We start from the raw sequence: 72,089 nt of genomic DNA on the forward strand, positions 1-72,089 counted from the left end.
CAGTGTGATTGTGAAAACTTGTGGATCACACCCCCTTTATCTAGTGTATGGATAGATGAGTAGTAAAATGGGGATTAAAAACTAAATGACAAATAGGGTGGGATGGGGGGGATGGTTTGGGTGTTCTTTTTTCACTTTTATTTTTTATTCTTATTCTGATTCTTTCTGATGTAAGGAAAATGTTCAGGGATAGATTGTGGTGATGAATGCATAACTATATGATCATACTGTGAACAGTTGATTGTATACCATGGATGATTGTATGGTATGTGAATATATTTCAATAAAAATGAACTTTAAAAAAAAAAAAAGTAAAAAAAATTAGTCTTTATTTTTTAAAGATATTTCAGTTGCTGAAAATAATAGATGCCATTAACTTTCAGATATGAATTTGTCACCGGCTAGTGATTGTTGCATTGGTAACTATAAAAACCTGGAGATGAAGATTTCATAGGTGTGAAAAATCTGAGATCATCTGAAAACTGAGAAAAAGTCTGAATCAGCTGCTTAAAGAATATTTGAAGAATTGCTCTACCTCCTACTAATTTATCTCCTAATAAGTAATAGGAAGTAACGACTAGGTATTGCAAATTTTCATTAGCTTCCAAGCCTGATTCTATTCATTTATACGTACATATTTGTTGATTATGGTCTATGGAATAAACACTGAGCTATTTTCTTTATTTTCAGGGAAGAAGTTATGATAAATGAATATCTGTAGTATCTGGCTTAGAGAAAAAATTTTGAGTCAGGCAAATCTGAGTAATTTGATACAGTTATTTAACCCTTCTGTGATGCAGTTATCTACATAAAATTAAGGTACTAATATCTAATATCTGTGGGCTTTTAACGAGAATTAAAAATAATGATCCTTAAATGGTTAACACTGAGTCTGGCACAGTATGCTTGACAGTAGCTATTGAGTAAAGGGTAGGTTTTAATACAGAACTGTTCAAGCACATATAAAATAATCAAATATTTGAAAAAGTGGGGTTCCATAAGATTCAATAAAAAAATTATTTTCCCATACTTTACCTTTAAACCAAATATGCAGATTCATATTTCATTGTCTTTTTTGATAAAGTCTTGGCCACACCCCAAATTTTTCCAGTCAATCTTAGATAATTTTAAGTCTTCTCGTTACCTTTAGTCACAAAATACTCCCAATAATTAAAAATTGTATTAATCCTGTGTAATACATAAAATTCCAATCTACATTTAAGATTAAACTCTTCCCTTCCTATGAAGTTTGTGTCACTCCAGCTGGCCACCTTCAGGGGAAAGGGATATGATCAGCTCCACTATTTCTATACCTTGCAATTATCCTCCTCTTCCCGCTCAGAGACTGCTAACCCTGATTTCTGATCCTATTGACCTCAAGTAGCAGAAAAGAGGTGAGGGATTGAAAGGTCTTACTTGACTGCTAATTGTCACTCTCTAAACTTAGCACATACTTAAACTGGCTCTTTCATGGGTGCTTCCATGGCTTCCTTGGAAATATCCCCACTGGTAACATCAATTGTTCTTCCAGGATGCAAGCCATGCACCCTACAGCCACGACTGGCTGCAAGGACTACCAACACAGTCACACAGGGTCTTGCATTCCAAAGGGCCCCAGACTTGCTTTAAATCTTATTTGTTCTCATTTTGAAATTCTTAATAACATTGTCTTTGAACTTGTGTTTTATAAATGAAGTTCAAAGGAGTATGCCTGTGAGCAAAAGACATAAGTAGAATATGCAGGTCTACAGTCCCTTGCTGCATCAGTTACATTTAGCCTTCACAAGACCCCATAAGCTCAGAATTCAGTGGGTTGACAGTGTGTGGGAATTCAGTGAACTCAAAGTGAGTACAAGGTAAGCATGATATGTCCATGACTGAGGAAGCAGGGGCACTGACAGCCCTCAGAGGCCATGCTTTCCTTTTGAACCAGAGCTTACTTTGAACACAGATAGAAGGCAATGGTGTTCAAAGAATGACCTAGGAACCATATCATATCCTTACTTGTGTTACTTCCCTGCTTTAGCCAAGCACTTTCTCTGAAAATTAGGACATGGAAAGGAAAAGAAGAGCACACCCTTAGTTCCTTATCTTTCAAACCTTCCTTATTCTTCAATAAGCTGAAGGAAGATAGCGTTGGTAGAATGTGTGTATATCAAGTGCAATAAAAATAACTGAGTTTGTTTTGTGCAGCATTTCCACTGTTTTGGTAAGAAAAAAATACATATATATATTCAAGTTATGAAATCCAAATTTCAGTGATTCCACATATGAGTCAAATGCGCTTCTATTTGTATTTAGAATTGGCATTGCACAATACAAAGTGAAGAGTAAAATTCAAGGAAATAATTTAAAAGCTTTTTTTTTAATTTAGAATGTCATAAATCACAAATAAAAAACATCATAAGTCAAGAGAGAGCATCCATAGAAAAAAAGAAAAAGCTTTATATTTTAGTACCTTTAACAGCACTTTTTTCCTACGTTTTGAATGAGAGGCAACCAATTTCCATTTTGCTCTGTGCCCCACAAATAATGTAGCCTGCCTTGCCTATAGCTGATCTCCTGAGACAGCCACAGGAGGTCCACCCCCAGCCTCTACCTGCTGGAATTCCCTTGCTTTGGCAGCCAGTCCTCTTGGTTTCCTGCCCAGTTACTTTCTGCAGCTTTCATTTGGCCCCTGAGAAACGCACACGTCCTTGCCACACCAAATAGTGAAAATTCATCTGCCTCCACTGCTGCCCTCTCTCCTTGTGCTCCTGCCTCAGTCTTCGTCTTTGATTTTCTCAGGCATCACGATTTAAACACCAGGACCTCGACCCTGACACACACAAGGGCCAAATTCTTTGCCTAGTTCATCAAAAGCCTGAGAAGACTTGCAATGAGAAGGACCTCCTTCCCTCCCCAGTGGTGGGAGGGAAAATGCCACAGTGCTCAAACAAATTTCTCCAAAGAAATCTCCTTTCTTGGCCTCTTCTGCCTCCTCCCTTTTTGATTTTCCACAGAATGCAGGGCTAAGGGCCATCTCTTCTGTATCACCAAATGCCCCTCAAGTGATCTAGCTCTCCTGTTTGGGATGTGGGAGTTCTTGCCAATTAATATTCTATTCTCAAACTTTTAGGGCTTCAGCCAGTCTAAGACAGTGTCCCATTTTAACTTGCTATAATTATACAAACAGGAAAATCATAAACAAAACCAAGGAAAAAATAAAGTGTCATAAATATTTAAAGATTTTGGTGATTATATTTGGTTAGGGGAATCAGAAAAGTCTTCAGAGAGGACAGGGCATTTTTGTTGCATCCTGCAGAATGGGAAGATTTTCAGGAGATACAGCTTGTTTTCCAAAATATAAAGCTTTAAAGGTCTTCTCTGTAGCTCCACCCAATCCTTCTGTAGCCCAGGAATTCATGTGGCTACTGGGAAAAAAGGAGTCTTAACTCGTGTTCAAGGATAATATATAAAAGGTTTTGTGGAAGCATTTCTAAGAGAAGTAAAAATCCTGCAGGCATCAGGTCTGGCCCCAAGTAGCCTAAGGGAATAGCCATGTACAGGGTAGCTACATTTTACGAGCACAGGGTTAATTGCTTAGCCCAAAATGCTTTCTTCATTGACAAAAATCAGAACATTCCACCATCCTCCCATCCCCAACACAAACAAAAGGTTTTTGGTATTCTTGGATTTTTTTTTTTTTCCAATGTCATAGTCAAAACAACTGTAAGCCTTCTAAAGGGTTAAAATAAATAATATATATGCATAAATATATTTACAAAGTATATATATACTATATTATGTATATAGAATGAAATGGACTACTTTCAGCCCTTCTGAATGATTCTTTTTGAAAAATGGCCTAGGAATGTCATTTTCCTTATTTTTTTGTCACAATTTCCCATCTCTACTGTCTCAGTATCTTTAAATCATTGCAAAAAGAAGATAATCTAAAATTCTGGAGGAAATTTGGTATTTTCTGTTACTATGACTATTTTTTGTAAATTAAAATATTTAATTCTCCTTCAAGAAGTTCTCTTCCATCTTGAAAATTCAGTAATGCCAACTGATATAAAAGCCTGTGCTTAAGAAACAATTCTTGAAATTTAAAGGTTAAAAAATAAGTAACTATGCTCTGGGAAGCCAGAATTACCCAGTCCACATTAAAAAATATAATCGGAATTTAAAGAAATAAAATAATGGAATTACTAATTTCAATGAACATTTCAGTTGAAATAATTTTTTCCATTTTCATTAAAGCATTTTCCTGCTAAAGTAGTAAATATCTTCTAAATATAAATGTGGAAAGGAGCCCAATGAGGTATGATAAGGTTCCATAGAGTCCAGATTTGTGTTCTTATCAAACCCTAATTTAAGAATAAGCATTCTGGAAGACTTCTTACAGCTATAGCTACCTTCTCTGAAGTAACATCAGCCATTTAATTCTCCTAACTTGGCAAATGTTATTTTCCCCAAGAACGACAAAGAATTCACTTCTTACTCATTTAGACATCCACTCTAATTGTTCTGAACTTTCTTGGCCAAATGAAGGAATCATTTTTCTTGTCTTAAAATAAGATAGAAGCGTTTTTTTTTTCCCCCTAGAGAAAATTAATTCAGACCCACAAAAGGGTTGTACTCCAGTTCAAGGGAATGTGTGAATTAATTAGTGTTAGAAGAAAACTGCTTTTTCTTATTCACATACCTTTTGTCTTGGTTCTTCAAATAATGACTGCTTTTGTTCAGTGCTTAAAAGAAAAAGGGTACATTTTTCGGGGTTGCTTGGCACAGAGAAGGGTAGCATTACATTTGAGAAGAATTTGTGTATGTTTGACTTAATAACTTTCTCAAGACATCATTTGTAATTTGAACTCTCTCATCCAACCAAAACTTAAATTGCAATTAAAAACCTGTTCCAATAAATCAATAGTGGAACTTAACAGAAATCCTCTTCAGGCTTTCCTAGCCAGTCTAGCCCAGTCCCAATAATGCAATCAAGTCCTAGAATTTTTAATATTTATAGCCTCCAGAAACATAGAAATTAAATTGGAAGAAAGGCACAAAGAAGATAAACTCAAGCAATAAACTTTGTGATGATTATTGGCTAAAAGGGTTCAGTACCTTCTCAATACAGCACCTAATTTTCAAATAGTGCCTGGAATGCGCAGGACCCTCAAGAGGCTTGCTCTTCAAGAAGCTGCTAGCAACATTTAAATGATGTAAAGCTAAGTCATTTTCATGCTACAGCAGTACATGAAAATCCAAGCTTTTGAGTTATGATATATGAATTGAATTAATTTTGTATTACCCAGAAGACTTTAAGGGGATTCTAAACCAGGAAGAGTCGATGGCTCCTTCTTTATGGGGAACTTGTATCTCCTTGAACAGCACTTCCTTTTTGTGGTGCTACCCATGCTGTTTACAATTCTCGATCGAGGGTTATATACACACCAATTCCAAGTGAGTCAGTGGAAAAAACAATCATTAATTAGACCAACCACCCAAATTTCAGCTGTGTCTTTGTAGAGCCAGGAAAATTCAACAGAAAATAATGCTTTTCTAATTAGGGTTAAGAAACACCTGGCTTTTTATATTCAGTTTTTCATAACTGGTCTTACATAAGTCAACATGATAGAACAGTCGTTCATAAACTTTGCTGCATATTAGAATCACCAGGGGAGATTCTAAAAATCCTAATGCTCAGCTGTCACCTCATAGAAATTAAATCAGAATGTCTGGGAGTGGAAGCCAGGCAAAAGGAATTGTTAAAGATTTCCAGGTGATTCCACTGTGCAGCAATCTTTTGGAACCACTGAAGCCAAATTTTAAAGGCAATTATTGGTAAAATGCTGTCAAGGTCTAAGGAAGAACAAAGACAAGGCTATTCTAGCTAGAACTCACAGGTTACAAATATTTGAGCATGTTCCCTTTTGAAATGGAGTGTGAATATGCATTAAGAGTTCAATGCACACATGTATGCCCTATGCCTCAGTGAGTGCTAAATGCCTGTTTATAATTCTGTAGTAGTTGTCCATAAACACACACTGCTTGCACACATATTATATAGGGTGTCAAAATTCCTACAAAGGATATAAAAAGGGATTGATTGGAATAGAATAAATGACCATCAACATTTTAACTATTTAGCTCAAATAGCAGCAGCCATTAGGAATAAGCGAGCTTAATTGCACCATCTCTGCCCTTCTTGAGGAGGAGGCATCTTTTGAAAGAACTTGGACAAGAGCACAACAGCAAAGGTGTTCAATAGACTGATTTCCAAGTAGAACCAGAGCTGGCTCTTATTCACAGAGAAGAGTGTAGTGGAAACAGGAAGAAGAGTTGCACCCAGACAGAGAGACACACACACTTACCCTCCTTGGGAACTATCTTAGGAACTATCACACCTCTCCACAATGAAAGGCAGGAAACTTGTATACATAAAGATGAAGTAAACCAAATAGACTAATCTACCATCCCCTTTGAGGCTGCAGCAGAAAAATAAGTTTGGCAAACAGTAAAGTTGCAGAGAAGGAACAGAGCTGAAACAAAGACCTCATGGCAAAAGCTCTTACACAAAGTAATTTATAAAGCTTTTAGAATTGATAATCTACCTAGAAATGCTGGCCTGCACTGAGATAAACAAGCTCTGACTATTCCTTCCTGTTGACAAATACCGAAGCATCTGCCTTTCCACCCAGTCTCCAGTCACACAGACAATACCAATGTCCACTGACAACCCCCTGTCATGCTCTGAGGCCCTTCCAATTTGGCTGGTTCTCGGAACACATGGACATCACTTGCTAACCAAGGAAAATATTTGCTCCTAGGACCCATTTGGGTCTCATGGGGTTCCTTAAAGTTTCCTTGGAATTTTCTGCCTAAGCTTTCTACCTCTCAGGGTATCAGAGAAGAAGCAGGAAACAGGTCCTGTCTGCTTCCCAATTCTATTATTTCTTTCAGTTGCTCTTTTGGTTGACACCATCCATCTCTATTTATTCCTCCACCTGTCACACATTTCCTAGGTGGAAGCTCTGCTGGAGTCGTGCTCTCCCCAGTTCCTCAGCTGACAACCAGTCCTTGGTGTGATTCTGATGGTAGAGAAGTGGAGTAGGTGGAGCACTGATGCCTGAACTAGTGGGAGTGCTCCCAAACTCTCAAACATGTTTGAATTCACGTCTTTTTTACAGACTCAAAACCTCGTCCTTTCTTTGTTACCTTTTTTCCCCATCCTGAATTTCCACTATCTCCCTCCCTTGGAGTCATCTCTTCCACCCTCTAGATGATGGCACAGCACTACTACTTCTGTGCCCAAGTCAGTTTGTACATCCCAGTCTTTGTTTACTGTTGTGGTTTGGAGCTATATACTCCAAAAAAGCATGTTCTTAAACTTAACCATTCCTGTCAGTATGAACTCTTGTAAGTAGCATCATTTGACTAGGTTACTTCAGTTAAGTGTGGACCAGCTGAAGCAGGTGGCTCTTATTCCTATTACCAAAGACCTTATAGGGAAGATCACAGAGAGAAAATGAGCCAGAGGGAGTAGCCAGAGCTGAAAGTCAACAGAACCTAAAAGAGAAAGGGGAAGCCCGGAGAGGCAGCCATGTGCACTGCCATGAGGCAGAAAGCCAAGGACCAAGGATCATCAGCAGCCAGCTCCAGAATGCCGCAGTCTTCTGGGAGAAAGCATAGTCTTGATGACACCTTGATTTTGGACTTCTCCTAGGTTCAAACCCATGAGCCAATAATTTCCCATTGTTTAAGCTGACTCATCACAGGGTATTTGTTTTAGCAGCCAGGAAACTAAAACATTTACCCCTTCTTATATAAGAAAGAGTGATGTAATGTCCTGGGTACCCATGGTTGGGTTCTGTGCAATCTGTCGTTGATGACAATCATAATGCTAGTTTATTTTCTTCCGCGTTATGGTTTGTAAACCATAATATATTTTTGTGATCCAAAGTCTAGTAAAATATCTGGTATTTACTTTTTGTTGTATTTTATATACACCAGTTTGTGTTAAATTGACCTGATACTTCATATTCTCATAGTTCTTGAGTCTGTTGTTCTTCACATGGTATAGTGCACTGGTTTCTAAAATTCTATATGATTTTAGCCATACTGATTATTTATAGTCAAATTGACCTCTTATTTTTTCCACCCCACAACTCCTTGAACACCTAATATTTGCCAGGGGAGGTGTCTGTCTAGAAATATGTTTGAGAATCACCAGCACATAAATGGTAATTCTTTTCATGGGTCTGTAAGGTATCATCTAGGGAAAATAGTACTGAAAGAGAGGAACAGATGTTCAAGGCCTGAGCCCAAGACACTGTAATGATTAGAGATAAGAAAAATTAGCAAAATCTACCAAAGGAAATTGAGATAAAGGAGAAGCAAGAGAGAATGGCTTCCTGAATGCCAAAGAAAGAAAATATTTTAAGGAAGACAGAGTAAAATGCTACTAATAAATTGAGGAAAAGGAGGACTGAGAATTTACCATTAATTTTGGCAATATGGTGGTCACTGGTGACCCTGTTAAACACAGTTTACATACGGAAAGGGAAAGCATGATTTTTGTGTGTTCCTGGGCATGCTGAAGCAATTAAATAGTCAATCCCAGCATCTAAGCTACAGCCTGTTTATTAACTCAGAGTCACCAGACACTTGTATCACTGGATCTTATCTGGATGGGTTCATCTTCTCCAAATGAACAAAGACTACATCTTATATTTTGTTATCCTTCCACCTCCAACTGCTGGCAACGTGCTTGCCACACAATGTGAAGTTTATACTTAATTTAAGAGGAAATTCCATGCTCTAAGTGAAATGCAACATGGGTATCTCTATCCTACAGCCCTCCATCAGCTTCAAAGGCTGTAAGACCCAATGTGCAAAGGCTATAGCACCAACGAAAGAGGTGTTCTACCTTGTCATCCTCCAGACCATAAACTTGGACACTAAAGGTATTTTTAAAATTTATTATGGCAGGCCATCCTTTCTCAATGACTTCAGAATGTGAAAGATAATATTTTATACATTATTTCTATCAATGTGATTTGGAATTATCCCTTTGAATCAGTCACATTTTCTGAGTCCTCTAGGGCCACATTGTTCAATGTGACACAAGCTCTGTCAGAGCCAGGAACTAAAAACTCCAGGCCCACCTTCACCGCTAAACTACTGAGTGACATTGTCAGGTCATTAAATTGTCCTCTGACTTCTTTACCTTATCTATAAAAGGACCTGGAAAACTACTTGCTCTTTCTTCTTTAAAAGATAATTAAAAAGAGGCAAAGATAAAATCAAAGTGAAAGATTTTTTAAAAACTTAAAATGCAATACAAATCTCAAATGGCATGATAAGATTATGATTAGATTCAAAGACATTAAATCTAGAGATAAGAGAATATAAAAACATTAGAACCCGTAAATTCCTCCCTGTGTTCTCACAACTCCTTCAAATTACAGCAATACTAAATGAAGGAAATTTTCCAACATAAAATTTGTATGTCAATGGGATAAATACATTGTTCACAAGTTTTTGACAAACTTCAAATGTTAAGAGCATATAATGAGTTTAATACTATAAATGTGAGGAAAATTCAAGGAAAAAAATAAGATTAAAAATGAAAATTTAAGAAATTAACAAGGCATATATTAGGGATGGGAATTTGGGATTAAACAAAAACTTATGTTTGGGTGATAAGGTATGTATTATTGTTTCCATTAATATAACACTGAATATTAGATTTTAAATTTACAAATGAGGTCTATTTTTATGCTTTTTTATTTTATTATACAAAGCCTTGAGGTGCTTGCATGATGAGGTACCCCATAATTATGCAATGTAACTTAATACAGCATAGCCATTAATCACAAACTTTAAACTTTTCTTTTCTTTTCTTTTCTTTTAGCATTGAACAAAGAAATGCTGGAAACAGAAAGGAAACAGATCAGGATAAGCTGCCATGACTATTTATTTCACTTTAAAGAGTTGCCTTGGGACAGAAAAAAAATGTGTCAGATTTACCATTTCCAACATCACTAACTGTCTTAGGCTTGGGCAAGAGTTCTCTAAAGCATTTGCCAAAAAAAAAAAAAAAATGTAGTTGTTGTATATGAGGTTTTCTGCATCCAACCTAGGATAATTTTTTAAAAATTATTTCTAAATGAAGCTTTTCACTCAATCCACTCAGCCCTCTGCTCTAATGAAAATTACAGGATACAGAAAATTGAAATGCACATTAAAATAGCAGGCATATAATGCTAACTTGTCATGGACGAGATTTTTAATTGAATATCCAGGATTATATCCAAATCTTTTTAAACATAATACATCATTTATGCCTTCCTTATAGGTGAAATAGCACTATCCTTCAATGATGAATTAATTGTCTTGTAAGCAGATTACTTTTCTCATTATCTTTTGGCTAACTTCTGGAGAAGGTGTTGCATGTTGTGAATCCTTATTTAAGAATATATGTAGCATCCTTCATGACAGTATCTATGTGTTTTTCACACCTTGCCATTTCTACCCCTAACATTATACTGTATGAATCTCCTAAATTCATAATAGGAATCTGAAAATAGACAACAGATACAAACAATTTTAAAAATTATCCTAAGAGAGAGACAGGATCAGTGAGAACTGAATAGAACCTACATGGGGGAAAAACCTATCTGGGTGATGGGGAACAAAAAAAATTAATATAATAGTTGTTGCCTTAGGCTTTACAAGAATGCAAACACATATTAATGACTGAGTTAAGGACAGCAACGATGTAATTCTTATATATAATTTTAATTATTTGGTTGTGAAGCCTAAGTATTTTTGTAGTATGTTTTAACATTGTAGTTTTGATAACATTTTAATCAAACTTGAAGCAATTTCTTGGATGTTGTTTACTTAATTTACCCACGTGTGTGTGTGTATATATATGTGTGTGTGTGCATATATACATGTATCTATATAACATGACAGCTCCTAATTGTTAGTTGTTACATGACATATATATAAAATTATAAACGTGTCAGGAAACAACTGTTAATTCCTTTTTTGTTTTTCTTTGCTTCCTTTATTGCTTGCTGTGCTGTTTAATAAATAAAACATTACCAGGAAAATGATGATCTGCTTGCCCTGAGGAGCCAAACTTGAGTATTATCACATTAACAATAAATATGACAAAATAATTCAATTTTTGGAGAGAAGGATAATTCAAATGGGGAGAGTTAGTTCTTTCTTATGAGAGAAGGCCCTGAGATGAGAACTTCATTTTTTTTAAACACAGTATTTGATAAAAATAATTTACAAGTGATGTAGAGGTGCAATGTATAAAAAGGTTTTAAAGTTTTAAAAATTATTCAGGGAATAAGAAGAATGGCAAAGGCCATAGGAAAAGAAATCTAGTACATCTGAAAAATACTAAGTTTGAAGAAAATATAAGGAGACCAGAGAGTAAGGAGTTGCAAGAAATAAAAAAAAAAAGTCTAAAAAATGCAGAAAAGCCCGTTTAATTACAAAAGCAAAATAAATTAATCCATATGGAAAGGAAGAGTATTTTGTGTTATAATAAAACCACCACATGTAGAACAAAAGATGTGACCGGCTCCCTGCAGACGGGAGTGTCAGCGTCGTCCCTAATTGAGTCTCCCGGCATGCAGTGCGAGGCGTCTCCCGGAGTGGGTAAGAAGTGTAGTTCCCAATGTTCCACACCAGTTCAAGGTGCGGGGTGAGTTGTGGAAATCCTGTATTTTATGCACAATTGTTCTGTAAACCCACGACTTCTCTAATAAAGAAAAAAAGAAGAAGCGTTGTCCCCTGCAGAGGTCTGACTGCTGATGCCCGTCCTTGTAGTTGGGTTTCACACCAGCAACTACAGACCTGAGGTCCACTTCAGCTGGTGATCGTCTTGGTGCTTTTGGTGACTCCATTTTCCCTGATTCCACTCCATCCAGGCCATTTTGTGGCACAGAAGGGTTCCCAGGACAAGTCCTCCCTTATACCTCACGCTGCCACATCGTACCTTGATGTTGATCCCACTTCAAGCATTTTAGTGAGCCCAGAATACTTGAATGTAACTACCTTTTATCCAAGCTGAAATTGATAAGATTATCTGCAGCAGGCATAAGGTGTTAAACTCTGGATACAAATAAAACTCCATTACTCATTTTTTCTCAATCAGTTTCTCAACTGCTGGGAGTTGACAGTGATAATGGGCTCTAGGTACTACTTTCTTACTCTTCTCTTTGTGTTTTCACTCCCAAGTGTCCATGATGGAAAATCAAGATAAGAAAATCAAGTAGCTATAGATTGGAAAGAGCATTCTCAATCATTTGATTGCATTATAATACTTGTTTTCACAAGTCTTCAACACAACAAAATATCAGTCATGATCAGAAGTGTCACTTCACCTTTTCTCACAGTCTGCAGTGTTTCTCAAACTTCCTATACAAGAGAATATGTATCTATACCTGAATCTTCTGGTGCCCATGTCATCCTTTCAATATCTGGCAATAATGCTATAATCCAGGAACTCACCACATCATGCTGCTCTACTAGGTTTCTATATTGTCCCACACCTGACCCAAATGTACTTGGAACTTCTCTTTTAACACTTGGAAAGTTCTAATAACCATACTTCTCCTTCAGTATAATGGTTAAAGTAATAGATTTTGAAGACAAATGGACTTTGTGTGTAATACTTCTTCTGTCACTTCCTGGATTCATGATTTACCTAGCTTTATCTCTTTAAATACTAAAATGAACCCCAGTTTTCTCATCTATAAAATAGGGGTAAATATGTCATGGATTCATAAATTTCTTTTAAGTATTAAATAAGATAATGTATGTATATATTTAACATATATTCAATAAACAATAAATAACATCATTTTTTATTAAAAATTCAAAAATAACTGTCATTAATAATTATGTCATGATGCAAAGCAAGATCTCAAAGTACTTTTAAAATTATTAAAAATAATAAAAACTGCTTTCAAAATAGTGGTAAGTGTACTTTTTTTTCTTTTATCCCCCTTTATTAGAGAAGTTGTGGGTTTACAGAACAATCATGTATGAGATACAGGGTTCTCACAGACACTCCACAACCAGCACCTTAAATTAATGTGGAACATTTGCTACAATTGATGATAGAAAATTGGTAAATTTACTTCTAATACTTTCTCTCACTCCTTTTTTTCCCCTTCAAAATTTAGTAATCCTAACAACTCATGTTAGGGTATTGTCAATAAACCAAAATATATGCCAAATTGTATTAAAAATTTTCCTCTTCTTATTTATAAATAATGGTTCCTATAATTTTTTTAAATGTCATAAAAGCTAAACTGTTCTAATCCCATTTTTCAAATGTGATATTTCCAGATTTACATTCCCGGACATTAACAGTCTTACCAATTTATAAGGGCAGGTGAAGGTGGGAGAATTGCACAGAGAGATAGTAAAGTTATAGAATTTCAGAAATAAAAGGTCCCATAAAGATCCTGCTTTCCCAATTCAATGCAAGATACTTTTATCCAACCAAAGTAAGTTTTATTAATGCCTTTTTCCTAAGAAAAAAACATGACAAAAAATCAAATGACTTGCTTTTAATTTCATGTAACTAACAATTTGGTGATACATCTTAGGAATATACATCACTCCAACTCTAAATTAAATTAAATTAAATTAAATTAAATTAAATTAATTAAACCAAACCTTGGGCATTTATAGGGTATTAACTTATATCAAAAGGTCAAAAATCACATACAAAAAAATAAGACTCACAACTTTATGGAGTATCAACTAAATCCAGGCATGTGTGAAATGAAGAGACTTACATGATTAACCCACATGGAAGAGGTCAAGTAAAAACAAACAAACTATAAAAGTTAAAATCCAGTGAGTTAGAGATCTTTATGAGGTTCTAACCAATCACAAAAACCTTAAAAATATATATAGTTCTACAGAGCAGTAATTCATAGCTAAAAAATCTCATGTGAACAATAAACAACATATTAGATGTTAATATATGGTAACTAAATAATAAACCAAATCAACTGGCATTAAAATGTTGATTTTGGACAGGGAAAAAAATTATTAATTCCAATTACTATTGTTTTAGTTTGCTAATGCTGCAGAATGCAAAACACCAGAGATGGATAGGCTTTTATAAAACGGGGGTTTATTTCACTACACAGTTACAGTCTTAAGGCCACAAAGCGTCCAAGGTAACACCTCAGCAATCGGGTACCTTCACCGGAGGATGGCCAATGGCGTCCGCTAAACCTCTGCTAGCTAGGAAGGCAGCTGGCGTCTGCTCCAAAACTCTGGCCCCAAAACGGCTTTTTCTCAGGACGTTCCTCTCCGGCAAGCTTGCTCCTCTTCAAAACATCACTCCCAGCTGCACTCAGTGAGTTTTCTCTCTCTGAGTCAGCTCATTTATATAGCTCCACTGATCAAGGCCCACCCCGAATGGGTGGGGCCATGCCTCCATGGGAACAGCTCATCAAAATGATCATTATCCACAGCTGAGTGGTGCACATTCCAAGCAAATCCAACCAGCACCAAAAATGTCTGCCCCACACAAGACCACAAAGATAATGGCATTTGGGGGACACAATACATTCAAACCGGCACATTCCACCCCCTGGAACCCAAAATGACATTATCTTTCCAAATGCAAAATACATTCATTTCATCACAATATCAGAAAAACTCAGATCATTTCAGTAACAAAAGTTAAGTACAAAATCCCATCAAAATCAATTTAGGTGTGGTCAGTCCTAAGGCATAATTTTTCTTTAGCTGTGGATCTGTGAACTTGGAACAAGTTATGTGCTCCCAATATACAAAGGAGAGACATTCATAGGATAAACATTTCCATTGCCATAAGGAGAAACAGTAAGGAAAACAGGGTTAACAGGAGCAAAACAGTTCCTAAAACCCACAGGACAAACTCCATTAGATTTCAAAGTCTGAGAGTCACTAACAGAACGATGTTGCATCCTTGGGGCTTGAGAGAGCAGGAGCCTAACCCTTCTCAAGCGCCTTTTCGGCAGCCCTTTCCTTTCCAAATGCTTAGGTGAGTGCTCCAACATATCCACACATTGGGGAGACCACCTTCTTGGACCCACCCTCCTCAAACCTCGGGGCAGCTCTCGGATTCCCTTCCATCTCCGGGGCACACGCTCAACCCCTTCAGAACAGTGTGGTGGCAGCCAGGCTCTCCCCAATTCCCTGGAAATGTGCTCCACCCTCTTTGGGACCTGAGGTGGCAAAACTCTTCCAGAGCATCGAGGCAGAAAGCCCACCCTCGACCTCCAGGGCAAACTCACCCTTTCCATGCATGTGGGCTGCTCCGCTCTCCCAGCCCGAGACCTCCTGACTCCAGACCTCAACCTCCATGGCTCTGTCTTTGAAGAAATTTTACCTTCAGTTTGTTCCTTGCCTGTCTCCTCCAGTCCAGACTGGCAATGGCTCCGTCTATAAAGATCTCGCAAAAATTCTGTTGGCTTTGCATGAAGCACACAGGGGTCAAAGCCATCAGACAATAGGACTTTCCACAAATCCTTTCTGCTTAACTTCTTTTCCAATCTTGGCTTGTACTGAAATGGCGGCTGGATTCCATGTTTGGTTACATCCTCATGTTGGGCTATAGCTTCTGGGATTCCACCCCTTGGAAGCCTAGAATTTTCCAAGCCATCAGCTTCTGGTTTCTTTGAACCCAAGAGTTCAGTTCTACGTTTATCTCTCTCCACTCGCATTTTACTATAAGCTACAAGGAGAAGCCAGGATACATCCTCCACACATAGTTTGGAGATCTCCTCAGCTAAGTATTCTAGGTTGTTGCTTTCAAATTCCTCCTTCCATCTGACACCAGGACTCAATTTTGCCAAATTCTGTGCCACTTTAAAACAAGGATCACCTTTCTTCCAGTTTACAACATATTCATCATTTCTGTTCAAGGCCTCATCAGAAGTATCTTTAGAGTCCATATTTCCACAAACAGTCTCTTTAAAGCAGTTTTGGCCTTTTCTATCAAGCTCCTCACAATTCTTCCAGAATCTTCCCCTTATCCATTTGAAAAGCCGTTCCAACATGTTTGGTATTTGCAAACACAGCAGCAAAAGCACCCCACTTCTCTGGTACCAAAATCTGTCCTAGTTTGCTAATGCTGCAGAATGCAAAACACCAGAGATGGATAGGCTTTTATAAAACGGGGGTTTATTTCACTACACAGTTACAGTCTTAAGGCCACAAAGCATCCGAGGTAACACCTCAGCAATCGGGTACCTTCACCGGAGGATGGCCAATGGCATCCGCTAAACCTCTGCTTAGCTAGGAAGGCAGCTGGCGTCTGCTCCAAAGCTCTGGCCTCAAAACGGCTTTCTCCCAGGACGTTCCTCTCCAGCAAGCTTGCTCCTCTTCAAAACATCACTCCCAGCTGCACTCAGTGAGTTTTCTCTCTCTGAGTCAGCTCATTTATATAGCTCCACTGATCAAGGCCCACCCCGAATGGGTGGGGCCACGCCTCCATGGGAACATCTCATCAAAATGATCATTACCCGCAGCTGAGTGGGGCACATTCCAAGCAAATCCAACCAGCACCAAAAACGTCTGCCCCACGCAAGACCACAAAGATAATGGCATTTGGGAAACACAATACATTCAAACCGGCACAACTATGGACTCATATATACTCAAATATTTAATGAATTAAATTCAACCTCAAGTATTATTCATGGATTTATTGTTACCTAAACTCTAATGAGGAACAGATCCTGGGGTGATGGTTTGCTTACTTATATTAATTTTTACCCAGTTTGATTTTGATTAAATTTCACTAATGAATTTTTCCTGAATCCTTTCTAATTGACATCACAGTTAGTGTTACAAGTGGCATCTGTATCATCAGGCTGTATAATAAAGTCTAATTTAACTGTTGACTACCTAAGTAACTAGTTTGAACTCACCAGCACCTGAATGACCATGTACACATGATCAAGCTAACTCTCCTGTGCCTTTCATTTCTGCTCTTTTCTTTCTAAAGGTGAAAAAGCTAAATGAAGAAAGAAATATTGACTTCGAAAGATCTTAATTTTACCTTTATACACAGTTTGTATGGGAAAAGTTTTTTAAAAAATTTTTATTATGCCAATATTGAGTTCTTTTGCAATATTTTCACAATTTTTTTCACTTTATCTCCCTCTCCGTCTATTTCTCTATCTATCCCTGTGTCTCTATCTCTCTCACACACACATACACAAATTCAAAAACTTTTCAATTTTTATTCCCACATAGATGTAACTATTACTATAAGAGCACTGTGATGGTTAATTTCATGTGTCAACTTGGCCAGGTTATGGTGCCCAGTTGTTTGATCATGCAAACACTGACCTGGTTGTCACTATGAGGATATTTCATGGACTTATGTCATCAGTAAGTTCATTGCATCTATGGCTGATTATGTCTACAATCAACTGAGGAGACTGCCTTCAACAATGAGAGATGTTTCATCCAATCAATTAAAGGTTTTAAAAGGAGAAGGCATAATTTCAGCAGTTAGCAGAGAGAATTTCCATCTCTACTTCAGTCAGCCAGCTCCTCCTGGGGAATTCGTTGAAAACCTTTATCAGAGTTCCCAGTTTGTGGCCTGCCGTATGGAATTTGGACTTGCCCAATTTTACAATTCTTATTAAAATTTCATAATGTTTACATTATATATGTATCTCATATATATATATATCCTGTTACTTCTGTTTCAAGCACTAATTCTTAATGTTATACAGGTGGCCTAATGAATGAGGTTAGGGCATAGGTTTCAGACTAAGAAAGATCTAGATGGCAGAAAGATTCTGATCCCAGATAGCAGAAAGAGCACATTATCTACCTTCCCTATATCCCTAAATCTACCTGCTTTATATCCCGAAGCCAAAGAATGATAGAAGAGAGAGAAGGAGAGGGATAGAGAAGTTAAAAAGATGAATTCTTCAGACAAGAAAAGATTTAGAAGCAGACCTCAAAGTCTGAGGAAATACTTTATAAGTTAGGAATAAAGGGGGTCTACTTCTTGGAGAAATGAGGACAGAGATAGGTGTAATCTAGAACACCAGAGGTAAAGATGGTTTTCCCCAGGGAACTCCACAAACTCGAAGCAGAGAGACAAATTATGGTTTAGTCTAGAAATGAATGGGTTGTTCAAAATAAGGAAATCTATCAGCATAAATCATTATCTTACAAATTATAGAGAAAAAAATCAAATGATCTTATTAAGATACACTAAAATAGCATTTGACAAAATTAATCAGCTAATCAAACCTAAGCCAAATAGTAACAGAAGTTACTTAGAATGAATTTACCAAATATAACAGCAAACTTCATTCTAAGTAAAACATTTTCATTATTATCATAAACAAGCAGAACTATCTCCATCACCATCATTAGTGAACACTGTTTTTGAGGTTCTAGCAAATACAGTAAAAAAGAATATTAAACAGTCAGTATCAATTTTAGGGAAGTATAGCTAAAATTGTTTTTACTAAGGATATAACTGTATACATAGAATGTCCCAAAAATTCTAGTAAGAAAAAACCTACTGGAATTAATAAAGTAGTTTGGGAAGATGGCTGGTTCAATATAAATGCATGTAAATGCTTAGCTTTCTGCTTTCAGTAGCATTAATATCCAGAAGTGCAAATGGGGAAAGCATTCCATTTTTACATTGGCAAAAATAATAAAATATCTAGGAGTATATTAAATGATTAAGGGATAGAGGAAGAGGATTTGTAAAAAGAACATGACAAAATTTTATTGAAAGATATAAAGCAAAATCTCAACAAATGGAAAAAATCATGCAATGTTTTTGAGTGGCAAGATCAGGTATCAAAAAAAATTAATTCTCCAAAATTAATAAATAAATGTAAACAAGTCCAAATATAATCTCATAGGGCTATTATAGGAATTGGAGTCAATGATATTAACATACATAGATGACTAAATGTCAGAAATGAGACAGAAAAATTAGGAAAAAGACATAGAGTGGGGGTGGGGAGGTGTCAGGGGAAATGATACTTACCATGTATTTTGAAGGCAGTCTAATCAAAGCAACATAATATTGGCATAGCATAGAAAAATAAGTCAGAGAAACAAAAGAGAGAGCCCAGGAATTCACACCAAATTCCACACATATATTTAATATATCACAATAGTAGCACTTCAATTCAGTGACAAAATGGTTTTGCAAAAATAGTCATGCTTGATAGAGCTAGAGGGATTATACCCTTATTATATGAAGAGCTATTTACCAACAACTAAGAAAAAGACAAACAAACCAGCAGAATAAGAGGCAATGAATTTTAATATAAAATTCCAAAGATAAAATTCCAAGAGCCAATATAAAAATTTCTCAATTGCACTACTAAACAGAGCAGGTATATTAAAGTATCAGTATATATCCCCTTATGCTCATATTGTCAAAACTTCAAAGATGTATAACTGGAAGAAGAATCGCCATTAATTTGAATGGGAAAGGCTACAGAAAAAAATAGTTTTGGCAATATGCTGGAGCACATCAGAGGCTTAGTTGTGGACGTGTTAAGTTTAAGATGCCTCATGGACCGCCATGAGGATGAGTCAAGAAGTCAGTTGCACACATAGCTCTGGAATTCAGGGGTGAGGTCTGAGCGGGAGATAAAAGTGGGGCTGTGTCCTACACGAGTCTGGACGCAACTGTTCATGCAATAAATGTAGAGAAGGGGTACAAAGATTGAGCCCTCCAGCACTTCAACTCTTTTAGTTTCCTAGGTTGCTTAAGCAAATACCATGAAATAGACTGATTAAACAATGGGAATTTATTAGCTTACGGTTTTGAGGCTAAAAGAAACTCCAAAGCAAGGCATCATCAAGGCAATGCTTTCTCGCAAAGACTGTGGAGTTCTGGTGCTTGTTGCCAGTGGTCCTTGGGTTCTTCATCACATGGCAAAGCACATGGCAGTGTCTCCTGTTCTCTCCCTTCTTTTCTGGGTTCTGTTTCAGCTTCTTGTTTTCTCTGTGTGTCTGAATTTCACTCTGTTTACAAAGGAATCCAGTAATAGGATCAAGACTCATCCTGATTGAGGTGGGCTACACTTTCACTGAAGTCACCTCATCAAAAGATCCTACCTACAATGAGTTCACACCCACAAGAATAGATTAAATTTAAGAACATGTTTTTCTGGGATATATAGCTTCAAACCACCATACCAATAATCTGGAAGCTATGGCTTACAGAGTGCCCAGGTTCACAGAGCAAAATGGAAGCTTGGAGATGAGAGACAACAGGTAAATTACCAACACATCATGCAATAATACAGCCATTAAAAAGAATGAGTTGGCACTGTATCATTTAATTTGGAGGGATTTCCAGGATGTAGAGCTAAGTGCAAAGAGCAATGTGCAGAAAAATGTATTTAATATTATTCCATTTATAAAAAATAAATTATGTGTGTATGTGTGCATCTGTGTGTACGTATATAAGTATGGGAGAAAGCAGAAAGATAAAGAATATGTACTAGGTTGTTAACTTTGGTCACCAGAAAGAGAACATAGGAGAGAATGGAGGGGGAAGCAAGACAGAAATTGATATAATTTAAAAGTAATAATTTTCTATAATTTTTAAAAGTTGTTCATGATTTTAAAAACCAATGTATGATATTTTGGTAGAGACTGCAATGTAATGCTAACGTACTCATTTCCCAGTTCATAGGAATGACAACTGCTGACACCTCATGGCTGACCCCTTCTCCAGGAAGCTATCCCAACCATGGTCATATCTGTTTCCTCAGAGAGAACAGTGCAGGATCCAATAACTAGTTGATGCGAAAGTGCAATGTCTCAGCCCTCTTATTTCAATTAGTGATAACTCTGAAGGACTACCTTGGATCCAGTTCTCCCTATCGAATCAGTTGTATTCTTTGTGGTGACCATCACAGTTTAATCTCTCCCTCAGCCCCATCTGGCTTTCCTTGCCTCTTTGTGGTATGTCCAGTTAAATTCCTACATACAAACTTCCTTATTAGTCTGTTTCATGGGAGACCCAACCTAAGGCACATGTGATTCTACTTGTGTCAAAGTAAGAACGCATATTTTTTTACTGTGTGTGTATTAATGTATAAACAAAGAAGTAAATGTATTACAGTCAACAAAACATTAATTTAGTTTCTTACAGTAAGGTGGAATTTCAGGTGACCTTTTCTTCATCCCTATACTTTTACTTATTTTTTCCATTGTTCCAATGATCATAGAGTATTCATACTACCAGAAAGCATATTTATTATAAAAGGTATACAGTAATCAATAGAATAATTTAAATCATAGTTATTAAAAATGGAGAAGTGACTGAAAAGAAAATGGGAAATTAATTCCTTACTTTTCATATCAGGAAGTCATAAGATACTATGTAAAAATGATTAATCACAAAATAGGGAATGAGCATTTTATTTTAGTGTTATTGAGATCATCTCTAGAAGAAGCAAAAACAGAAATGATTTAAAACATTTATTTCTGGGATGTGAGGCTAGGGGTATAAGGTATGAGTAAGAATGGTGTCTTTTGGTTTTTCTTTACTGTTTCAATTCTTTATTTTAATCAAGCATTTTTGTCTGATAATGATTTCTTAATTCCTTTGAGGAAAATAATACACATTAAAACAGACCAGAAATAAAATTTTTAAATTAAAATAGTGATATTAGAGGTAATTGAACCAGGTTATTCATATCTTTATTGCTGAACTGCCTATAGTAGTATTTTCCATTATTTAAATAAATACATGAAATTTAATAAATGAAATTTAAACCTACCACACATGGAAGCTTGGAAAAGTTACTTAACTTCTATAAACCATGTTTTCCTCATCTGGAATACAGCGGTACTAATAAATACCTCATGTGCGATGGTTAGAATTAAATGAAATCATGAATATACAAGGCCTAGTAGAATCGCTAACACAGAAGTGTTTGGTAAATGATAACTCAAACCAAGGCCCAACTTTCACTTTTCCTTACCAATCACAGTTACCCATGTAGAATTAACAGTAGGTGGTCATATGTACTAGTTAATACCTGTGGTCCCAGAGTAATTATTAAAAGCATCAGTTTCTCAGAAGTCTCAATCTAGTTATAAATTATATCATCACCCCACTCATCAATATTTACACTAATATAAGACAGAGTAAGAAACCAATACTTTTCAAGCTTATAAGGTACTTCTCGCAGCCTACTACTTAGCTAAGATGTGGTGACTGAAATTTGTTTATTATATGTAATATAAATTTCACGTATAAATCATATAATCATGGAAAATTCAATTCAACAGCATCTCTGAGCAATCAAAAATAAGAATATTATTATTAAAGTATAAGTTTTGTAGCAATACAAATAAATGATTTTGAATGCAAATGTACTGTTAACTTTAGAAAAAATTTAATTAAGTAGTCATGAATTTTTTTTCCTCTCAAAGAAGACCCTAGATCACCTTAAGTAGGAAAATACAGAATCACTAGGGAGACATAGTATCAACTTCAGTTATTCTTTGTCCTCCCCATCCTCCCTAAACATTCTGTTTCTTGGAAGCACATTGCAGGTTACTGAGATACAAAAATACAAAATTAACTTTTTCATTATGATGAAGCCTTATGTGAACACTATGATACTATCAATTGGTTCTTTTCTCATTTTAAATAGACAATCTCCTTTGAAAGATTTTATTATCAATTTCTTATTTTAAAAAAAGCAGGGTCATTATCTACTAGAATTACATTGATTGGTCAGAGAAAATTAGAGTTTCACCTGTGCATTTTAAAATGACCTACCTCTAAAGTCTAATCACCTCAGACAAAGATATTATGTTCCAACAAAGTTGTACTTAGCAGCACCTCTGCAATGCTAGCCTTAGTAATTAGGACTCAATCTTCCAGCCATTATGCACACAACTACCAGCGACCCAGAAAACTGCTGACATTGGAGGAACATAATGAATACATAATAAGCCATTCCCAATCTATCTCCTTTCAGAATCTGTGTGTCTCTTCTTCACACAGAACTCTCTTCTATTTAAATGAAAACATCAGATGCTGAAATACATACAGGAGGCCAAAATGGAATGAAATTATAGCTGGAGAATGACTCTAAAGGATCAATGCTATTTAATGGCTCTAGAATAAGACTTTGTAGTGTGAGCAGTATTAAAGGACCTCCACACCAATTTCACCCTCCCGAGTCACCTTTCCCTTAATCCTTAAAAGAACTCTTCGTAACCAAGCAAATCCTCTCATTGCCCTCAAACTGCTCATACTCAGTTCTGCCCCTAAACATTTACATCAGATGTTTCCTCCAACACAATTTACATACATCAACTCTGGACATCTGCTCATCTTTCCTGGTCTATCCCACCCACATCACAGGAGGATCTCCTCTGTCTCTATTTCTGGCAGAATCACCTATACTGTCCTATACTGTCTCAGGGCTTATGTGGCAACCTGTATGTGTTTTTAAAAGGTACAAAGTGGCCTGGACTGAGCAGCTTTTCATCAAACTCACTTCCTTTACAGCTGTACCTCATTTCCCAGGCTTCCTTACAATCAGATTTGGCCATGTGACCGAGTTGCAACTAATGAAATGTGAGTGGAAGTGATGTGTGCTATTTTGGTCTGGCCAATGAAAACCTCCCAAATGCAATTCTCTGTACTGTCTTTCCTCACCCCTCAATTTGAATCAGATAATTAGAGAAATCCTGAAAGGCAGGAATTGAAGATGGAGTCATCTGGTAGATAAGAGCTGTTTCCTAAACAAGAATGCCTACTTTGGACTGCTACATGAGTGCGATATAAACTCTTACTGTATTAATCCAGTGATATTTTGGGATACCCTGCATCAATAGTTGGTGTTACCCAAACTGATACAAAAATTGGTTTCAGAAGTTGTGGGCTATGACAGCAAAATTAGGCACCAAAGAAATTGATATTGGAACATTGAAAAGATAGAGAACTATGTTATACAAAGGCAAAATGTTTAATAAACCTGTCACCTGAGATAATTCAGAGCACAGATAATATGCCTACTAATAAATAAAGGCCACCCAAATGAGAAGAAGCAGAGGCTATTTATTCAGAGCTTGCTATAGCAAGGGGGTCAGCCACAAGCAGTTGGGTTGAGTGAGACTCAAAGGCAGGCAGAAAGTGGGAAAGCTTTCATTGGAGGTTCTTAGCATGGGGAAGCTGGAAGTCCAACTAACTAGAAGAGGGCATCCTATGTGATTGATTTGGAGGGCATATTTGGCTTTCTCTGAGTTGGCATCCTGATCAAGTCCTGCCTATTTTGGACTGATTGCTGCAGAGGCTGTGGTTTGGTTTTCACAGTGGTTGCTGCTAAGGCTGTGGGTCAGAGTTTTCTTTTTATATGTGGTCTAGTCATTGTTCATTTGTATATTCAGTCTCTCACTACTGAGCCTGTAGCTCTAGGAAAAGTGGTTGAGAAAAGGTAAATGTGTATTGTCATCTATTTTCTTTTTGCAAGATATAAAAACTAAGAGATAAGCTAAGGAAAGAACTATTTGTTTTAAAAGAAAAATGAAAGGGAAGAGATAACCCACAAATTTAGGGCCTGAAGGATTGGAAAATTAGAAAACCCAACTGCTTTTAGATCAAAAATAAAAGAATAAAAGACTGAAAATTATTTTGAAAATTATTTAAATGTTCATTAGGATTGCTCAGTTAAACAAAGTAGCTCAGTCATAAGCAATCAGATTGTCAGCCTTTCTTTCCCAGCAAGTCAATTATGTTTGAGATGGCCTAAAAGTAGTCCTATTAAACTGAGAAACTGAGGCATGGTGTATTGAAGTCCCTTCACAGAGACCATCAGGAAAACATATTGATCAAGATCTAGCAAAGATGAGTTTATTAAACTTACCTCAAAAAGAAAGAACACTTTCACTGAGTCTTAGTATCTCAAAAGCTAGAAATTAGGGGAGGCTATAATAATGATTTAGGGCCTGGGTTGAGTGATTTTCAGGCAAATTTTGCAAAGCAGGGATCTAGTTGGGAATGGGCAGATTATGACATAATAATAATTTGCAGGCACAATGAGGTGATGTCCTTGAAGCAGTCCTGATAAGCAGGCTGTTAGTCTTAATGAGCATATTATTCTTCTATTATCTTACATTCCAGGAAAAGGTATTTTCTGGAATAAGCTAACTACTCATTTTTGGTTCATCTCAGTAATATTTAAATGAGGCAGTAATATATGACTAATCTCATCATTGTTTAACTTAGAGACAAGAAATTATGTTCATAGGCCCTAGAAGGGATGATCTCAGTTTTAACATAGAAATAGGAAATTATTCCGGTTTCAGGTCTCAAACAAAAAATTTGGTCATTCTTTAGCCTAAAATGGAGTATAGACCATTTGTCATTTGTGGTCATGATCAATCCAAATCTGCGTTGCCATTTGATAAGACATGGTCATGTAATGAGTTTCTTTTTTAGATGATCATTTATTGGATCATTTGACAGAAAAGTAGCTATACAGCAGTATTTGTGGAAATAAAACATTTAAGCACTGCAACACAAGCAAATATTTGGAAAAAAGAGAAGAAACAGTGTTTATAACCCACTTCCAAGCCAAGAATATAGAGTACCCAAATGGAAGCAAGAGAACAGATTCAATTCCCAATGTGAAGAGCCTGCAGCACATAATTTATTTATTTGTTTGCCAGATGTTTTCAGAAATAATAAAGATCCTGGAAAAGTCTGTTGGTTAATGAAAAGAATATTATATCTAGGGCTGCTCTGTTTTGAATGCCCACCAGATCTGCTTCATGAACTTCTTAAGCAAGGAGGGCTTAATGGCCTTGTCAAAATCTCCTGCCAATATATAAAGCATAGCATCTGGAATACCTCCCTGCCCCCACTTTATGGGCACTGTAAAGCAAGAAGTGAGGAGACTACAGCATAGAAGAAAGAAGTCCAAAATTCCCTCTTAGTGGTTAAGAGGGGTGTCTCAAATTGCGATCCAACTTTTCCTTTAATTAAACTAATAAAGATGTCTTCTTGGTGTTTTGTTTTGTTTTGTTTCGTTTGAGAGGGAAAAAAAATGGTGTGTTGAGATAGACCCTGGGTGACATCAGGCACTATCCTGGATATCGGCATTAGATTACTGAAATAACAAGAAGCTCTCCAGTTTGCATGTAGTAGCCAATGGGCTTTGTCCGCACATAACCCATACCAGTCATTGAGAGTTATCCAATGTCCTGGTTTAAGCCAAAGTATCCTTGGGAGTTATCTAATTATTTTGTACATTTATAGTGTCACTCAGTAATAGCAAATTGGAGCCAAATGGTGAGATTGAAATTAGAAAGATCATCAGTTAGACCTATAGTAAAAGAACATGACATATTCAAGTAGTAACCTTTCTTGCAACTGTTTAAATGAGGCAGTTTCCACTGTCTACCACATAGTCTTAGTCACTTTCCAAATTCTGTTTCTGTGAAAGTTTTGTTACAAAGATCAACTATTACAAAGAGTCCCTAGATACTGTTTCAACAAAGACAGAAACCTCCCATCCTAGATGTGATGCAATAAGAACTTTAGACTTTTGGCTGTCTGGCCTGTTACAGTGTTTGTAATCTAAGAGTGCTTAGTAGTTGAGTGCAATCAACCAAGCTACTAGCTAATTCATTAGAAAGAACTGGCACTAATGGAACTGGGTTGTTCTGATTGTATTAAAAGATCACAAGAAAATTATAGCAAGGCTCCAGTATCATACTGAGGAGAGGCTAGGGATATAAAGACTTCTGTTAGGGACATGGGCTTTATAGATATCATGATTAAAGGGTAACAAATGTATGTTAGTAATCTAGAACCTTAAAGCAGCAGAGAGCATATAAAACAGCTCGGATAACTAAAGGTCAAGAGCACACAGATTAAAGCATGATAATCTGTAGCTTCTGTCAGCTGGATCTTGGTCCGTAGGTCTTGAGAAGAAGCTGTTAATTTCATGCAGTTGTCAACTCAATCCAAATGCCTTGGGTAGAAACAGTTCAATTTACTGCTCCTGTAGAATTGCTAAGAATCATCAGGTTAGGGTCTTTGGCCAGGAGAGCACTAAAATGAACTGAAAAGGATTTTTCTTAAATTGGTAGATATAAATCAAGGATTAAGTTTTACTTAAAGTTTTACTATGATGCTAATGGTTAACAGTGCTTGATAATGCCCATTTCATAGAGATTCAAGGATTGTCCAGCTTTTAAGTGTCTTCCAGAAGACTAAATTTCCACATTTGATGTTATACAAGGTTATTTAGGAAGATGTTGAAGAAAGGCTGCATATACCTGGTGATGATAAGACTGAATAAACGATGTGAGGCCCTTGCAGTATTTGGCCATATATGCTTGCCACAGAATTAAAGGCAATATTCCTAAATTCATGAATCAGTTTATTTATAACCCATAATAAGAAAGTCAATGAAACTGAGAAAGAATAATCTCATTATCATCAAAGACAATGGCAATACCTTAGGCCATGGAAGTTCAAAGGATTCTGAGAGTTTGAAAATTTTCATTTTAGACTTCCATTTGTCCTTCCCTCTTTCTCAAAGATTGGGGGATGTTAGGGACCGTAAAGTTTCTCAGTAAGTGGCAAGGTCTTGAAAATTTCTTAAAAGAGAGCCCCAGCAAAATGGGTGCCTCATTGCTGGAAAGATAGAGAACAAAAACCAAGCAAATTTTTTAGTACCATCACAGTTTAGCTTTCTGACTGTAAGAGCTCCAGTCAGTCCTGAGAATAAACCAAGGAAGACCAGACATAATTAAAACTTGTGGGTTAGATAAACAAAATGCATTTGAAGATTTTCAAAGATTTTGATTGGTGGATATAGCAAGATAAGGGTCTTGACAAGCAAACTGTAAAAAGTGGCTATTTTGGTTGTTTCACAATCTTATCTTTCCAGGGCCAGAATGTCCTGGAACAAGCAGCTGAGTAATTTTTGTCTGTTTTCAATATTGTTTAATATAGGAACAGAAAAGTATGCTTGGTCTAGGGAATATATACAACTGGCACAATAAATCATGTTGGTTTTGGTTTTTCAAGAGCAAGGAAGTAAAAGAAATAAAACAAATCAGAGGACTATGTCCAGGAAAGAGCTATGAGAATGGTTTTTGGCATTAGAACACACCAGAAACAAATAGATCAGAAGCTAACCAAGTTTTTAAGATAATTGTATTGCCAAAGAAACTCTGAGCCTGGATATATACATATATATATTTTATTGAGATTGTTCACATACCATACAACTATCCAAAGATCCAAAGTGTACAATCAATTGACCATGGTACCATCATACAGCTGTGCATCCATCACCCCAATTAATTTTTTTTCCAATTTTTAGAACATTTTCATTACTCCAGAAAAGAAATAAAGACAAAAAAAGGAAACTCAAATCCTCCCATACCCCTAACCACTCACCCTCCATTATCGATTCACGGTTTGGGTATAGTACATTTGTTACTGTTGATGAAAGAATGCTAAAATACTACTAGCTGTAGTATATAGTTTGCAATTCGTATATTTTTTTCCTATATGCCTCTCTATTATCAACTTCTATTTATAGTGTCATACATTTCTTCTACTTCGTGAGAGAGATTTCTAATATTTGTACGGTTAATCACAGGCATTGTCCACCACAAGATTCACTGTTTTATACATTCACATTTTTAACCTCCAACTTTCCTTCTGGTGACATACATGACTCTGAGCTTACACTTTCCACCACCTTCCCACAACTTTCAGCACTGTTAGTTATTCTCACAACATGCTACCATCACTTCTGTCCATTTCCAAACATTTAAGTTCATCCTAGTTGAACATTCTGTTCATAATAAGCAACCGCTCCACATTTTATAGCCTCATTCTATATCCTGGTAACTTATATTTCATGTCTATGAGTTTACATATTATAATTAGTTCATATCAATGATACTCTGCAATATTTGTATTTATGTGTCTGTCTAATTTCACTCAATATAGAGCCCTCAAGTTTTCTTCATCAACTCATTTTGTTAAGAAGGCTTTGTTACACACCATACATTCCATCCTAAGTAAACAATTGTTGGTTCCCTGTACAGTCATGTATTTATGTATTCAGCATCATCACTACTATCTATATAAGGACATGTCCATTTCTTTCACAAAGAAGGAGGAAGAGTCAAAGAAGGTAGAGAGACAAAAGAAAAAGAAAAAAGAAAGAGAGAGAGAGAAAAAAATGACAGCTAGAAAGCAACAAAAGCAAAGATAGCATTAACCTCAAGTAGAATAAAGAGTCAGACAACATCACCAATGCCATACCCTTCCCCTATTTGCCCCCTACCCCAACCGTATGCATTTAGCTTTGGCATATCGCCTTTGTTATATTAAAGGAAGCATAATAAAATGTTTCCATTAATTGTAGACTCTAGTTTGCATTGGTTGTATTTTTCCACTAATCCCACACTATTTTTAACACCTTGCAATGTTGATATTTGTTTTTTCTACTTCATGTAAAAACATATTTGCACCTTTTATTACAATCGTTGAGCACCCTAGGTTTCCCTGAGTTATACAGTCCCAATCTTTATCTTTCATCTTTTGTTCTGGTGTCCCACATGATTCTAACCTTCCTCTTTCAAATATACTCATAGTCATCTTTGTTCAGTGTACTTACATTGCTGTGCTACTATCTCCCAAAACTGTTTTCCAAACATCTCATGCCTATCTTTTCCTTTCTGTCTGCAGTGCTTCCTTTAGTGTTTCCTGTACGGCAGGTATCTTGTTCACAAACTCTGTCATTGTCTGTTTGTCAGAGAATATTTTAAGCTCTCCCTCATATTTGAAGGACAGCTTTGCCGGACATAGTATTCTTGGTTGGTGGTTTTTCTCTTTCAGTATCTTTTTTTTTTTTTTTTTTTTTTTAAATCATCATTTTATTGAGATATATTCACATACCACGCAGTCATACAAAAACAAATTGTACTTTCGATTGTTTACAGTACCATTACATAGTTGTACATTCATCACCTAAATCAATCCCTGACACCTTCATTAGCACACACACAAAAATAACAAGAATAATAATTAGTGTGAAAAAGAGCAATTGAAGTAAAAAAGAACACTGGGTACCTTTGTCTGTTTCTTTGCTTCCCCTACTTTTCTACACATCCATCCATAAACTAGACAAAGTGGAGTTTGGTCCTTATGGCATTCCCAATCCCACTGTCACCCCTCATAAGCTACATTTTTATACAACTGTCTTCGAGATTCATGGGTTCTGGGTTGTAGTTTAATAGTTTCAGGTATCCACCACCAGCTACCCCAATTCTTTAGAACCTAAAAAAGGTTGTCTAAAGTGTGCGTAAGAGTGCCCACCAGAGTGATCTCTCGGCTCGTTTCGGAATCTCTCTGCCACTGAAGCTTATTTCATTTCCTTTCACATCCCCCTTTTGGTCAAGAAGATGTTCTCCATCCCACGATGCCGGGTCTACATTCCTCCCCGGGAGTCATATTCCACGTTGCCAGGGAGATTCACTTCCCTGGGTGTCTGATCCCACGTAGGGGGGAGGGCAGTGATTTCACCTTTCAAGTTGGCTTAGCCAGAGAGAGAGGGCCACATCTGAGCAACAAAGAGGCATTCAGGAGGAGACTCTTAGGCACAAATACAGGGAGGCCTAGCCTCTCCTTTGCAGCAACTGTCTTCCCAAGGGTAAAACTTATGGTAGAGGGCTCAACCCATCAAACCACCAGTCCCCTATGTCTGTGGCCATGTCAGCAACCCTGGAGGTGGGGCAGGCAAATACCCCTGCATTCTCCACAGGCTCCCCAAGGGGGCACTACATCTTTTTTTTTTTTTTTTTTCCTTGTTTGTCTTTTTTCTTTTTTTTTTTTTTTTTTTAACTTTCCCTTCTTTTTTAAATCAACTGTATGAAAAAAAAGTTAAAAAGAAAACAAACATACAATAAAAGAACATTTCAAAGAGACCATAACAAGGGAGTAAGAAAAAGACAACTAACCTAAGATAACTGCTTAACTTCCAACATGTTCCTACTTTACCCCAAGAAAGTTACATAATATAGCAACATTTCAGTGAACTTGTTCCTACTACATCCATCAGAAATTAACAGACCATAGTCATTTCTGGGCATCCCCAGAACGTTAAATAGCTTATCTGTTCTTCTTTGATTATTGTTCCCCCTTCCTTAATTGCTCTCTACTGCTAGTTCCCCTACATTCTACCTTATAAACCATTTGTTTTACATTTTTCAAAGTTCACATTAGTGGTAGCATATAATATTTCTCTTTTTGTGCCTGGCTTATTTCGCTCAGCATTATGTCTTCAAGGTTCATCCATGTTGTCATATGTTTCCCCAGATCGTTCCTTCTTACTGCCGCGTAGTATTCCATCGTGTGTATATACCACATTTTATTTATCCACTCATCTGTTGAAGGACATTTGGGTTGTTTCCATCTCTTGGCAATTGTGAATAATGCTGCTATGAACATGGGCGTGCAGATATCTGTTCGTGTCACTGCTTTCCGATCTTCCGGGTATATACCGAGAAGTGCAATCGCTGGATCGAATGGTAGCTCTATATCTAGTTTTCTAAGGAACTGCCAGACTGACTTCCAGAGTGGCTGAACCATTATACAGTCCCACCAACAATGAATAAGAGTTCCAATTTCTCCACATCCCCTCCAGCATTTGTAGTTTCCTGTTTGTTTAATGGCAGCCATTCTAACCGGTGTTAGATGGTATCTCATTGTGGTCTTAATTTGCATCTCTCTAATAGCTAGTGAAGCTGAACATTTTTTCATGTGTTTCTTGGCCATTTGTATTTCCTCTTCAGAGAACTGTCTTTTCATATCTTTTGCCCATTTTATAATTGGGCTGTCTGTACTATTGTCATTGAGTTGTAGGATTTCTTTGTATATGCAAGATATCAGTCTTTTGTCAGATACATGGTTTCCAAAAATTTTTTCCCATTGAGTTGGCTGCCTCTTTACCTTTTTGAGAAATTCCTTTGAGGTGCAGAAACTTCTAAGCTTGAGGAGTTCCCATTTATCTATTTTCTCTTTTGTTGCTTGTGTTTTGGGTGTAAAGTCTAGGAAGTGGCCTCCTAATACAAGGTCTTGAAGATGTTTTCCTACATTATCTTCTAGGAGTTTTATGGTACTTTCTTTTATATTGAGATCTTTGGGCCATTTTGAATTAATTTTTGTGTAGGGGGGTGAGGTAGGGGTCCTCTTTCATTCTTTTGGATATGGATATCCAACTCTCCCAGCCCCATTTGTTGAAAAGACCATTATGGCTCAGTTCGGTGACTTTGGGGGCCTTATCAAAGATCAGTCGGCCATATATCTGAGGGTCTATCTCTGAATTCTCAATTCGATTCCATTGATCTATATGTCTATCTTTGTGCCAGTACCATGCTGTTTTGGCAACTGTGGCTTTATAATAAGCTTCAAAGTCAGGGAGTGTAAGTCCTCCCACTTCGTTTTTCTTTTTTAGAGTGTCTTTAGCAATTCGAGGCATCTTCCCTTTCCAAATAAATTTGATAACTAGCTTTTCCAAGTCTGCAAAGTAGGTTGTTGGAATTTTGATTGGGATTGCATTGAATCTGTAGATGAGTTTGGGTAGAATTGACATCTTAATGACATTTAGTCTTCCTATCCATGAACATGGAATATTTTTCCATCTTTTAAGGTCCCCTTCTATTTCTTTTAGTAGAGTTATGTAGTTTTCTTTGTATAGGTCTTTGACATCTTTCGTTAAGTTTATTCCTAGGTACTTGATTTTTTTAGTTGCTATTGAAAATGGTATCTTTTTCTTGAGTGTCTCTTCAGTTTGTTCATTTCTAGCATATAGAAACATTACTGACTTATGTGCATTAATCTTGTATCCTGCTACTTTGCTAAATTTGTTTATTAGCTCTAGTAGGTGTATCGTCGATTTCTCAGGGTTTTCTAGATATAAGATCATATCATCTGCAAACAATGACAGTTTTACTTCTTCTTTTCCAATTTGGATGCCTTTTATTTCTTTGTCTTGCCGGATTGCCCTGGCTAGCACTTCCAGCACAATGTTGAATAACAGTGGTGACAGCGGGCATCCTTGTCTTGTTCCTGATCTTAGAGGGAAGGCTTTCAGTCTCTCACCATTGAGTACTATGCTGGCTGTGGGTTTTTCATATATGCTCTTTATCATGTTGAGGAAGTTTCCTTCAATTCCTACCTTTTGAAGTGTTTTTATCAAAAAGGGATGTTGGATTTTGTCAAATGCTTTTTCAGCATCTATTGAGATGATCAATTGATTTTTCCCTTTCGAGTTTTTAATGTGTTGTAATACATTGATTGTTTTTCTTATGTTGAACCATCCTTGCATGCCTGGAATGAACCCCACTTGGTCATGGTGTATGATTTTTTTAATGTGTCTTTGGATTCGATTTGCAAGTATTTTGTTGAGGATTTTTGCATCTATATTCATTAGGGAGATTGGCCGGTAGTTTTCCTTTTTTGTAGCATCTTTGCCTGGTTTTGGTATTAGATTGATGTTAGCTTCATAAAATGAGTTAGGTAGTGTTCCATTTTTTTCAATGTTTTGAAAGAGTTTGAGTAAGATTGGTGTCAGTTCTTTCTGGAAAGTTTGGTAGAATTCCCCTGTGAAGCCATCTGGCCCTGGGCATTTATTTGTGGGAAGATTTTTGATGACTGATTGGATCTCTTTGCTTGTGATGGGTTGGTTGAGGTCTTCTATTTCTTCTCTGGTCAGTCTAGGTTGTTCATATGTTTCCAGGAAATTGTCCATTTCCTCTACATTATCCAGTTTGTTGCCATACAGTTGTTCATAATATCCTCTTATAATTTTTTTAATTTCTTCAGGATCTGCAGTTATGTTACCTTTTTCATTCATTATTTTGTTTATATGGGTCTTCTCTCTTTTGATTTTGTCAGTCTAGCTAGGGGCTTGTCAATCTTGTTGATCTTCTCAAAGAACCAACTTTTGGTGATATTTATCCTTTCTATTGTTTTTTTGTTCTCTATGTCATTTATTTCTGCTTTAATCCTTGTTATTTCTTTTCTTGTACTTGGTTTAGGATTGGTTTGCTGTTCATTTTCTAGCTTCTTCAGTTGATCCATTAGTTCTTTGATTTTGGCTCTTTCTTCCTTTTTAATATATGCGTTTAGTGCTATAAATTTCCCCCTTAGCACTGCTTTTGCTGCATCCCATAGGTTTTGGTATGTTGTGTTCTCATTTTCATTCGTCTCTATATATTTAGCAATTTCTCTTGCTATTTCTTCTTTAACCCACTGATTGTTTAGGAGTGTGTTGTTTAACCTCCAGGTATTTGTGAATTTTCTAAGTCTCTGATGGTTATTGACTTCTAATTGTATTCCATTGTGGTCAGAGAATGTGCTTTGAATAATTTCAATCTTTTTAAATTTATTGAGGTTTGTTTTATGTCCCAGCATATGATCTATTCTGGAGAAAGATCCGTGAGCACTAGAAAAGTATGTGTATCCTGGTGATTTGGGATGTAATGTCCTGTAGATGTCTGTTAAATCTAATTCATTTATCAGATTGTTTAGGTTTTCAATTTCCTTATTGGTCTTCTGTCTGGTTGATCTATCTATAGGAGAGAGTGATGTGTTGAAGTCTCCCACAATTATTGTGGAAACATCAATTGCTTCCTTTAGTTTTGCCAATGTTTCTCTCATGTATTTTGTGGCACCTTGATTGGGTGCGTAGACATTTACGATTGTTATTTCTTCTGGTTGAATTGCCCCTTTTATTAGTATGTAGTGGCCTTCTTTGTCTCTCAAAACATCCCTGCATTTGAAGTCTATTTTATCTGAGATTAATATTGCTACACCTGCTTTCTTTTGGCTGTAGCTTGCATGAAATATTTTTTTCCATCCTTTCACTTTCAGTTTCTTTGTGTCCCTGTGTCTAAGATGAGTCTCTTGTATGCAACATATTGATGGTTCATTTTTTTTGATCCATTCTGCGAATCTATATCTTTTAATTGGGGAGTTTAATCCATTTACATTCAACGTTAAAACCGTGAAGGCATTTCTTGAATCAGCCATCTTATCCTTTGGATTATGTTTGCCATATTTTTCCCTCTCTCTATTAATATCCTTATTGTACCCATACCGAATCTCTTTAGTACTGAACCTTTCTCCAGGTCTCTCTGTCCTGTCTTTGTTTCTCTGTCTGTAGGGCTCCCTTTAGTATCTCCAGTAGGGCAGGTCTCTTGTTAGCAAATTCTCTCAGCATTTCTTTGTCTGTGAAAAATTTAAGCTCTCCCTCAAATTTGAAGGAGAGCTTTGCTGGATAAAGTATTCTTGGCTGGAAATTCCTCTCACTCAGAATTTTAAATATATCGTGCCACTGCCTTCTTGCCTGCATGGTGGCTGCTGAGTAGTCACTACTTAGTCTTATGCTGTTTCCTTTGTATGTGGTGAATTGCTTTTCTCTTGCTGCTTTCAGAACTTGCTCCTTCTCTTCTATGTTTGACAGTGTGATCAGTATATGTCTCGGAGTGGGTTTTTTTGGATTTATTCTATTTGGAGTTCGCTGAGCATTTATGATTTGTGTATTTATGTTGTTTAGAAGATTTGGGAAGTTTTCCCCAACAATTTCTTTGAATACTCTTCCTAGACCTTTACCCTTTTCTTCCCCTTCTGGGACACCAATGAGTCTTATATTCGGACGTTTCATATTATCTATCATATCCCTGAGGTCCATTTCGAGTTTTTCAATTTTTTTCCCCATTCTTTCTTTTATGCTTTCATTTTCCATTCTGTCATCTTCCAGGTCACTGATTCGTTGTTCAACTTCCTCTAGTCTTGTACTATGAGTGTCCAGAATCTTTTTAATTTGGTCAACAGTTTCTTTAATTTCCATAAGATCATCCATTTTTTTATTTAGTCTTGCAATGTCTTCTTTATGCTCTTCTAGGGTCTTCTTGATTTCCTTCATATCCCGTACTAGGGTCTCATTGTTCATCTTTAGTTCTTTGAGTAGCTGCTCTAGGTGGTGTGTCTCTTCTGGTCTTTTGATTTGGGTGCTTGGGCTTGGGTTATCCATATCGTCTTGTTTTTTCATATGCTTTATAATTTTCTGTTGTTTTTGGCCTCGTGGCATTTGCTGAACTTGATAGGGTTCTTTTAGGGTTTGTAGACCAGTTGAAGTCCTTATCTCTGATTTATCAGATCTACAGCTTCGTGGAGTACACTTTCTCTAACTAACCAGCAGGTGGCGTCCACGAGCCACCTGTTCTCCACAAGCCAGATCTCCCCTGCTTAGCCTTTTTGGTGAGTGGGGGAGTGAGTCTTGTGGGGCCCAATTGGTGTACCAAGCTTGCGTGTGTAGTTGGTGTTGCCTGCCCTGTATGTGGGGCGTGTTTCTGGGCAGTCGGGGAGGGGGGGTGGCCCTAACAATCAAATCTCCCTGATGATCCTAGAGTTTTAAAGCTGCTGCAATAGTCTAATCCTTCAGTTCAGTCCTGCCACAGTTTGTCTCTGCCACTGACCCACAAGTCTTTGGTATTGGCGTATGGCTCCTGAGACTTGCAAGTGGGCCCCTCTTCCAGGCTGTGCACCCCGGGTCCTCTGTTGAGGGATGACTGTGCTATGTCACAGGTGAGTGCCGTCCCCCCAGGGCAGTTCTGGGCTGCTGGGCTGTGTTGGGAGGCTCCCAGTCTGCTCAAATGATGGCTGAATGGGGCTCTGTTAATTCACACTGCTCCCCCTTCCCAGCTCTGGGACATTCAGCTGAGATTGCAGGGAAGGCTAATGTCCCCGCCCAGTTTTGTGGTGTGTGCCTGTTATTTGAAGCACTTCCGTCACACTGGGTTGTCTGGGGCAGCTCTGGGCTATGGGGCTGGCGATGGGCAGGAGTGTTTCCTGTCCACCAGGATGGTGGCTGTGAGCGGACACCCCCCTTTTCTTGGGAAGTTGTGTTGTTTAGTGAATTTTCTCAGCCACTGGAATATTGCCTTTTGTCTCAGAGCTCTCTTAGTTCTGCTCTTGACTTGACGTGCCCAAATTTCAATTCTTTGAAGCTTTCTGTATTGAGCTTCTTAGAGTAATTGTTTTAGAAAAAGCAAAAAGGATTTAAAAAAAAAAAAAAAAAAAAAAAAAAAAAACGGCCCACCACAGAGATCTAATGGGTTATTGAAATGCTAATAGACAAAGCAACCAGGGCCATTAAGGAAAGGTGCACTGGGCAGAGAGATCAGCTTTGCTTCGGGATTTGCATATGCGCCTCAAGGCCTGATCTCCGCCCTTCCCCTTTCTGTGTTCACCAGAACTCGAAAAATCCTCTGCTTTTATTTTGGAGTTTTTCGTGTTGTTTTTTTTCTATGTCTGTCTCCTCTCTGCTGGGCTGGCTGCTGTCAGATTCTCTGGTGTCTGGTCTCAGTCTATCTATGGTTGGAGTTTGAATCAGTAGAATGAGTTTCCGATAAGAGCAGCCACTGCAATTCTCCCTTCTCCTTCCCGGAGCTGACAGCCCCTCCTCCCCCGGGACTGAGCCTGGCAGGGAGGGGCGCGGGTCCCCTGGCCGCAAAAACTTACAGATTTCGCTGATCTCAGCAGTTCCACGTCTTCATGAGTGTTGTATGAAGTATGCCCAAAGACAGATTGCTCTGTGGTGTCCAGTCCACGCAGTTCCTGGCTTTTTACCTACTTTCCTGGAGGAGTAACTAAAACATACAGCTCACCAGTCTGCCATCTTGCCCCGCCTCCTCTTTCAGTATCTTAAATATATCACCCCACTTCCTTCTTGCCTCCATGGTTTCTATTGAGAAATCCGCACATAGTCTTATCAAGCTTCCTTTGTATATCATGGATCGCTTTTCTCTTGCTGCTTTCAGGATTCTCTCTTTGACATTTGGTAATCTGATTATTAAGTGTCTTGGCTTAGGCCTATTCAGATCTATTCTGTTTGGGGTACGCTGTGCTTCTTGGATCTGTAATTTTGTGTCTTTCATAAGAGATGGGAAATTTCCATTGATTATTTCCTCTATTATTGCTTCTGTCCCTTTTCCCTTCTCTTCTCCTTCTGGGACACCAATGACACATACATTCTTGCTTTTCGTTTTGTCCTTAAGTTCCCAGAGGCACTGCTTGTAGTTTTCCATTCTTTTCTTTATCTGTTCTTTTGGTGTAGGCTTTCAGGTGCCTTGTTCTCCAGTTCCTGAGTATTTTCTTCTGCCTCTTGAGAACTGCTGTTACATGTTTCCATTTCCATTGTGTCTTTCACCTCTTGTGTTGTGCCTGTCATTTCCATAGATTCCGCTGGTTGGATTTTTGAACTTTCAATTTCTGCCTTATGTATGCCCAGTGTTTTCATTGTATGGTTCATCTCTTTTGCCATATCTTCCCTAAACTTTTTTAATTCATTTAGTATTAGTTGTTTAAATTCCTGTATCTCAGTTGAATTGTAAGTTTGTTCCTTTGACTGTGCCATAACTTTGTTTTTCTTAGTATAGGTTGTAGTTTTCTGTTGTCTAGGCATGGTTTCCTTGGTTACCCCAATCAGGTTTTCCCAGACCAAAATGGGCTCAGGTCCCAGAAGGAAGAACTATTCAATATACAGTTTCCCTGAGGGTGTGTCTTAGAAAATTGGTACACCCTGTGATGCTTCAAGTCACTGTGCTTTTCTGCCCAGCAGGTGGTGCCTGTCAGCCTGTAACTCCAGACTGGTGTAAGGAGGTGTGGCCCGTGGCTGTTTTCCCCCAGGCTGTGGGGTCTGGTTCTGAATAGAAGGCAGGTAGTAGAGCTGAGCCTCACCTCTTTCCTCTTAGGAAAGATAACCCCCCTAGGGAGAAGTCATTAGCATTTGAATTGTCTCTCTCTGCCTGTGCTATCTCCACCCCTATCTGGGTCAGAGTGCTGGGAACTGAAAATGGCTGAGGCTTTCTCCACTGAGTTGAAACAGGGACAGAAAGCCTCCTTCAGGGCCAGTCTGCGGCCACCCTCTGCCTCTCCAAGTTCAGTTGTCACCTAAAGCCTCTGTCTGCTTTTGGGGATTCATAGCTTGTATCAAGCTGTTCACGTTTGTTAATTAAAACCCCATTTGGAGCTCAGCTGAGGTGTATTCACTTGCTTGGAGAAAGCTGCTCTCTAGCACCACGAGGCTTTGCAGCTTGGGCCATGGGGGGAGGGCGCCTGGCTTGGATCCACAGTTTTTACTTACAGTTTTTATGCTGTGATTTTGGGCATTCCTCCCAATTCAGGTTGGTGCATGATGAGTGGACAGTCATGTTTGTCCCCCCACAGTTATTCCGGATTATTTACTAGTTGTTCCTGGTTGTTTATTAATTGTTCCAGGGGGACTAACTAGCTTCCACTCCTCTCTATGCTGCCATCTTAGAGCCTCTGAGCCTGGATTCTAAAATTCTTTGATTTCTTCAAGTCATAAAACACCCACACTCTCTAGTAACAGTAAAATTGCACCAGCATATAGTGGTTCTGAAATTGTGTAGCATAAAAAGAAGACATTCCCCAATTCCCACTTCTGGTGTGGTTATAGAAGATAATGGACAAGGAGAAATTTCCCAAGAGTTGGAAACAAGAGCTATGGAGTACACTGGATGAGGGAGATCCTTCTGGAAAACATAATGGAAATCTAACAAATAAACTTCCTCCATGTATGAGACAGAGGGTCTTCACTATGTCTGGTGATGGATGTTGTTGATGTAGATCAGAGATTGTTGTGTCGTTTCCAATCTTCCATTTTGGTATAAATGAGAGGGAGGATATTACTATGGATCCTGAAGAAGTAAAAAATACCATGAGGATACTATGAACAACTCTATGCCAACAAACTAGATAATTTAGAGAAAATGGACACTTTCCTGGAAGCACACAAACAACCTAGACTGAAAAAAAAGAAGAAATAGAAGAACTCAACAAACCAATCACAAGTAAAGAGATCCAGTCAGTTATCAAAAAGCTTCCTACAAATAAAACCCCAGGCCAGATGGCTTCAAACTTTCCAAAAAGAACTGATAGTATTCCTAATTAAACTCCTTCAAAATATTGAAGAAAATGGAACATTACTTTTTATGAAGCCAAATCACTCTAATAACAAAACCAGATAAAGATGCTACAAGAAAGGAAAACTACAGGCCAATTTCCCTAATGAATATAGAAGTAAAATTTATCAACAAAATACTTGCAAATCAAATTGAAAGACACGTTAAAGAAATTATACACCTTGACCAAGTGGGGTTCATTCCAGGCATGCAAGGTGGTTCAACATAAGAAAATCAATCAACATGATACGATACATTAACAAATCAAATGATCATCTCAATAGATGCTAAAAAGCATTTGACAAAATCCAGCATCTTTTTTTGATATAAACACTTCAAAAGGTAGGAATTGAAGGATACTTCCTCAATATGATAAAGGGCATATATGAAAAACCCACAGCCAGTATAGTACTCAATAGTGAGAGACTGAAAGTTTTCCTTCTAAGATCAGAAATGAGACAAGGATGCCCACTGTTGCCACTATTATTCAACATTGTGCTGAAAGATATAGCCAGAGCATTTTGGCAAGAAAAAGAAATAAATGGCATCCAAATTTGAAAGGAAAAAGCAAAACTCTCATTCTTTGCAGATGATATGATTTTATACTTGGAAAACCCTGAGAAATTGATGACACACCTACTTGGGCTAATAAATTCAGCAAAGAGGTGGGATATAAGATTAATGCACATAAGTCAGTAATGTTCCTATACAGTAGAAATGACAAAACTAAAGAGACACTCAAGAAAAAGATTCCATTCTCAATACCAACTAAAAAAATTAAGTACCTAGGAATAAACTTAACCAAGGTTGTAAAAGACCTCTACACAGAAAATTACATAACTCTACTAAAATAAGTAGAAGGTGACCTAAAGAGTTGGAGAAATACTCCATGTTCATGAATAGGAAGGCTAAACATCATTAAGATATCAATTCTACCCAAACTGATCCACAGATTTAATACAATTCCCATAAAAATTCCAACAATCTACTTTGCAGACTTGGAAAAGCTAGTCATCAATTTATTTGGAAAGGAAAGATGCCTTGAATTGCTAAAAACAATCTAAAAAAGAAAAATGAAGTGGGAGGACTTACACTGCCTGACTTTGAAGCCTACTATAAAGCCACAGTAGTCAAAACAGTATGATATTGGCACAAAGACAGATATATCAATCAATGGATTTGAATTGAGAATTCAGAAATAGACCCCCGGATTTATGGTAGACTGATTTTTGATAAGGTCACAAAATCCACTGAATGAGGATATAACAGCTTCTTCAACAAATGGAGCTGGGAGAATTGGATATCTATGTCTAAAAGAATGAATGAGAACCCCTACCTGGCACTCTATACAAAAATTATCCATCATGGATCAAAGATCTCAATATAAGAGACTGCACAATAAAACTCCTAAAAGATAACGTAGGGAAACATCTTCAAGATCTAGTATTAGGAGGTCACCTCTTAGACCTTAAACCTAAAGCACAAGCAACAAAAGAAAAAGTAGATAAATGGGAACTCCTCAAAATGAAAAGCTTCTGTACCCCAAAGGAATTTGTCAAAAAAGGTACAGAGACAGCCAATTCAATGGAAGAAAATATTTGAAAACCAAGTATCTGATAAGAGACTGATATCTTGTATATATAAAGACATCTTACAACTCAATGACAGTAGTACAAATAGTCCAATTATAAAATGGGTAAAAGATATGAAAAGACACTTCTCTGAAGACGAAATACAAATGGCTAAAAAACACATGAAAAAATGTTCATCTTTGCTAACTATTAGGGAGATGCAAATCAAAACCACAGCAAGGTATCATCTCACACCAGTAAGAATGGCTGTCATTAAACAAACAGGAAACTACAAATGCTGGAGAGGATATGGAGAAATTGGAACTCTTATTCATTGCTGGTGGGACTGTATAATGGGTTCACTCATTCTGGAATACAGTTTGGCAGTTCCTCAGAAAACTAGGTATTGAGTTACCCTTCGATCCAGCAATTTCACTTCTCAGTATATACCTAGAAGATCTAATGCAGTGACACGAACAAATATTTACACACTGATGTTCATAGTGGCATTGTTCACAATTGCCAAGAGATGGAAACAACACAAATGTCCTACATCAGATGAGTGGATAAACAAAATGTAGTACATACATACGATGGAATTCTAAGCAGCAGTGAGAACGTGGTTGTGAAGGATGTGACAACATGGATGAACCTTGAGGATATAATGTTGAATGAAGTAAGTCAGGTATAAAGGGAGAGACATTGTATGTTACCACTAATGTGAACTCTGTGAAAAATGTAAAACAAGTGTCTTATATTGTAGAATATAAGGGACCTAGAGATTGACAGCAGCTAGTGAAGAGGGAATGATAATATAATAAGAACAGATAAGATATTGAGGGTAATCTTAATGATATGGGAATGCTCAGGAATGACTATGGTTCATTAATTTTCTTGTGGTATGGTAGGAGCATATTGGAAGCAATGAAGTTATTTCAGGATATTTGTTTTTCCTATTCCTTTGCTTTGTTTTGTTTGGAAATGATTTTTTTTTTAATTTTTTGATAAGTAAATTTAAAAAAAGAAAGGAAGATGCTGTATCACAAAGAGATCCTGAAGAGATCCTAGACTTGGAGCTAGATGTCTCCTTAGGTTGTGTTTCTGTTTGCTAATGCTGCCTTATGCAAAATACCAGAAATGGACTGGGCTTTTATAAAGGGGGTTTATTTGGTTACACAGTTACAGTCTTAAGGCCATAAAGTGTCCAAGGTAAGGCATCAACAATAGGGTACCTTCACTGGAGAAAGGCCATTGGTATCCGGAAAACCTCTGTTAGCTGGGAAGACATGTGGCTGGCATCTGCTTGCTCCCAGGTTGTATTTCAAAATGGCGTTTTCCAGAATGTCCCTGTGTCAGCTTCTCAGGGTAAACTCTGTGCTAGTACCTCCAAAGCATCAGCAAAACTCTGCTTTCAACAGCTGTCTTCAAAATGTCTGTCTCAGCTGCAGCTCCTCCAAAACGTCATTCTCAGTTGCTCTGAGGTCCTTCTGTCTGTGAATTCCTTTATATGACTCCAGTGATCCAATTAACACCCACCCTTAATGGACAGGGTAACACCTCCATGGAAATTATCCAAACATTTCACTCACAGTTGATTTGAGTCACGTCTCCATGGAAACACTCATTCAAAGAATTCTCATCTAATCAACACTAATACATTGGCCACCACAAGACTGCATCAAAGAATGTGTTGTTTTGGAGGATATAACACATCCAAATCGGCATAGGTTGTTTCTTTTGTGAGAAGTAAGTGCATTCTCAATGTGTGAGAATATGTATACGTAAATTTATATGTGTATGCATGTGTATGAGCATGTATAATTTAGTGTGTCTATGTGAGTTCTAAGAACTGAAATCATTGAAACCAATACAATTTCTTATCCTGGATTATATGATACTTAGATCAAGCATCCTTTCCTCTTCCTATGTTAAACTGTTCCTATGCTATTGAGACAAAACAAAAATAACATAGCTGCTTGCTTCAGGACATAATTACTCCTGAAAGATAAGACTGTGAAACAACTGTCAATATCTATATTGATACTGATATCAATATAGATGACACAGATGTAGTTACAAGTGAGATAGATATAGATACTCATACACATATAGATGTAGATACAGATGGATATATAGATAAGAGGTACAAATAGAGATAGACACAGAGCATAAGCATTGACAGAGATGATAGATATAGAAATAGAACAAGAGATATAAGAGCCAGCTATCTGCCAGACCCGTGTCCTCTTATTCCTGGCCTCACAGCTAGCTAAGTCTCCCAGCAACACCTGATGTTGAGTGTGGCCATGTGACTGTTTCAGCCAATGGAACGCAAGCAGAACTGATGTGTGCCTAGGCCATTATAAACCTCCTTCATATGATCCTTCATGCTCTCTTCCTGCATCTGGGGACTTGAGGTAGACAACCAGAGAAAACTTGGAAACCATCTGGTGAAAATGGTGGACTCAGAAGATGGAAGTAGCCTCAGTCCCAAAATCACTACCTGGAGGAAAAGCAGATGCTGACCAGAAATACAAATTGAAGGGCTTTGTAAGATAGAAATAAACATTTATTCTTTTAGTGTGCTGACAATTTAGAAAATGTTTTTTACAACAGCTAGCATTATTCTAATTAATAAAGCACCCCTTTGGGGTGGGTGCAAGTCCACAGGCCCAGGGCAAGGTGAACAGAGGAAGAACAGGGTTTCCTCCACACCCTCTCAGCCACTCCACCTTGAACTTGGTAAACTGAGCAACTCACACAAGGTGGACCTCTACTGTCTTTTTCATTCACATATGCATGTACACCCTCCACCTGTCCAGAGAGGTGAGCCAAGAAGGCAGGAACTGTGTTTTAGATTTCTTTTTGCAGTCTGCCTTGTAAAACACATGGTTGGTACTCAATAGCCAATGAACTCAATTTCATTTCTCAGTGTTTGCATTCAAAGACGAATAGCTGGTCCTTAGGAGTAGAAACCTCTTAAACTCTTTTCCAGCAAAGACTGTGACCTGCTGAAGTTCTCCTTTGGGGAAAAGCAGGGGTTCAAATAAATTTCTAATGGAGAAGAAAGAAAACCCTACCAGGAAAATATGACTGTTCAAATGACATGTCAGTACTAAGCTGTCAAAATCCACCAAGGAGTTAAGAAAAATCCTTAACTCTTATAAATTCTGTAAATAGGTGTCCATCTCAGGCCATAATTCACTGTTCAGCCTGCTCTAAAACTGATTGTGTACAAAGAATTCCTATTTGTGGCCACTGGAAATTTTATAGCTAAAATGAGCCAAGAATCAATAGGTAGAGTGGCCTAAATGTAGTTCAAAACGCCCAGATCTTTTATTTTTAACATATTTGCCATTCACAAGTGGATAGTTTATGAAAAATTGGCACATTAAAAAGTGCTGAGAAGAATCCAAAATGCATATCATGGAACCCTCTCTGGAGTAGTTTTAATAAAGGAAAATCCAGCAAAAACACATTTGTAATTAGCTAGCCATTTCTATGAAAGCATGATGCCTCTAGAGTCAGCCAGAATGTGATTCCATTTTTGTAGTCACTAGCAACCGAAGATCCCAGGAAATGAAACTATAAGAGTCACAATATTTCAGCCTACTTCTGCCTTATGTATCAACTGGAGAATTGCGGCAAACCACACCTTGTGTCAGCATTCTGGAGAAAGCAGCCGAGGAGTATCAGTGACTTTCTGTGCCTTTAACTTGACCACATTAGCCAAGAATAATTAGCAATGGTCTGAAAGGAATTGGATTTTTTTTTTTAAGGAAACAATTCACACTTCAGCATTTATGCAAATTTGGGTAATTTAAATGTAAGAGATGATTAAGAAAGAATCTTCCCTTTAATTCCCCAAGCATGCGCATGTTCTTTTCTCCTTATGTAAATTTCTAGGATAGTCTGTTCTTTGATACTTTTCTTAGATCACCACACTGCTTAAAATAAAACACTGTAAATATACACAATGGAATCGGAATTTTGCCTGTGGCTTCACGTAAGACTGCGTAAACATTTGGAGGGAGCAGTATTTTAACTACTTTTGAATAGTGACATGCTTACATGGAAAATGGGGGTGGAGAAAAATATAAAGGCAGATATCTATAGAAACTATTCAGGATAATTTGTTAAGTCTGATAAATGTAGTGCCTGAGTTTAAACTCTTAAGTGCCTTACTGCTTTGTGCCCTTGCATCAATTAACATTTAATTTGACTTTTTAACAACTTCACTTATCACTAGTTTTTTCATGCCTGTGAAGCTAACAAATGTTAGCTTTTCAAAGTTGACAGTTTATGATTACTTATAATCAACACAATTTCAGGGTAATGCAATAAGAGATTAATGAACCGCAGGGATGATGCAGCCACAGGGCTTGCTATAAAAAAGAAATGAACTACAATCCTGGTGAATGCCTCTTTTGAATAAATATACTCAAAGACTAACTAAACCAATGTCAAGAAGGAAAATTTCTACCTAATTATATCAAAAGTACTTCTAATTGTACTTTGCAGAAATGATTGAAGGTCCATGTTTATAAAATTTCTTTCACTAAATAACATATCTGGTATTGTAAGTGAAATGAAAAATATGTCAAGGAAGTGTTCATTAAACAGCATGAAGAAAGCAATAATTTTAGATTAATCTTAATAAAACAGTATCAGTATTTTGTAACAGGAGAAAATAATAATCATTGTATTATGCTTCCTTTAATGTAACAAAGGAGATATACCAAGGTAAATGCAGATAAGGGGGGAGATAGGGGAGGCATGTTAGACACTTGACATTGGTGGTATTGTCTGATTCTTTATTCTACTTTGATTTAAGGTTATTTTTCCTTTTGCTGCTTCCTAGGTGTCATTTTTTTTTCCTCTTTCTTTTGCCTCTCTACCTTCTTTGACTCTCCCTCCTGCCTTGTGGAAGAAATGTAGATGCCCTTATATAGATAGTGGTGAAGGTGATGAACACATAAATGTATGACCATGCAGAGAGCCATCGATTATTTACTTGGGATGGAATATATGGTGAGTGAACAAAACCATATTAAAAAAAAAAAATTGGGTTGATGACAAAACCTCGAGGGCAATATACTGAGTGAAATAAGCCAGACACATAAGGACAATTATTGCAGGGTCTCACTGATAGGAACTAATAATAATATGTAAACTCATAGACATGAAATATAAGGTACCAAGATATAGGACGAGGCTTAAGAATGGGGAGTGGTTGCTTAGTATGAGCAGAATGTTCAATTAGGATGAACTTAAATGTTTGGAAATGAACAGGGGTGTCGGTAGCAAGATGTGAGAATAACTAACAGCACTGAATGGTGTGTGAATGAGGTGGAAAGGGGAGCAGAGTCATATATGTCACCAGAAGGAAAGTTGGAGGTCAAAAGATGGGAATGTATAAAACTGAATCCTATGGCGGGCAATGTCCATGATTAACTGTGCAAATACTAGAAATCGCTTCCACGAACCAGAACAAATGTATGCAATACAATTAGAAGTTAATAATAGAGGGGCATATAGGGAAGAAATATATACCTATTGCAAACTATATACTACAGTTAGTAGTATTTCAACATTTTTTCATAAACAGCAACAAATGTACTATACCAACACTACGAGTCAACAATTGAGGGGGGTTGGTTAGGGATGGGGAGGATTAGAGTTTCCTTTTCTTTTTTTCTTTTTTCATCTTTCACTTTATTTCTTGTCTGGAGTAATGAAAAGTTTCTAAAAATTGAACAAAAATTAAAGTGTGGTGATGTATGAGGGTACCCAGGGGCAAGTGATTGTACACTTTGGATCTTTGGATAATTGTATGGTATCTGAACAATCTCAATAAAAATGAAAAAAAAAAAAATTCTAATGGAAAATTGCTAGGAATGTAGAATTCTGCAACTAGCAAAACTCAAGTATTAGGAAAAGTTTTAAACAGTTTTACAAGTTTGTCACATATGAAATCTTCTGAAAAATACCTTGATAATTTACTCAATATTGTACTACATCAAAATGAAAACTAAATACAAGGAAAAGTAAGGCATGATTCAAGAATATAGAGGCATAATAGATAAAATATGAATTGTCTAAATCTAAAATGTTTGTTTTATAAGTATAGAGAATGTGAAATTTCAAATAGATTTGTTAGAAATTTGAGATTAACCACAGGGAAGAAAAAAATTATAAGAGGAGGGGAAAGAAGAGAAGAAGAAATAAAAAAAGTAAGCATAACAAATAGCTCAAAAAGAGATGATAGGAATAAATTCAGAAATATCAATAATCATAGAAAATATTAAAGGTTTATATTCTACCATGAAGATATAGATTCTTACATTGGATTCTAAACTACTAATGCAGCTATAAATTGATAACAAGTGATGATAGTTAAAACAAAATGATACAGATAGATTGAAAATAGATATTTTAGATATAAAATGTTTTATATATATTTATATATTTTTTAAAAGCAGCTGTGATAAATAAAATTCAAAGTCTAGAAATTATTACAAAAGGACAGGGGAAACAATTCACCAAAAGAAAATGTTTTTTTGTTTGTTTGTTTTGTTTTGTTTTGTTTTACTTGAGGCTCGGTTTACTGTGAGCAGACTACTGGGGTGATCAGCAGTCAGCACCAGAACCAGAAATCCAGGAACTCAGGGTGGCCCTGCAACAGGTCACCCTGGCTGCACCAGGCTCAATACAACGGGTTCCTCTCCATTCTCTGGAATCTGTCAGATACACTCCATTGTGCCTGCTATCCCACACCCCACATCACAGCTCCACAGGTTGAACAAAAATTTCTCACCACCCATATAAAAAGTAAAATAATTCAGCCTCTTCACAGAACACTCCTTAGCAACAGGGTCTTTTTTTTTTTTTTTTTTCTCTTCTGCCCATAAAAGAAGGGAATTTCCTCACCTGGTTTTTAGATGAACACTAGCAGTCTTCCAAGTGTCAGAGACATTCTCCTAGGGTATTGCACTGGTGCAGGGGAGTGGGAGGGTCACAGAGGCAGCATTTGTTGGCGTCCATGCTGTAAGCCTTGTCATCCCCTGAGCTATGCCGTGAGCTGCTCGGTCTCATCCCTCCATCAGAGAAACCTGGAAAACCAATGAGTGAAAGCTTCTTACAAAACTCATCATCTCAACGCTGGTAAAAAATAGCTACATACCTTTATGCACCACAAAAAAACCTGGCATCAAAATATAACACAAAGAGAGTGACATCATCAGCTTGGTGATTTAAGGTATCCCTTGGAAATATCTACCCTCAGTATCAACTCATAAAAGGACAAATAGCACATGATTAGAACTGGTGGGTGATAGAAAGTGGAGAAGGACTCCACAAATGCTGTATCAAAAAAAAAAGAAAAAGAATTTCCAAGAACAGTAGTAAATTTCTGTCCCAGACCTGGCAGTCTATAAGCCTTTCCTTCACTCAGTCCCAGACAGCTTGGCAATCATGCAGAGGCCCTATGGCCCAGGTCCCTCCAGCCGTGGATGTGGAGTATAAAAACACTCAAAGCAGCAAGTTAGAACCCCATGCATATACAGGCACAGGGACCCAAGTCCACAGAGACTCAGGGAGGAACACGAGCTGCTGAGTTGTGCTGAGTGTTGCATACAAAAGGGCCCCCGGAAAGGGGTGGAGGGATTGTAGCAGAACAGTTGACAAGAGGTGTGTGCACTCAGTCCCGGGTCTGTTGGCTGGACCACCTAAACACAAAACAGACTTTTCCAGATTGACCCACCTATCTGGATTGACCCCACATCACTCCCCAGAGCAGGATACACTAATAGGGAAGAAACTGGGGGAAGAAAAGCCTCACAGAAAAAAAAAAAAAGGTGGGAGGAGGAGAGACCAAATGGCTATAAGACAGGATGAGTCCCAGAACCAAAAAGTATAAGGAAAAGAAGGCACTGAGTGAAGGAGAGAATTTAAACAAATCATAGCAGTTGGGGAGAAAAGTCTGCATAAAAACAAATGAAACAGATCAAGGTTCCTGGAGAAGGAACAGAGGAAAGGAGGATTTCTTCTGGAGGTAAAACAATTGCACAAAAAGTATAATCTTATATACTGTACCACATATTGAGGGCAAGAATCAGATGAAGAAGAGCTGAGAAAATCTGAGTAGTTAAACAGGGACTATTCTAAAGGTCGAGAATATGTTAGACCAAGCATAAAGAAGAGACTTAACACAAAGTTAATCAGCAATAAAACCCTAGTAAAGAGGGAGAAACTGACCTTCAGAGTTAACTCCTCAAGATAATCAGATGCCCAGACATCAGCAAAAAATTACAAGCCATACTAAGAAATAGAAAGATATGGCTCATTCAAAGGAATAAAATTAAACTTCAGAGGAGACACAGAATTTGGAAAAAGTAACCAAGGAAGTTCAAACAAATCTGAATCAATTCAAGGAGATGAAAGAAAATATGGATATAGAGCTAAAGGACATTAAGAAGACAATGTGTGAGCATAAAGAAGAATTTGAAAGTATAAAAACAAACATTAATTATGGGAATGAAAGGCACAATAATAGAGATTAAAAATAAATAGAGGCATATGACAGCAGATCTGAAGAGGCAGAAGAAAGAATCAGTGAACTGGAAGACAGGACAATCAAAATCATACTGTCAGAAGAACAGATAGACGTAAGAACAGAAAAAAAAATGAGCAGCAGGGATTTCAGTGAAGCATGAAGCAAACAAACATACATGTCATTGTTGTCCCAGACAGAGAAGAGAAGGGAAAGGGGGCAAAAAGAATATTTAAGAAAATAATGACTGAAAATTTCCCAACTCTTATGAAAGACATAAATACACATGTCCAAGAAATTCAATGCACTCCAAATGGAATAAGTCCTAATAGACCTCTTCTGGCACACATGCTAATCAGAATGTCAAATGCCAAAAATAAACAAAAAATTCTGAAAGCAGCAAGAGAAAAGGGATTCATCCCATACACAGGATCCTCAATAAGATGAAGTGCTGATTTCCCATCAGAAACCATGGAGATGAGAAGGCAGTGGTATGAAATATTTAGAGTAGTGAAAGACAAAAACTGCCAGCCAAAAATTCTCTGTCTGGGAAAACTGTCCTTCAAAAATGATGGAGTTTAAAATATTCACCAATAAACGAGAGTTTGTCAACAAAACATTTGCCCTACAAGAATTACTAAAGGGAGTTCTGCAGGTTGAAAGGAAAAGATAGAAGAGAGTGACATGGAATATTGTGAAGAAATTAAGATCTTCAGCAAGGGTAATTAAAAGGGTAAATGCAAAACCCAAGAGTACCATATCCCCAATATACAATTCTACCTCTAATTCCTACAAGACTCAGAATACAACTGAACAGGAAAAGGCATATTTCCTGTTAATGGACATGCAAAATGTAAAAAGATAAAATGGGACCAAAAATAACCATAAAGAGACAAAACAGAGTGATAGAAGGATATGGGAGAAGAGAACATATATGCTATTGAAACTAAATTGGCATCTTTTCAAATTAAGAGGTTAAAGATATAGGTTGTGTAATATAAACCCCAAGGTAACAACAAAGAAAGCATTTAAAATATACAGAAACAGACACGAGAAAGATCATTCAGATACATCATAGCAGATCAACTATACAGAAAAGGAAGTTGCAACAAAGGAAAAGAGAGACAAAAAAAAGATATGACATAAAAAATAAGGGCAAAATGGTTGAATTAAGTACTGCTTTACAGTAAGAATACTGAATGTTAATGGATTAAGTTCCCAATTAAAAGACACAGATTGGCAGAATGGATAAAAAGCATGATCCATTTACATGTTGTTTACAAGAGACTCACCTCAGACCCAAAGATACAAACAGGTTGATAGAGAAAGGATGGAAAAAGATATTCCATGCCAGGAGTAACAAAAAAAAAGAGCTGTGATAGCTTTACTAACATCAGACATAATCAATGTTAAGTCAAAGCTTGTATAGGCAAAGGACACCATATATTAACAAAAGGGGCAATCCACCAAGAAGAAATAACAATCATGAGTATTTATGCACCAAACAACCATATCCCAAAATACATGAGGCTTATACTGGCAAAACTGAAGGGAGAAATAGAACTCTACAGTAATAGCTGGAGACTTCAATACACCACTTTCATCACTAGATAGAACATCTAGACAGAGGATCAATAAGGAAACAGAGAACTGGAATGATATGATAAATGAACTACACCCAAAAGACATATGCAGAACAGTGCACCCCAAAACAGCAGGATATACATTCTTGTCAAGTGCTCATGGATCATTCTCCAGGATAGACCACATGTTGGGTCACAAAACAAGTCTCAATACATTTAAACAGATTGAAATTATACAAAGAATTTTCTCTGACCATAATGGAATGAAGCTAGAAACCAATAACAGGCAGAGAAGTGGAAAATCACAAATATATGGAAGTTAAATAACATGCTCTTAAGCTATCAGTGGGTCAAAGAAGAAATTGCAAGGTAAATCAGTAAATATCTTTAGACAAAGAAAAATGAGAACATAACATAGCAAAAGTTACGGGATGCAGTGCATGCAGTGGAGAGAGGGAAATTTTTAGCCCTAAAAGCTTACATTAAAAAGAAGAAAGAGATAAAATCAAAGATCTAACTGTACACCTGGAGGAACTGGAAAAATAACAGCAAATTAATCCCAAAGCAAGCAAAAGGAAAGAAGTAACAAAGATTAGAGCAGAAACAGATGAAATTGAGAATAAAAAGAAAAAAACAATGGAGAGCATTAACAAAACCAAATGTTGGCTCCTTGAAAAGATCGGTAAAATTGACCAACACTTTGCTAGACCAACAAACAAAAAAATAGAGAGGACACAAATAAATAAAGTCAGAAATGAGAGGGGGATATTACTACTGACCTCACAGCAATAAAAAGGATCATATAAGGATACTATGAGCAACTGTATGCCAACAAATTAGACAACCTAAATGAACTGGGCAAATTCCTAGAGACATATGAACAACCTATACTAAGAAACAGAAGTACTCAACAGACAAATTGAAAGTAAAGAGATTGAATCAGTTATCAAAAAACTCCCAAGAAAGAAAAGCCTAGGACCAGATGTATTCAGAGGTGAATTGTACCAATAATTCCAAGAAGCATTAATACCAATCCTGCTCAAATTCTTTCAAAAAATTGAAGAGGAGGGAACACTACATAACTCATTCTAAGAGGCCAACATCACCCTAATACTAAAGCCAAATAATGATACTATAAGAAAAGAAAATTACAGACCAATTTCTCTTACAAATATAGATGCAAAAATCCTCAAAAAATACTTGTAAATTGAATCCAACAGCACATTAAAAGAACTATACACCATGATGAAGTGGATTTTATCTTGGATGTGCAAGGATGGTTCAACATAAGGATATCAATTAATTTAATACACCACACTAACAAAATGAAGGGAAAAAAATGCAGGATCATGTCAATTGATGCAGAAAAAGAATTTGACAAACCCCAGCATCCTTTCTTGATTAAACACTTTGAAAAATAGGAATAGAAGGAAACTTCCTCAAATGATAAAGGGCATATATGAAAAACCCACAGCTAACATCAGACTCAATGGTAAAAGACTGAAACTTTCCCTCCATTTCGTGGGACAAGACAAGGATGCTCACTGTTACCACCGTTATTCAACATTGTGCTGGATGCTCTAGCCAGAGCAGTTAGGCAAGAAAAAGAAATAAAAGGCATCCAAATTGGAAAGGAAGAAGTAAAGCTTCCATTGTCTGCAAATGACATGATCCTGTATGTAGAAAGTTCCTAAAAGTCTACAACAAAGCTACTAGATCTAATAAATGAATTCAGCAAAGTGGTGGGGTACAAGATCAACATGCAAAAATCAGTAGTGCTTCTATGCACTAGTAATGAGCAATCTTAAGAGGAAATTCAAGAAAAATATTCCATTTACAATAGCAACCAAAAGAATCAAATACCTAGGAATAAATTCAACCAAGGATGTCAAGGACTTGTACATAGAAAACTACAAAGCATTGCTAAAGGAAATCAATGGAAGGACAGTCCATGGTCATGGTTTGGAAAACTAAATATCATTAAGATGTCAATTCTATCCAAAATGATTTACAGATTCAACACAATTCCAAAAAAAATTCCAACAACCTATCTTCCAGAAATCAAGAAGTCAATTATCAAGTTTATTTGGAAGGGTAAAGGGCTTCAAACAGCCAAAAATATCTTGAACAAAGTTGGAGGACTCACACTTCCTGACTTTAAAGACTGTTACAAAGCTAAAGCTGTCAAAACAGCATGACACTGGCACAAAAATAATATATAGACCAATGGAATTAAATTGGGAGTTCAGAAATAGACCCTCACATCTATAGCCAATTGATTTTTGGCAAGGCTGCCAAATCCCCACGAATGGGAAAGAATAGTTTCTTCAACAAATGATGCTGGAAGAGCTGGATGTCCTTATTCAAAAGAATGAAGGAGGACCCCATTCTCATACCACATACAAAAGAAAAATTCAAAATGGATTGAGGGCCTAAATACATGAACCAGGACCATAAAACTCCTAGAAGAAAATGTGGGAAGTATCTTGTGCTAGGCAATGGTTTATTAGCCTTTACACTCATAGTACAAGCAACAAAAGGAAAATCGATAAATTGGACCTGAATGAACCTTGAAGAATTATGCTGAGTAAAATAAGGCAGACACAAAAGGAAAAATAGTGTATGATCTCACTGATATGAAAAATTAGAATACGCAAACTCCTAGAGTTAGAATCTAGAATATAGGTTACCAGGGTCTGGGTTAGGGTAGAGAATGGAGTTAATGCTTAATTTGTACAGAATTTCTATTCAGGTTTATTATACAATTTTGGAATTGGATGAGAGTGATAGTAGCACAACGATGTGAGTGTAATAAACAGCACTGAAATATATAAGTGAATATGGTTCAAAGGGGAAACTTTAGGTCATATATATGTTACTAGAATAAACACAGTGAACCCTATTGTAAATAAGACTATAGTTAATAATACAAGTGTAAAAATATTCTTTTATGAATTATAATAAATGTACCACACTGATGCAAGGTGGTAATAATAAAGTGGTATATGGGAATAATGCACCTAATGTAAATTATAAACTATACTTTATAGTACAATTTTAATATTCTTTCATCAGTTGTAACAAAGCAACTGATGCACAAATGCAAACTGTCAACAATAGGGAGGTATATGGGAATGCTGTAGTTTTACATGACTTTTCTGTATACTACAACTTTTATAATTTAAAAAAATTTAAAAAAAAAACATACATTCTAGAAATACAAGGAGAAATTTGCAAATTGACATTCATAGAGGTATACTTGGCATATATCTCCAAAAATGGTCAGATCAAAAGACAAAAATAAGGAGAAACAGGATTCAAATAAGGTAACTATACACATTATAATCAGACAAATAGATTTTATTAGTCAGCATTCTGTAGAGAAACAGAACCAACAAGAGATATATATATAACCAATGATGTGGTGGCTGACAAATCTGAATTCTGTTAGTCATGCTGTCAAGCTGGAAATTCCATAAGAGTTGATGCTAATTCTTGAGTCCAGAATCTATAGGGGAGGCCTATGGAAACTCAGAGGAATAGAAGGTATAGTCTCGAGGCAGAATTTCTTCTGGAAATCACAGTTCTTGCTCTTAAGACCTTCAACTGATTGAATGAGGCCCGACCACATTAGTAAGGGTAATTGCCTTGACTTAAAGTCAGCTGATTGTGGGTGTTAATCATAAATTTACAAAATACCTACACAGCAACATCTAGGCTAGTGTTTAACCAAACAACTGGAGACCATAGCCTAGCCACACTGACACATTTAACTATCACACCCACCAGGCAGAGAATACACATTTACGTAGCAATAGAACTTTCAAAGATTTGTCAAAAACAATCTAACATTTTAGAAGTCAAAAAATATCTAAAATTTCAAGAAGTACAAATCATACAAAACTGTACTTTTTTTTTTACCACAAGGCAATAACATTAGAAACTAAAAGGTAACAGATAGAACAAAATACATAAGAATTTGAAATTTAAAAAACTCTCCTTGTTTTCAATCATGTACCATTTAAGTTTTCAAATCACAAGAAAATGCTTAAGATTGGAGGTGGGGGGCGAGGAAGAGTTAAAAAATCTATTTGACAATGGTTCTCAACACACTTGGGGAACTTTAAAAAAATACTGAAGCCAGACCCCACCCCTGAGCAGCAGTATTTTTGGAAGTTCCCTCAGGTGATTATAATATGCAGTGGGTTTGAGATGTACTGGACAGTGCAATAGCCAGTAGACACTTCGCTATTTGGGATTGAAGATTTAGGGAGAGGTCAACTAGAGATTATTTATTTGGGAGTAAGGAGGAGCAAGCCAATTGCTAAGGGCTGAATTCATCCTGCAGAAGCCATTTATTTGACCAAGCATAGTGTTTTTGTTTTTTCACCCTGTGTATAATTTAAAATCTTTTTAGTCATTTCCAGTTTTCTGCAGGCCGGATTATTTCCTATTGCTTGCACTGATCCAATTCACATATTTACATTACCTGCCTGCCCCCTGCTATTCAAGCTAGTTAAAACCATGAGAGTATATAAGATCACCCAGGGAAAGGAAGAAGGCCAGAGATTCCTGCAACTACTTTGAATGCATAAAGGATGGAAGAGGACTCAAAGAAACAAAATCAGAAGGAAAGGTAAAAGAAGAAAGAGAAGCAATCAAGAGAGGGCTGTCAATTCAGTACCTAAAATTAATAAGGATCTTCTAAAAGTAGAAGCTTAAATTAATTTAGTTTTATTATGAATCTCAGTGCCATCACTGGTTGGAAGGGTTGAAAGGGATGCAGTTGATAATACTCTTATGTATTGCACAATAGAAAAAAAGGCAAAATTGCAAGGTCATGGATTGAGTCCATGATCAACAGTTGCCTAAATGCTGTATATCTAGTGAGGAAGGTCTGTAAACTTCTACCTACAAATAAAGCGGTTGAACAAGGTGTAACTTTTATCTCCCCAATTGCAATGGACACCTGCTGGATTAAATAAGGGAACATTTTATCATGTCCAATTAATACTTTTTTGCTTAGAGATTGTTGAAGAGGGTGCCAATTAGTTCCACCAGCCAGCAACTGCATTTTCACTCTTTTATACAGTATGGAAAAGAGAGTAAGTTCTGGAATGCCATTCTTGTTTGATCAAACTCTTTATTCAGTTTGTAATAATCAAGAAAAATGATCAGGCATCTCTCAACACTTAAGAACTTTCATACAATAATTCTCAGGATAGACTACAGATGCAGGGAGACTATTAATGCAAAATACATGGCAGAATGGATACATGTACTATCTCTGATACCTGACTGTAAGTTCATTGAGGTCAAGGATTGCATTTGATTCATTTTTGTATCTAACTACCTAACACAATCCCTAATATATAGTGAGTATCCTCACATTGTACTAAACTAATTATTGGCCAGCAAGGACTAACTATTGTGAACTAAGGGGTCTGAGGAAATACCAGGCAGTTATTACAGAAAGAATTCTGCAAAACAAACAGCATCTCTCACTCCACTTCTAATCTCCACGTACCCTAGGCTTTAATCTTATGGAGGTGCAAAGCCTGCATTTGCACGTAATCTTGCCTTTGCTCATGCTATGTTCACCATATCTGATCCACACCAATAAGATCAACCAATTTCCATTTGCCAGTAATTAGTCTAACTCAATTCTGACCAATAAGAGGAAAAATACTGGGAACTAAGAAAAATGTTTTCCTTCCGCATAAGAAAGGCTATAGGATAAAGCCTTTTCCCACTCTACTCCTTCCTTACTGACTGGGAAGCTGACATGTGAAGAGATGATGCTTGAAGTATCAGCACCCAAGTGAAAGGAAAGAGAGATATCATCAACACTGCAGATGACAAGGCCAAAAGAAAGAATGCATTTCCTTGGTAACATTGCTAAGTCAGCTGCTGAACCAATATGGAGACTTCTTATTAGACTAACAATAAATGTCTTTATGGTTTAAATCATTGTTGGTCAGATCTTCTGTTTCTTTTAGCAAAATATTCTGATATGGTATTTACTATAGCAAAAGCTGTTTGTTGCCTACAAGCAGCCATTCTCCCATTGTCTTTCTTGTCAGAAAACAGGCAATTTTACTACAGGGCTAAAAATATCAGAGACTTGCTACCCCATCTTCACTTGCTGAAGCATGAGTATATAATGCCATCCTAGCATTTCATTCCTGAGAAGTTTATAGGGGAGTTTCTGGTTAAGATTTCATCCTTCTTAAAAGAGATGCACAGAGAGTAGCAGCCTGCCTTCCTTTCTACATCAAGCGTGCTGTATGAAGATATGAACATGGAGCTAGGGAAGCCATTTTGTGATCATGAACGGAAATCTAACAGAACTAGAGAAAAGCCAACCAAGGACCCTGATACCTTTGAGCAGTTGAACCAACTCTGGAATCACATGTCTTACTCTGGGCTGTGGTTATGTGAGCAAAATAAAACCCTAAATTTAAGCCAGTTTTAGTTGGACAGTCTGTTGTATATGAAGGAATCTTAACTGCAGCATCATCTAATAAGGTTGTCAGGAGACTTTGATGTGAAAATGTATGTAAAATGCTTAGCACATTGTCTGGTACAAAATGAGTACTAATAAATATTATCTAATATTACTAGTTTTAATAAGTATACATTGTTATGTCTGCCCAGAATTCTTTCCTTATTCTGGTACCATCATTCTCCTTACTGCAAGGAACTACTTCCCTTCTTTCTGACTTCAATTACATAATCTGATAGGACCTGCCTTCTTCTAAAAAGATCTAAATTCCAGGTGTAGTATAATGAAAAACTTGGACAGTCTTTTTCCCTAGTTCCTGGGGAGGTAACCTTTGAATCTTTGGCATTTCCCATGATTGGAGTGTCTTTTGTTCTTCGTGGTGGGCCGAGGGCCAAATCTGATAGTTACACAGCAGAGCCAGTCACAACTGCAGCTTAGCATAGGGACTGGCCCCTCCAGAAAGACCAACCATATGATTAGGGAGTTGGGGCTTTAAGCCACATCATATCAGCCCACCTCACCAACCCCTGGAAGCTGAAGGGAGCTGCAGACTGAGTCCAACTATGTGGTCATTGATTCTATGAATCATGCCTATGTAATGAGATTCCATAATAAATGCAGGACACTCCAAGCTCTGAGAGCTTTCACGATTCAGAAATTACATTTCTGGGCCAGGAGGTTGATACATTGTAACTCCATGTGGAGAGGACATGCAAATTTGTGTTTGAGACCCTCCCAGACCTTGCTCTGCCCATCTCTTCTTTTGGCTTCTTTTTGTACCCTTTCTGATAATAAAACTATAATCATAAGTATGGTGCTTTCAGTTAGTTCTGTGTGCCATTCTAGTGAATTACTGAACCCAAGGGGGTGGTGGCAATTGCCAAACTTGTAGCCAGTTGGTCAGAAATATGGGTGGCCTGGTCTCCCAATTTGCAACTAGTGCCTGAAGGACAATCTGGTAGAGGCTTGCTCTTAACCTGTGGCGTCTGGTCTAACTCTGGATAGTTAGAGTCAGAATTGAATTGAATTGAATTGTGTTACTACAACATTTGCAGTTGGTGTCAGAAGCTGTGTTGGAAGTTATTGAAACTGTATTGGAAGTAGGTGATTTAACTTTGATACCCTTTATTCCAGGTTACAACTCATGGTCCATGTTTCTGTTTGCTAAAGCCGCCAGAATGCAATATACCAGAAATGGGTTGGCTTTTACAATGAGGATTTATTAGTTTACAAATTTACAGTTCTAAGAGCATGAAAATGTCCAAATTAAGGCATCAAGAGGAAAATATCTTCTGTGAGGAAAAGCTGCTGGCATCTGGGCTTCCTCTGTCACATGGGAAAGCAAGTGGCAATCTCTGCTTGTCCTTCTTTCCTGGGTTCTGGATTCAATGGCTCTCTCAGCTCCTCCAGAAGCTTTTTTCTCTCCAAGCTCTCTGGATGTTTCTCTCTGTCTTTTATCCTCATAAAGGATTCCAGTAAAAGATTAAGAATTGGGTGGGTCACATCGTAATTGAAACAACCTAATCAAAAGGCCCTACCCACAGTAGGTCTGCCCCCATAGGAATGGATTAAAAGAACATGGCCTTTCCTGGGATACATGACAGCTTCAAACCAGCACAGTCCAGGAGTGGAAATTAGTACCAAGCTGAGCTAAGCATCTTGCTCCATCACACTGATGACATTCATTGTCCAGTAATTAATGCACGTGCATCCAGGATTTCCAGGTAGCCATGGCTATAATCTCCTGCCTGAGAGGATAAAGCCAACACACAATGAAAAGAAGAGATGAGAGAAAATGAAGAGCCTGGTGGCATTCAAGCCCCTGGTTCCAGTTACTCAGGTCTCAGATAGTTTCCCTGGTTATTGTTTCCTTGAGTCATGGGTACATATATCCCTTGATTATGTGAACAACCCCAGTTTTGGAGATTGAATCATGTACCCCACAAAAGACATGTTAAAATCTTAATATCCTTTCCCATAGGAGTGAACCCATTTGTAAACAGAATCTTTTGAAGTTAAGGTGTGACCAAATTGAATCAGGATGGGTCTTAATTCATCTGACTGGAAGCCTTATAAAGAGAGGAAATTTGGACACAGTCAGAGAAAGCCACAGGAGGAGACCAAGGGTATAGCCCAGAGATAAAGTCTGAGATGCAAGTCAAGGAACACCAAGGATTGTAGCAAGCCATCACCAGAATGTTCCAGACTCCAAGAGAAAGCATGGCCTTACTGATGCCTTGATTTGGAACTTTGGGCCACTAAAACCATGAGCCAGGAAGTTCTTGTAAATAAATTGTTTAAGCCAACTCATTGTGTGGAATTTATCACAGTAGCTCTGACAAACTAAAATGCCTACTATCCTTTAAGCATGTTAAGCAGAGTCGAGTTTCTGCCACTTGATATCACTAGAGTTCTGATTACCACATTTTTCCCTATCTTATGAAATCTCACTCACCCTTTAATGAAAGGAAACCATCCACTCTATTCTTTCAACAAATATCTATTTGGCATCTAAAATGTCACTCACTGTGTTAAGCACTATGGAGACAAAGATGACCAAGACATAATCTTTGCCCTCAAATTGCTTAAAATCTTCAGAGATATACATGTGTCAAGATGATTTCCAAAGATGGTGTCAAGTGTTCAAAAGAGCCATGGAATTGAATGATGGAAGTAGGTGAAAAAGATATGTACTCTAGTATAGGAAGGGGTTAGAGGCTAAAGAAAAATTTCCCAGATGGAATGACAACTAAGAGGAGTCTGACAGAACAAACAGGATTTGGCCTAGGGGATTTTTTAAATCAGGGGATAACTGGATCAGCTATATATAAAATCAACACAGTTATTAACCACTTGAACATGGAACTGAAATAAACCCTAGTTTTGTAACTTTGGCCAACTGTATTGGTTTGGTTACTAAGTTGGGAGCTGAAGGAAGAGAAGAAAAGCAGTTTACGGGACAAAAGAAGATAAATTATGAACACAGTGAGTTTCAAGTACCTTTGAGATATTCACGTAGAGTAGTAGGAACTTTGATATATGGTCCTGGAACCAAAAAATAAAAGCAATTTGGCTTACAAATATATATTAAGAATTATCAGCATATAGATGGCATTTGAAGCCATGAAAGTGAATGGCATTGTGAGAAGACAATGTGGAGGATAGGAGAGGTCTAAGAATGGAACCCTAAGGGACACATCATGCCTTGGAAACCAATAGAGGAGAAATTTCAAGAATAGAGTGGTCAATAATTCATACTCACAAAGAAAGGAAGATTAGTTCTAAAATATGTCCTTTGAATTTAGCAACAACCTTGACAACAGCAGCTTCAGTTTTTTTGGAATATGATGATATGGGTTGCAGAATGAATGAGAGGTGTGCAAATGTGGGCAGGGATGTAAATTACTGTTACTCTTTTGAGAGGCTTAGTTATCAAAGGAAGGGAAAGATCAGTTGGAAGCTAAAGTCTTTGTGGTTGTAGGTTGTTTATTTAATATGGGAGAGACATTTGAATATGTTTATAAACTGAGAGAATGTTCCAGTAAGGAAAATTAAAATGAGTTGACCAAAACAGGGCAAGAATACTGAACAAGAGGATGATGCCAACAGCAATCAGATTGAGCTGGATCCAACCATGCCTCTACTCTAACCCTTCCAGTAGCCTACAGGACCCTACATTATCTGACACTCACCTGTTGCCCACCTCTACTTCATCTCTTTCTATACCTTCTGTTGTTCACTCCACATCAGGCATTGGTCTCCTTGCTGTCCTCAGACACGTTAAGCACACTCCCATCTCTGAGTTTGTGTACTTTCTTTTTACTGCTCCTAGAAAAATTCTTCTTGCTAGATCTGCATGGCTTATTCCCAAACTCTCTTCAAGTCTCTGTGCAAATGCCACCTTATCATTGAGGCTTTTCATGATGACTCTAATATATAAAGTAACAACAACCCCTTGTCCCTAGCACTCTCTAGCCCTTCTAACTTGCTTTATATTTTCCCATAGATCTTATCACGTTCTGAAATATTATAAATCTGCTTGTTTATTCACTTATTGTCTATCTTCTTCTTCTGAAATGTAAGCTCCATGTTGAAAGTGAGATTTATTTTTTTTCAATACCATATTATCGGTGTCTAAACAGTGACTGGTATTCAATAGAAGAACAAATAACTATTGGTTAAATGAGTGAATGAATGAATAGGTTGTATCACAGACTGTAATACAGATGTGAAGGGAGTGACACCACAGGGGAGTAATAGAAAGAAAAGGAAAGACTAGAGAAGCCAAAGAGCAGATTTCCAAAAAGTAAGAAACTCAGAATAATGTAGAAGTAAAGGGTTTGGTCAAAAATTAGAGCACAAGGGTTTAAGTTCTCACAGGGGATACAGTTATGGGTAATGCCAAAGTCCAGGATGAACCAAGGTCCAGGAGAGTGAATTCCTAAAGTGAAGTGAAGAGAGAATTCTTCGTTGTTTAGGGAACCAGTAAGTTTTGATGCTAAGGTGTTGGATGTGTCACTGTTGTGATAGTGGATGTTTCCCTGGCAGGAAGTGATATGTACAGGCAGACAAATAAATGGGTACAATTCCTTAGGGAACCAGGAATGTTCAGGGAATAAGTGGTGATGGCAAGGGATGGAGCATAGTGTAGGGACAGAGATGGCGATGATGCAGTCACATGGGACAGATTTAAGGAGAGGTGAGATTGTTTGATGTTGACTTTCTAGAAAAATGCAGGCTGCTGATGTCAACAGCTTAAGAATGGATGAGGCTAGCAGTTTTTTTACTTCAATAAGCTGTCTAAAACCTTTGCTTTAAGACACAAATTAAAGAAACAAAGTCAAGGTGTTTTCTTGGTGCCCCTATAGAATGGAATTCAAAGGACGCCCAATGTAGTGAAGAGTCTCAGTTCACTTTTTTGATGTTTGCTGATGGCTTTTCTGCCTCACCCCCCACTCTTCCCCTTGCGTCCCACATCTGGGAAAGCTGGTAAGAAAACCTGGGTACTTCCTCCTTTGGCACCAGCAGGAGATTCAAACCAAGCAAGCAATGGTAAACTTCAGCCAGGCCCCATCCCAGAACCACAATAAAAACTCCAGGTCAGTCTTCATTCTTCCATCTCTCAAGCCAATTTCTGACCAGCTTGGAAAGCCTTCCCACCTGTACCTAAGAGTCTCATTATATAAGTAATAAATCTTTTCATACTCCGTTCATATACTGTGGCTTCATCAGTCTCAACAGCTAAGCCAAATTGTGGGTGGGGGTCCATTCTTTCTCTATGTGGTCAAAACACCAACCTACAAAGAAAACTATCTACAAAGCCCTAGCTGATCTCTTTAGGTAGAATTATTCTCTCCTTTCCTTATGTTCTCTTTTATGTACATTTATACCTTTCACGCTCACCACAGCCTAATATTTATTATAATTGACTGTCTATGTATCTATCACTTTCCTTAAGGTCCTTGAAGTTAAAGATTGTATATGATTTTTCTCTGTTATCTCTGGTACTTTATGTAAAAATGCTTAATAAATATTTGATTTATTGAGTTTTTCAGAAATTACAAGGCCAAAATGTCATTCCTTCAGGGTATCAGAAGTTTCAGTTTTGATCTATAGCTTAAAAAGCACGCCTGAATGCATTCTGTCTAGCCTGAGCTCTCAAAGCTCATGGACTAGCCCAAATCATGATATAAAAATAATAAAGCACAATATAAAGACCACTTTAGAAAGATCAATTCCATCCCTGTATCTTCTACTCCCCTTATGGAATTACTAAACAGAAGGCTTAGTTGAAGATCACCGAAAGTTCATTCATTATCTGTAAGAGCTATGAGGATGCTCATAAAATCGGTTTTGACTAGGAACCCACCCATATGTTTTATGCTGTTTTTCAGGCAGTTAGTCTAATTAAGCCTCCTAGGCAGGTTAGAGTCCCCATGTGGAAACTAAATTGAGTTTAAATACAGAATTATCTCAAAATCTATGAGCTTTTGATTGATGCCCCAGTTAATTTTGACAATTGAAGTGGCTTCCTGCTTCTCTTCACTTTAGGAAGATGAATAATTATGGAAATGACCTCATTAACTCTTTGATGCCAGTCATTGGAATTTATAGAAGTTATTAGGACTAAACTTAAGGACTAAGAGAGAAAAATAATCAGTCTATTAGACATATTTGCTTCAAATTTTTAAGTCCAGTTCCACTTTACTGTCAAGCCTATAGGCACTACCAGAAATATTAAATTGCGAGCCCAGTGACACAAGAAAACAAATCTCCATTCAGATGAGCATATGAACATGGCCTACATGAGTTACACGATCCCTACCTCTCAAGACTGTCTTTTTGGACTCTAAGGTTGTCAGCAGATTTCACCCTCTGTGCCCTCATCTCATCTTGGTCGAGAAGATAAGCAACTACTCAATCACAAAAATAGAATCTTTACTCTGAAGAAAAGGGGTATATTATAGGCCATGCAAAAGGAAAACAATAATAAATCAATGCAATGTTTCTGCTGAAAAACTTTTACTTGGAGATAATTAAAAAAAAAAAAAAAAAAGTCATAAAAAAGAGTGGATTAAACCCTAGGAACTTAGCCTAAACAGTGCAACAAGTTTATCACCTATGCAACACTACAAAGTCTTCTAGGTTCATCTTCTAACTTAACCAACAAAAATTTCACTCATTTTACTTTTTTCAAAAATAAGCTGTGGTGGATAAAAATGATTTAAATAAGAACTCACATTGTCATATATCAATATCAACTTCCTCATTTATAAACTGATGTTAACAATAATAAAACTACTTCAGAGAATTCCAGAGTGGCCCCACATAATGATTTTTGTGCATATGAAAATACTTTTTAAATGGAAAAATTGCTAAATTAATATTTATCATGTGGAACAAACACTGACTGGGTTTGCCCATTATATATCCAGATTCCTAGAAATGGAACTGGAAAAAAGGAAAGACCTGGAAGTAGGATTCAAAATATTTGGATCTTAAACCTCTTTCTACCAGCAAGTCACTTGCCCTCTTTGAGCCCCACCTGGAAAAAGGTGTTAAGATCACTGTGGTAGACTGCAAAATTGACTCAAATTCACCACCCTTCACTGCATCTATACCTTTTGCCCTGATGGTGCCTTCCTCTTCTCCTTTCGGCTTGATTTGATTAATTGAATGACAGAAGTAAAGATTGTGCCAGTTCAAGTCCAGGCCTCTAGAGGCTTTATGTGCTTTCATTTGCTCTCGCACTTCTGCTATCACCCTGAGAAAATGCCTGGACTGGCCTGTTGGAAGATGAGCAACATGTGTAGTAGAGCCCAATTGCCCATTTACCCCACCTGAGTCCATCCTAGATCAGCCACAGTCAACCAATATCCAGTAAGGTGAGCAAGCCTAGCAAAATCAGCAGGTCTGCCTAGCTGCTGACCTCAGATGCATGGGCAATAAATGCTTATTGTTACTTTCATTGAGATTTTGTATTGTTATACAGTACTATTGTGGTGATAGATAATTGATACAGTCACTATCTTCCAAGGCAAAGTTATTCCATTACTATGTATCTCAAATAAAATCATATAAGTAAAAATTGTTTATATAAAACATAAAACTCTTTTCAAATGTACAATCAATTAATAGAGTTATCTGGATGACCTATCATACTGAAAGTCTGGGTAAAGCATCACTATATAGTTCTCAGGTATATATAAGGTATATGTTTTATCAAAGTTTTATAATGCAGTTTTATGCAATTTTTTCACTTATTTATTCCTGTTTGAGGAAGTCCAGACTGCCATAGGAAACTTACAAAAAGGTAAAAGTAGTATACCCAATAATTTCCATGTATGGGTGCACAAGTACACATATATATGAGAAATCATGAGATTTCATTTCCAGAATCCATTAAAAACATAATAAAATTACCTATAAAATTATTTAAGGGACTATTAATTTTTGGATTAAAAAAACAATTGTGAAAGAATGATTGTATCTTATGTGTCCTTAAGCAAGGGTACATGTAAATAATTTCAGAAAGTTATCTATTATTCTCTTTAAAATGTCCAAGGAAGGGAGTCTAAATCTACTTGGATGATTATGTAACATTTTAACAATTCTTTCAGAAATTTTACCAACTCATAACTTAAATTTCTTCAAAATTAATCTAAGATATATTTTTCCATTGCAAATTAGAAAGTAAAGTAACTAATTGAATTCTCACTATATCTCTTTTATATACACTCAAAGACAACTAGCCTTTTTATCTTAGGCTTACCATCAATTTTATTTTCATTGGGAGAGTAAGTATCCTAAAGCAAATTTTTATTAACCAAGAAAGCTGTTAATATTTTCTTTTACAATCTCACATTTCCAGTCAACAGTCTTCTATCTGTGAAATGAAAATAACAATACTGCCAACCTTGAAGGTTGCCCTCAGGGACACAAGTATCCCAATAAACCCCTAAGTGTACTCAATCTTTCATGTTCAACCGGCTTTCTAAGTATAGTATGTGCTCTAAGAAATAAAGTGAATGAGATCCTCTAAACCAAAAAGGAAAAAGGTTTGTGTATACCTCCAAGGAATTTGCTGGAAATTTTGGAGTAGTCCTGATAGCCAATTAGGAAAACAAGCTACTTTCCACAGTCACCATTCTGCAACCACAGTTTTTACCCATGCCTTTTCAAGGATCCTTGAAAATGATGCTGATTGGCTATTACCCTCAAGAACCATTTTTCCAGGAGATGATCTAAAACCTTCAGTGAAAGACTCTGCATGCTGAATGCACTAAGCTTTTTTTTGTTTTCAGTGCAGGGCATGGGCTCAGATAGCAGAAGCAAGTTAAACAATTGTGTCTTGTATTGTGGTTAAGATTTTATTCAACTAGTTAAATCTTTTGCTTATATAAAACAGAGTACCTCTAAAAAATACCAGTGAGGATTGTGTTTCCACAAAATTTAACTTGCTTTGAGCAACAGAACAAGAATTCATAAAAGTAGAATTATGCTTTAATGAGCCATACAGAACATCAAAATTGCATCTGTGCATTAGAATTTTACTTAAGCAGAGAATTACAATGGCTTGTATACACACAAAAAAAGTGTTTTAAGAGGTTAGATTGTTAGTTTTCCTTTTTTATTCCTGCTAAAATATATTGATCAAACTCTTCCCAGACCCATCTCTCCTCCTTGTCACCATAAACACTTCAGAAAATATTGTTAATCAAACTGTTACGTGTCCTGTCAGACCTGGAAAAAAAAATGCCATTTTCTGTCGTACTTGACAAGAGTTCAAAAATCATCTATTTTGCCTATCTACATCCATATTCCTGAACATTTTAAGTTCCAAACCTATATTTCCAAATCTCTACCTCTGCCACTGACTAAATATGTGATCATGGATGAGAAAATTTATCTTTCTCGGCTTTAGTTTCCTCATGTGAAATGAAGGCATTTGATGAAATAACCTTTAAGGTTCCTTACAATTTTAATGGCTTGTGATTATAGCTCCACCTCAATGGTATATCATACTCAAAACAGCCAAAAACAAAGTTAACTTGTTTACAAATCTGCTTATTCTCTGATAATTCCAATTTTGATAACATTCAGCAATCACCCAGTGTTAAACCTCAAAGTCATTGATGATTTCATATCCTTCTGTCACTTCTAAGGCCACACTATCCCTCAAGCACTATTTTTCTTCTTCCAATCTTCTTTGAGGAAGAAATAAATTCATTTTCTTTCCTCGAGTAGTGAAATAGTCTCCTGACTGATCTCCCTGTTAGCAGTTTCTTCAACCTCTAAACCATCTGTCACTCCAACATCAGAGCCACCTTTTGCAGTTATGGGTCTGATGAAGCCACGCTTACTACAAGTGGTTCTTCATGTCCTTTAGGAAAAAGTTCACATTCCTTTACCCTGGCATGAAAAGTCCCCCAAAATATAAAGCCACCCTGACATTTTTATTTCTACCTTTTCCCTACCTCATGCAGGTTATCACTCCCAATCACGGGGATGAGGAAGTATCTACTGCTTCATTGTGAGGATCAAATGAGAGGATGCAGGTAAAGCACTTAGAACAATACCTAGTGCAAAAAAAATGCTCGTATAGTTTTAGGTACTATTACAATACTTTCATCATGCCCTGCACTCCACACCTGTCTTTTCCCTGCCTCATTCATTCTTCCTGGAGGAACACTTCCTATTGAATTTCCAACTGCCTATCATTTAAACTCAACTCAAATGTCTCTTCCTTTGTGAAGTCATTCCTGAAGATATGTCAAAATTAATCTCCCCTTGCACCGCAGTATCTCCACAGCATTTCCCTTATAAATCGATTATAATAATTTTTGTATTCATTACACTGTAGACTGCTCACCTTTTCATTCATCCAATGAATATATTTTGAGTGCCTACTATATAGCCAGCATTGTTCAAGGTTTCAGATATAAAGCAGTGAACAAAAAATAAATGTGGTTTCTGCTTTCATCAAGCTCATATTCTAGTGGAGAGAGATGGATAATCAAAGGTAAATATGTAATATGACACGTGTATGAAGTGGCCAGGGAAGAAGCAGGACAACCAACTCTGTATACTAAGTCACCCCTTCCACATGGGAAGCACCTTGTGTTCCGAGAACATCAAATTCTTGTTTCCTCCCCCTCACCACATGACAGCATGTTTGGCACTGTGAGCAATGAATGTTTAATGGGTTGAACTTGAGTTAGTAAAAATGATATTTAGGCAATACACTTAAACTTTCAGCTTCATTTGCTGTACTGGTTTGAATCCATTATGCACCCCAGAAAAAGCCATGTTCTTTAATGCAATCTTGTGGGGGCAGACCTATTGTGGATGGGATCTTTTGATTAGGTTGTGTCCATGGAAATATGACCCACCCTACTATGGATGAGACCTTCTGATTAGATTACTTCCATGGAGGTGTGACCGTGTCCATTTAAGGTGGGTCTTGATTAGTTTACTGGAGTCCTTAAGAGAGCTCAAGGGCCAACACAGACCCAGATGCTTGGAGATGCAGAATGAAAGATGTTTGGAGATTCTAAGCTAGGAGATTAAGCCCAGAGTTTGACCCAGAGAAGCTAAAGGAAGATCTCAGATGCTTAGAGAGAAATGCCCTGGGAGAACAAGCAAGGATGCCCAGGAGCTGAGAGAGAGACAATAAGTGAGACAGAGGCCCAGAGACATTTTGGAGAAAGCCATTTTGAAGCCAGAACCTGGGGCAAAGGACAAACAGAAGTCAGCCACATGTCTTCTCAGCTGATAGAGGTGTTCTACATGCCATTGGCCATTCTTCAGTGAAGGTATCCTCCTGTTGATGCCTTAGTTTGGAGACTTTTATGGCCTTAAAACTGTAACTTTGTAAACTAATAAATTCCCTTTATAAAAGCCAGCCCATTTTTGGTATTTTGCATTAATGGCAGCTTTAGCAAACCAGAAGAGTTGCCTCCCCTGAAAAGGAATTTAGTAATCTTACTTTGCATGTTATTGGGGAGATTAAATGAGATGTTTATAAAATACTGATCTTGGTGCATCATACACAATTAATGGGAGCTCTCAGGTGCCATTGCTGTTATTGTTTTTAACAAATGCCTCTCAAAGTCTTGTAGCAGCTGATTCTTGTAAGAAAGTACAGGTCCTAGTGAAAACATTCATTTTTTTTTTTTGAAAAATTTTAATAGAATTCAATAAAATATCATTACTCTGGGCCACCTGTGGAGATAAGAAATAGTCTTGTTAGAGCAAACTAAACATTTTTATGGTGTTCATTAAGCAAGGTTCTACTCAGAAAATATTAAACATCTTTAACAGATTTTAAGACATCAAGGGATCACAAAACTACTCTTTGAAAGAGTTATTTAAAATACAATAACCAAGTTCAGAAGTAGCTAGAGATATTCACATAAATAGCAAAAGAAAAGCCTTCAGCTCATCTCATAGGCTATTTATGATAGAAGGGACGTAAAAATCTTTTGAACTAATCCTTTATTTTACAAGTGAGGCCCATAGAGAAGTGACTTGCCCAATGTATCAGAGAGAGCTGGCACAACAAACACCAAGATTCAATTCCAGCAGCCCACTTCAAAAGAAGGGAGGGGAAGAAGGAGGAGTAGGGGAGGGGAAGAGGAAGGGGTAAAGGAAGGGGAAGGGGTAGGGGAAGAAGAAGGGAAGGGAGGGGAATGAGAAGAGGAAGGGAGGGGAAGGGAAGAGGCTCTGCTTTTTCTCCCTTCTTTCTAGAAAGGATTCTGTTGCCTCACAAAGGAAATTGATTTCAGCCCTCCTCACTCGAACACCTTTCTGAAGCATTTGCATGTATATTTCCATAGTTTCCTGCCTTTGGGTAAATAGATGATATTAAAGAATGACTTTCTATCTTTCTATTATTACCCAAAAAACCTGTTTAGGTGTTTAAAGGTTTCCTTGAACTTTAATCTTACATGGTAAGCAAGGTGAACCATTTTCCTGACCAGCCCTTTATGCAGGGATCCAGCACATGCTAATCAGCTCAAAATATTCTTTATTATGATGCACTTCTAGAGACTGCTTCCCCCAAAAGGCCAGAAAATCAACACTAAGGGACATAGGCTTTTTCTCCACATAATAAAATCTTAAGGAGAAGCAGAGAAGCAAATGGAATTTAATACAGACACTGAATCACAGATGACAGAATCCAATCAAATGCTGACTAAAGAAAAACATCTGAACAGAAAGGTAAGCAACAACCTGCATAAAACTCCATAACCACCCTGACAACTGCACTTTCACACCTACTCTGGAGAAATTCAACACCCCATTAGAGGGCCAGGAAGCAGATGTCCTGAAAGGAAAACTCTAGTCAGCGAAGACAATTGATGAGACATTTTCAGAATCATCCGTACACATCTGACAGCCGAGATGTTTATGCTCCTTCTTCTTCTAAGTTGTTTAGGGGTTTATAATGAGGAAATATGAGAAATCACAAAAGTAATAAGCCTCACTCCTATACAGCTCTGAGGAGAAGAAAATAAGGTTACTTCATAAAATGTCTCCTTTATGATATTTCCCTTTCAAAAATACCAAAGTACCTCATCAATAATATTATTTTGGAAAAGGTTGACTTGCATTTGTGTTGCCCTAAGTGAAATGAAACTTATTTTACACTAATATTATTAGTAATAATTACATGCTAAAATAAATAATACATTTTCAACATCTCCACTTCCCTCACTGGGTCCTGCCATCATCAGTCCCCAAGGAAAACTCTGAACTCTGGGTCTCAAACATGCTTCCCTAAGCAGACACACTGCAGACACATGGCTGCATTTTTGCTGCTAGAGTAAGGGTGTGTTCTTTTTATGTGACCCTTCACAGGAGGGAAAGAACATAGAAAGCCTGCACCTGAATTTCTCCAGACTTAATCTGATATTTTTTCCCTTACTGATTCTGCTCTGTAGGCTTACTGTGCTGCTGTAAAAATTCCTAGCCATGCATATACTGCTGAAACCTGTAAATCTTTATAGTGGGTCACCAAATGTATGGGTGGTTTGGGGTCTCCTTGAAGTAGAAACATAATAGCAGAATAAGGGCAGCCCCTGGTAAAGGTAATGAAGACAGGTGGGAGTGTGTTCCAGTTTGCTAATGCTGCCATTTTGCAAAACACCAGAAATGGATTGGTTTTTATACAGGGTGTTTATTTGGCTACAAAGCTAGTCTTAAGGCCATAAAGTATCCAAGGTAAGGCATCAATAACAGGGTACCTTCACTGGAGAAAGGCCATTTGCATCTGGAAAACCTCTGTTAGCTGT

The 72,089-nt window shown here is 37.2% G+C and overlaps 1 long non-coding RNA gene across 1 annotated transcript; it reads right to left on the reverse strand.

The window, feature by feature from the left end:
- Positions 1–19,844: 19,844 nt before the first annotated feature.
- On the reverse strand, positions 19,845–49,797 carry LOC119527322. Its single transcript, XR_005215368.1, has 3 exons — positions 49,749–49,797; positions 48,585–48,766; positions 19,845–20,049 (listed from the first exon to the last, which is right to left on the reverse strand). It is a non-coding gene; the product is annotated as an uncharacterized LOC119527322 (long non-coding RNA).
- Positions 49,798–72,089: the final 22,292 nt, after the last annotated feature.

Source organism: Choloepus didactylus, chromosome 1 (assembly GCF_015220235.1).
Source record: "Choloepus didactylus isolate mChoDid1 chromosome 1, mChoDid1.pri, whole genome shotgun sequence".
NCBI classification, from domain to species: domain Eukaryota; kingdom Metazoa; phylum Chordata; class Mammalia; order Pilosa; family Megalonychidae; genus Choloepus; species Choloepus didactylus.